Source organism: Euwallacea similis, chromosome 17 (assembly GCF_039881205.1).
Source record: "Euwallacea similis isolate ESF13 chromosome 17, ESF131.1, whole genome shotgun sequence".
In the NCBI taxonomy this organism is placed as follows: Eukaryota; Metazoa; Arthropoda; class Insecta; order Coleoptera; family Curculionidae; genus Euwallacea; species Euwallacea similis.
In genome coordinates, this window is record NC_089625.1 from 999,661 (window position 1) to 1,071,749 (window position 72,089).

The 72,089-nt window shown below is 36.2% G+C and overlaps 2 long non-coding RNA genes and 3 other non-coding genes across 5 annotated transcripts in view; 1 reads left to right on the forward strand and 4 right to left on the reverse strand.

The window, feature by feature from the left end:
• Window positions 1-6,082: 6,082 nt before the first annotated feature.
• Window positions 6,083-6,200, reverse strand: LOC136414552 (5S ribosomal RNA). The gene has a single exon (XR_010752550.1). It is a non-coding gene; the product is annotated as a 5S ribosomal RNA (ribosomal RNA).
• A 1,633-nt stretch (window positions 6,201-7,833) lies between these two features.
• LOC136414558 (5S ribosomal RNA) lies at window positions 7,834-7,951 on the reverse strand. Its single transcript, XR_010752552.1, has one exon. It is a non-coding gene; the product is annotated as a 5S ribosomal RNA (ribosomal RNA).
• A 5,576-nt stretch (window positions 7,952-13,527) lies between these two features.
• Window positions 13,528-13,645, reverse strand: LOC136414559 (5S ribosomal RNA). The gene has a single exon (XR_010752553.1). It is a non-coding gene; the product is annotated as a 5S ribosomal RNA (ribosomal RNA).
• Window positions 13,646-70,529: 56,884 nt separating this feature from the next.
• On the reverse strand, window positions 70,530-71,151 carry LOC136414442 (uncharacterized). Its single transcript, XR_010752543.1, has 3 exons — window positions 70,972-71,151; window positions 70,812-70,923; window positions 70,530-70,759 (listed from the first exon to the last, which is right to left on the reverse strand). It is a non-coding gene; the product is annotated as an uncharacterized lncRNA (long non-coding RNA).
• A 120-nt stretch (window positions 71,152-71,271) lies between these two features.
• LOC136414453 (uncharacterized) overlaps window positions 71,272-72,089 on the forward strand; it is an 851-nt gene continuing 33 nt past the window's right edge. Inside the window, exons 1-3 of the long non-coding RNA XR_010752545.1 lie at window positions 71,272-71,433; window positions 71,616-71,727; window positions 71,791-72,089. The exon at window positions 71,791-72,089 is cut by the window's right edge and continues 33 nt beyond it. This is a non-coding gene — a long non-coding RNA (uncharacterized lncRNA). The remainder of the gene's footprint in view (window positions 71,434-71,615; window positions 71,728-71,790) is intronic.

Below are 72,089 nucleotides of genomic sequence, written 5' to 3' on the forward strand. Positions count from 1 at the left end.
GGAACACATCTGAAATACTGTACTACAATGCTGTTGTTTATCGAGAGCCGTAACCAAGTATAGCCATTGTGAGTTTTCAAATTATCACCCTGTAAAAGTTTTTCTCACCTACAATTGATCTACTTGCCAAATTGGAATTTATTTATCATCGATCTTTATGTTAATTTGCTTCGTTGAGGATAGTAAGTTTGTTTCAACACGCCGCAAAATTATTTCGGATTAGTTCAAAGAATCTTCAGGGTAAGCGTATATATTATTTTGAGTCGAAATTTCGAAAATGAATTGTCCAGAATTATCCCGTTTTAGAAGGATTTCCTGATTTGCTTGGTACAAATCTATTGTCACCAAGGACCGTCTTCCATTTTCATATGCTGTAAATGATATACAAGGTATGTGACTAAGGATGGTTTTTGGTCAATGTTTTCGAAATATATGGACATTAATAAATTAATTTTTATACATCACCGGAATTTGTTGTATTCTCCAAGAAATTCTAAAAAGAAATTCCTACATAGGCGGTAGTGTGCCTCTGCTAAAATATGGTTAATTTTTTTAAGAATTTAACAGTTCAAATAAAAAAAACACAACTGCACGTGGTGTTCCCAGGCGGTCACCCATCCAGGTACTAACCACGCCCGACGTCGCTTGACTTCGGTGATCGGACGGGAACCTCAACTCAACTCAAAATAACTTTATTTACATATTAGGGATTATTACATTACACCTTAAAAGCTAGGTATATACGGGGTATATACGAAAAGTACGAGTGATTGCACCCTACATGTCGGACATATATGGTGGTGCATCATAATCCGTGCCTAAGACACGGTGGACGATGTTATGTCCAATTGCCATCAGAGGGTGCATTAACGGGAGTAAGCCAAACAGTTCACCACCTGGGCTCTTGGCTCTTATGTGAACATTTGCGGAACTATTACGTACGTGTATGTAAAACGACTTTTTGAGATGAGTGGTTTGATTCATGACTTAATGTTGCTGGATTAGATATTATACTGGAAAAATAGGTGAAAAAACCAGTTCAAAGGGCGGCTTCAGGTACTTCGTAGCATTCAAAATTTTGGATCCTAAATCTTTGGAGCAGACTTGCAGAGTTTCCACCAAAACTTGTGAAGTAGGCCATCCGGCGTAGTGTCCGCGTTGTCAGGGGGGGCGGGGGGGTTTTTATCCACTCCGTCCTGCAGCCACTACGCAGCAATCTGGGAATTCATGGGATAGGATGGAATAGTTCATTTGCTGGTCAAGGAGGCCTCCATGGCTCGAAGAAGATTGGAAGACGTTTGTAGGCCGGTCCATGTTTGACGCGATTTTCTGGATCGTATCGCAGACGGGTGAGATCCCTGGTCAGGGCAGAGCCGGAAATTTGATATTTGTAAAATATGTTGGACGTTCGGTCGATGTATTCGGAAACATACTCGATCCCGGCCATCTCATGGAGGTCACGTATGCGGGTGTATCTGCCAGCTGAGAGAACTCCTCTCAATATTCGGTTTTGGAATACCTGCAGTCTCCTCCTTTGCGAGTCAGATATTGTGCACCAAACAGGTGCACCGTAAAGCATTGCTGGTCTGATGAGTGCTTTGTATATTAGAAGCTTATTTGCCGGGCTCATGACCGATTTCGGACTGATGAGCGGGTACAGCTTCTGTTGGCCCGCAAAGGTTTTCTGGATAACATGCGTGATGTGGTCCCCGAACGATAGTCTTTCGTCGAGCACGATTCCGAGGTACCTCGCAGTCCTACGTTGCTGGATCGGCACCGCACCCATCATCAGAGGATTTATGATTCTGTGATTGGTAATTTTCTTCGTGAAAACCACCAATTCGGTCTTGGCTGGATTGACTTTCAGCTTCCATTTCCGGAAGTATGGTAGAAGGAGGCTGAGATGATGTGCCAGTCGTTGTTTCGCCCCTTGGGCGTAGAAACTGTGGTTGTAGATGACGGTGTCGTCCGCATAAAGGGCCAGTTTGGTGTTGGGGAATTTGGGGACGTCCGAAATATACAAGGAGTATAGCAGAGGGGACATTACTGTGCCTTGCGGCACTCCCGATACTAGCGGGTGGGAATGTGAGAGGGATTGTTCGATTTTAACTTTGAACGAACGTTCTGTAAGGTAGGAAAAAATGAGAGAAATGAAATGGAGGGGGAGATTGAGCATTACGGCGAGTTTGTACATGAGGCCTGAGTGCCAGACGGTGTCGAATGCCCTTTCCATGTCTAGAAAGAGCATCGCCGTGTTCATTTGGCGGTTATAGGCGGTAAAGATGTCGTTGACAACCTTTGCTGCAAGTAAGGTGGTGTTGTGGCCTGGCCTAAAGCCGAATTGTTCGGGAGGGAGGATGTCTCTATCGGTCACGATCCCGCTCAGCCCTGCCAAAATCAACTTTTCAGTCAACTTTGCCAAGGTGTTCAGGAGCGATATGGGACGATACGACGAGGGTAGGGATAGGTCCTTGCCGGGTTTAGGAATGAGGATTATTACGGCCTTCTTCCAGTCTCCTGGGAAGTGCTGCAGTCTGAGGATGGAATTTACTATATGGGTGATTTGGACGATGACTTTTTTGGGTAAATTTTTGAGGAGGGGATAGGTTATGCCGTCCGGTCCCGGTGCCTTATTGTTCGGGAACCGGCGCAGACATTTGCGGATTTCGGAGGGGGTGCATAGGATGGATTGGTAGATGTGCGGGGGGATGGGGTAAGTTCTTTCGGTGAACTTGCGGACGACCTCGTCAATCACAACTTGCTCTCTGTCGGTGTTCGGGGTTCCTGCGTGAATCGTGCTTAGGAAACTGGCAAATATCTCGGCCTTCCCCGCATCCGAATCGAATTCCTCTCCGTTGTGCCGGATGATGGGCAGTTTCTCGTAATTCCTGCGGAGGTTTCGGGCCATTTTCCATAAGGAGGTGTCTCGAACATTTAAGCCATGCAGAGTCCTCGACCAGCACTCGTTTCTGTGGATGCTTATTTTTTGTTTGATAGTAACCGTAAGGGCATTGAACCGCACGCGGTCTACTTCCCGCCTAAAAGTTTGCCACCTTTTTCGGACATTGTTTTTTAGTTTGATTAAATCAGTGATCTGGGAGGGTAAGTTATCTGGCGGAGGCCTGTCCGGTACTTTTTTGGCCAACGCTCTTTGTTGGATCTGGATCATCTCCGTTAGGTTCCTTATTTCTCGGTCCAGGGCCTCGGAAGTCTCTATTTGTTTGGAGATCGTACAATTTTTGGACATATTAATCCTATAAAGATTCCAATCGAAATCCCTATAGGAATACTTTGTGCCGCCGGGACGCGTCCTGAGCTCGTTCCAAGAAACGTGAACCGGAAGATGATCTGAGTTGAGGGCGTTGTCAGTGGTGAGGTCTGACAGATCGTTCAGGCCTCTGCTGATTCCCAGATCTATTGTGGTGGGTGACATTCCGTTAGGCGGAAAATGGGTGGGCGTGCTGGGATACGATAGATGCAAGTCCGCGGAGTCGGAAATGAAATCCGCGAGTACAGTGCCCCGACTATTCAGCCGATTGTTATTCCACAGTCGGTGACGTGCATTGAAGTCTCCCAACACCAACACCCTTCGGTTCGGAGGGAAGAAGACATTGAGGTCGGCAGCTGTGAAGTTTCGGGTGGGGGGGGCGTATACCCCGGACAGGATCACGCCGTTTTCCAGCCGAATGCATACGTGCTCAATGCTTGTGAGGGATTGGGGAAGTCGCTTGTAGTTTATGCGGTTGTTTATGGCAATTGCAACACCCCCGCCCCTTGCGTTTTGTCTGTCGCTTCGTTCTATAGAGAAACTTTTTAAACGAATTTTATCGATGTCCCGCAGTCTTGTCTCCAAGATCACGGCAACGTCAACTTTTTTTGCATTTAGGTAATGGATCAGTTCGCCTAATTTAGCTTTCAGTCCGTTGCAATTCCATTCAATGATGTTAAGTACCATTAGACCTAGATTCCAAAATTTTGAATGTCGATGGTGAAAAATTGCCGGCTGGCGATGAATTTTTGTTCGGACGTTTTGCAGTCTTTTAAAATTGAGATATAATGGTCCAAGGCTAACAACATTTCGTCCATGTTTATCAGGGCATTTAGTTCCGCAAATTTATCTTTTAATGTGATAAACTTATCCTGCATACTCACATTTTGCACCTCTGCTGGCTTTGATGTTTGTTTATTGTTTTTGCGGCCGAGCGTGCTGGGGAAGTTTACATCGTAGTCTTTTTCGCTAAGGGGACTGGATGGTGTTGGGATGATTGGCCTCTTTCGTGAGGGTTCTATTCCTTTGGCCTGTGTGCCGATCGGGTATTGTTCGGATGGCAGACGTCTGTTCCAGGCTGGATTTGCAGGTAATGGAGCGTCCTTGTAGGTGGGCTTGGTGGATTTCGTCTTCGACAATGTCTTGATCCTGAATTGGTAAACAGGGCAAGTTTTGTCGAAAGACCTGTGCGAATCCCCACAATTTGCACATTTGATGGTGGCGTCTTCCCTGCATTCCGTGATTTCGTGCTCTTGGGCACACTTGGAGCATCGGAATTTCCTGTGGCAGTTTCTGGCTACGTGTCCCCATGTCTGACATCTCCGACACTGGGTGATGTCGCGTTGGTTTCTTCTGTTTTCCCAGTTAATGCGGACGTTGGAAACTATCCTAACCTGATTCTGGAGCATTTTAAGCGTGTAGGTGCTATCCATCACTACCAAATACAGGGGGCGGAACATGGTTTTCATTAGGTGTACTTCTTTGACTGGGATGCCGTTTTCCTCAGTCAGCTCATTTTTAACTTCTTCAGGGGGGATGTCTCCCTGCAATCCTCTGAGGACAAAGGCGTGCGTTTTTTCTTGGGACGTGGCGTAAGTGTGGAATTCCAAGTTTCCCAACTCGAAATTCCGTTTTAGATTTGTCCAGTCGGTGATGTCTTCCACGTACACTATAACAGAGTTCTTGGCATATTTCAGGGTGAATTTCTTTTTTACTATGAGTTTAATGTTGGTGGTCAGATCTTTGTGGTGAGTGAGTTTACCCGGAACCACTAATGGCGGGGGTTTGTCGATGCCTTTCTTTGTCCGGATAGTGCCAGACGCTTTGTTATGGATTTGCTCTCTGGTCGAGGGGACCGAGGCGTCCTCAAGCTCTTCTGTACGTTCGTCCTCTGCTGCCTCCTTCTCTGCCAGAGGTTTATAGCGATTGGTCGTTTGGATTTTCGTGGGATTGCGGATTACGTTTTCCCATTTGATGGTTTTCATTGGAGTTTTGAATCCATCCAGGTTGGCGCTTGTTTGGGGAACCGTGTCGTTTTGATCCTTTATCTGGAGCGGTGCAGAGCTCGTGCTCTCGGAGATCCGCTCCCTTGAGCTCTCCATGTCGCTGAGAGGGTCTGGATTCCGAGAGGAGCGGCTGGGGATGTTCGCTGCCACTAGAGTTTTTTTGTTCTTGTTTTCGAGGAAGCTGCTTGGTTTCCTCTTTTTTGAGTGTTCCGCACGGATATGGTTCACTACCGTGCGGAGCTTTAGGGACCTGTTGTCGTCAAGGGCCTTTCTTACCTTGTTCAAGAGGTCCCTGCACCTTAGACAAGTATTGTTAAATTCTAGCAGGGAGCAGAGCTTACTATGGCGTTTGATTTTGGCCTCGCTGGTCAGTCCGGAAAATACATCCGTCGTTGGATCGCTCGTCGCTATTGCTAGGATCGATTCGTACGATCCATCCGAGTGGTGTTCCTCAGTGTTCAAAACACTACTTTCATTGTCTGAGGCTTCACTGTCCATGCACTCTATTGGATGGGGGGCTAGGGGTCCCCTTTACGGGGTTCCCTATAGAACGCTGGTGTAAACGCACTCACGAAGTAAGTTTTATACGGAGAGATAAGAAACGAGACCAAAATTGGCACACCGTATTCTCAAACTTTGGTACTGTCTTTGGAATTTGAAAAATTTTGACTATACCCAACGAATGCTGGGCAGAGACTGGACGGGAACCGGTAGACCAACGTGGTATGGCAGTTGCGTATGGGTTTATGTGACATTCATGGATGAAAACCGAAAATATATAGAAGTGTGCAAAAAAAAAATTAAAAAAACGCAACTGCACGTGGTGTTCCCAGGCGGTCACCCATCCAGGTACTAACCACGCCCGACGTCGCTTGACTTCGGTGATCGGACGGGAACCGGTAGACCAACGTGGTATGGCAGTTGCGTATAGATTTACGTGGCATTCATGGATGAAAACCGGAAATATATACAGCCGGTGACATAATTATTAGGCATATTAATATTTTACGAAATTAAAAGTTAAAATACATGAAATCTTTAGCGATATAACCTTAGAATTTGTTTAATGGCAAATTAAGATTGAATACAAAGGTAGTTGTAGAAAAAATTACTAGTTCGATGGTTATTAGAAAAAATACATTTTTGCACATGTCGAAGATTTCGATATAATAAACATTTCATACTAGTTTCAGTACAAATGTGTGTTTGCTTTCTTGATTTCTTTAGTTTTCATTTGTGATCAACTCATATGTATAATATTTGTAAAAAATGCCGAAAACTCGCCAGCTTACTGAGTTTGAGAAGTCACACACCATATGTTTAGAAAAAAAGGGTTTTCACAAGTTGCGATTAGCGAAAAACTTAATTGTTCGCGGTGTGCAGTTCAAACCATATTAAAACGATATAGTGAAAGTGGAGTTGTAAAATCAAGACCTGGACGAAGTCCTAAAAGAAAAACTACACCTCGAGAAGACCGTTGGGTTTAAATTAGTGTATTAAAAAATCAGAGAAAGACTGCTAAAGAGCTGGCAGGGGAATTAAATCGTGACCGTAAGAAAATAATATCGGCGAAGACAGTCAGCCGACGATTGACAGAAATTGGTTTAAAGGGCAGAAAGGCCCGAAAAAAACCTTTCTTGTCCGAAATTAATAGGAATAAGAGACTGGCTTGGGCGAAAAAATATGCAAGTTGGACGGAGAACGACTAGACAATATTGTTTGACATGATGAAACGAACATTGAGGTACATCGTTCTAAAGAACATTTATTTACAGTATTTAAAGGTGCTACACTATATTAGTATTTCCTCGTCAAAGCTTTATTTTCTTTAAGTACTAAATTAAGTTATCTTTACTTCAGATTTTTGATACCCCCGGTTCCGTTTATGTGTGTCGGAGGCCTAGGGAAGAATTTCGCAAGGATCGTGTAGTACCTACTGTGAAATATGGTGGGAGTGGCGTCATGATTTGGGGGTGTATGTCTTCTTATGGGGTTGGTGAAATGTTCGTTTGTAATGGGCGCATAAACTTTGCAACATACGTGGCAATGCTGAACCAAGTTTTTTTACCATCTATTGAAAAATTATACGACTTGAACGCTGATAATGTTATTTTTTAACAAGACAATGCTCCATGCCACACAGTAGCAACAACTAAAGCTTATTTTGAGGAAAAAAATATCCCAATTTTGGAATGGCTCCCGCATAGCCTAGATTTAAATGTTATTGAACATTTATGGAGTAGTGTAAAGAAGAAAATCTAAAAAAAGTCAGTGTAAATCAAAAAAAGAACTAGAAGCAAAAATAAGAAGTGTGTGGCAAAATATTGCCATATCGAGATGTAGCAAGCTAGTAGCCACTTTACCCAAAAGATTCCAAGCAGTCATAAAAGCACACGGAGGTTCTACTAAATTTAAGATTTGCAAATATATTTCGCAGAAATTAATAATCATACTACTCCTGTAATTTATTCCTTGTTAGAATTGAGAAATCGACGATCCTCGAAGGTGCTTAATAATTGTGTCACCGGCTGTAGAAGTGTGTAAAAAAAAATTAAAAAAACACAACTGCACGTGGTGTTCCCAGGCGGTCACCCATCCAGGTACTAACCACGCCCGACGTCGCTTGACTTCGGTGATCGGACGGGAACCGGTAGACCAACGTGGTATGGCAGTTACGTATAGATTTATGTGGCATTCATGGATGAAAACCTGAAATATATTGAAGTGTGCAAAAAAAATTTAAAAAAAACAAAAAAAACGCAACTACACGTAGTGTTCCCAGGCGACCACCCATCCAGGTACTGTAACTACGCCCGATGTTGCTTCACTTCGGTGATCAGACGAGAATGAACTCAAAAGAAATTTATTTACAAATTACTAATTAGTACATTGCACCTTAAAGGCTAAGTATGTATATACAGGATATACGAGAACTACAAGTATTCGCACCCAACATGTCTGGACATGCGTGGTGGTGTGCTGTAAGCCGTGCGTAAGACACGATGGACGATATTATGTCCAGGCGCCATCAGGGGGTGCGTTAACGAGAGTAAGCTGATCGGCCGGCCACCTGGGCTCTTGGCTTTTATGCGAACATTTACGCAACTAATACGTACTGATGCACGTAAAACGAGTTTTGAGATAAATGCGGTTTGATGCGTTTCGCAATGTTGTTAGATTAGATACTATACTGGAAAAATCAGGGAAAAAACCAGTTTAAAGGGCGGCTTCAGGTACCATGTAGCATCCAAAATTTTAGGATCCAAGATCTCTGAGACGGACTTGCAAGTTTCTTCCAGACTTGTGATAGGTCTTCTGACACAGTGGTCATGTTGACAGGGGAGGGGATATCATCCTTTCCGCCCCGTAGCCGCTAACCCAAATGGGGTGGGATTGGATGGGGTAATATTAGTGTCGGTCAGAGGGGGGTAGAGGAGTCTCCATGGCTCGAAAAAGATTGGAAGGCGCTTGTATGCCGGTCTATGTTTGATGCAGTTTCCTAGATCGAACCGCACACGTGTTAGATCCCTGGTCAGGGCAGAGCCAGGGATTTGGTACTTGTAAAACTCATTCGAGGTTCAATCGATGTGCTCGGAGACGTACTCGATCCCAGCCACGTCATGGAGGTCACGTATGTGGGTGTATCTGCCGGCCGCCAAAACTCCCCTCAATATACGGTTTTGGAATACCTGCAGTCTCTTCCTTTGCGAATCGGATATTGAGCACCATACAGGTGCGCCGTAGAACATTGTCGGCCTTATGACTGCCTTGTAAAGTAGCAGTTTATTGGCCGGGTTCATGACCGATTTCGGGCTGATAAGCGGGTACAGCTTCTGTTGGCCTGTGAAAGTCTTCTGGATGGCATACGTGATATGGTCCCCGAACGATAGTCGTTCGTCGAGCATGATTCCGAGGTACCTCGCAGTCCTACGTTGCTGGATCTGCACCGCACCCATCATCAGAGGATTTATGATTCTGTGATTGCTAATTTTCTTCGTGAAAACCACCAATTCGGTCTTGGCTGGATTGACTTTCAGCTTCCATTTCCGGAAGTATGGTAGAAGGAGGCTGAGAAGATGTGCCAGTCGTTGTTTCGCCCCTTGGGCGTAGAAACTGTGGTTGTAGATGACGGTGTCGTCCGCATAAAGGGCCAGTTTGGTGTTGGGGAATTTGGGGACGTCCGAAATATACAAGGAGTATAGCAGAGGGGACATTACTGTGCCTTGCGGCACTCCCGATACTAGCGGGTGGGAATGTGAGAGGGATTGTTCGATTTTAACTTTGAACGAACGTTCTGTAAGGTAAGAAAAAATGAGGGAAATGAAATGGAGGGGAAGATTGAGCATTACGGCGAGTTTGTACATGAGGCCTAAGTGCCAGACGGTGTCGAATGCCCTTTCCATGTCTAGAAAGAGCATCGCCGTGTTCATTTGGCGGTTATAGGCGGTAAAGATGTCGTTGACAACCTTTGCTGCAAGTAAGGTGGTGTTGTGGCCTGGCCTAAAGCCGAATTGTTCGGGAGGGAGGATGTCTCTATCGGTCACGATCCCGCTCAGCCTTGCCAAAATCAACTTTTCAGTCAACTTTGCCAAGGTGTTCAAGAGCGATATGGGACGATACGACGAGGGTAGGGAGAGGTCCTTGCCGGGTTTAGGAATGAGGATTATTACGGTCTTCTTCCAGTCTCCTGGGAAGTGCTGCAGTTTGAGGATGGAATTTACTATATGGGTGATTTGGACGATGACTTTTTTGGGTAAATTTTTGAGGAGGGGATAGGTTATGCCGTCCGGTCCCGGTGCCTTGCTGTTCGGAAACCGGCGCAGACATTTGCGGATTTCGGAGGAGGTGCATAGGATGGATTGGTAGATGTGCGGGGGGATGGGGTAAGTTCTTTCGGTGAACTTGCGGACGACCTCGTCAATCACAACTTGCTCTCTGTCGGTGTTCGGGGTTCCTGCGTGGATTGTGCTCAGGAAACTGGCAAATATCTCGGCCTTTCCCGCATCCGAAACGAATTCCTCTCCGTTGTGCCGGATGATGGGCAGTTTCTCGTAATTCCTGCGGAGGTTTCGAGCCATTTTCCATAAGGAGGTGTCTCGAACATTTAAGCCATGCAGAGTCCTCGACCAGCACTTGTTTCTGTGGATGCTTATTTTTTGTTTGATAGTAACCGTAAGGGCATTGAACCGTACGCGGTCTACTTCCCGCCTAAAAGTCTGCCACCTTTTTCGGACATTGTTTTTTAGTTTGATTAAATCAGTGATCTGGGAGGGTAAGTTATCTGGCGGAGGCCTGTCCGGTACTTTTTTGGCCAACGCTCTTTGTTGGATCTGGATCATCTCCGTTAGGTTCCTTATTTCTCGGTCCAGGGCTTCGGGAGTCTCTATTTGTTTGGAGATCGTACAATTTTTGGACATATTAATCCTATAAAGATTCCAATCGAAATCCCTATAGGAATATTTTGTACCGCCGGGACGCGTCCTGAGCTCGTTCCAAGAAACGTGAACCGGAAGATGATCTGAGTTGAGGGCGTTGTCAGTGGTGAGGTCTGACAGATCGTTCAAGCCTCTGCTGATTCCCAGATCTATTGTGGTGGGTGACATTCCGTTAGGCGGAAAATGGGTGGGCGTGCTGGGATACGATAGATGCAAGTCCGCGGAGTCGGAAATGAAATCCGCGAGTACAGTGCCCCGACTATTCAGCCGATTGTTATTCCACAGTCGGTGACGTGCATTGAAGTCTCCCAACACCAACACCCTTCGGTTCGGAGGGAAGAAGACATTGAGGTCGGCAGCTGTGAAGTTTCGGGTGGGGGGGGCGTATACCCCGGACAGGATCACGCCGTTTTCCAGCCGAATGCATACGTGCTCAATGCTTGTGAGGGATTGGGGAAGTCGCTTGTAGTTTATGCGGTTGTTTATGGCAATTGCAACACCCCCGCCCCTTGCGTTTTGTCTGTCGCTTCGTTCTATAGAGAAACTTTTTAAACGAATTTTATCGATGTCCCGCAGTCTTGTCTCCAAGATCACGGCAACGTCAACTTTTTTTGCATTTAGGTAATGGATCAGTTCGCCTAATTTAGCTTTCAGTCCGTTGCAATTCCATTCAATGATGTTAAGTACCATTAGACCTAGATTCCAAAATTTTGAATGTCGATGGTGAAAAATTGCCGGCTGGCGATGAATTTTTGTTCGGACGTTTTGCAATTTTTTAAAATTGAGATATAATGGTCCAAGGCTAACAACATTTCGTCCATGTTTATCAGGGCATTTAGTTCCGCAAATTTATCTTTTAATGTGATAAACTTATCCTGCATACTCACATTTTGCACCTCTGCTGGCTTTGATGTTTGTTTATTGTTTTTGCGGCCGAGCGTGCTGGGGAAGTTTACTTCGTAGTCCTTTTCGCTAAGGGGACTGGATGGTGTTGGGATGATTGGCCGCTTTCGTGAGGGTTCTATTCCTTTGGCCTGTGTGCCGATCGGGCATTGTTCGGATGGCAGACGTCTGTTCCAGGCTGGATTTGCGGGCAATGAAGCGTCCTTGTAGGTGGGCTTGGTAGATTTCGTCTTCGACAATGCCTTGATCCTGAATTGGTAAACAGGGCAAGTTTTGTCGAAAGACCTGTGCGAATCCCCACAGTTTGCACATTTGATGGTGGCGTCTTCCCTGCATTCCGTGATTTCGTGCTCTTGGGCACACTTGGAGCATCGGAATTTCCTGTGGCAGTTTCTGGCTACGTGTCCCCATGTCTGATATCTCCGACACTGGGTGATGTCGCGTTGGTTTCTTCTGTTTTCCCAGTTAATGCGGACGTTGAAAACTATCCTAAACTGATTCTGGAGCATTTTAAGCGTGTAGGTGCTATCCATTACTACCAAATACAGGGGGCGGAACATGGTTTTCATTAGGTGGACTTCTTTGACTGGGATGCCGTTTTCCTCAATCAACTCATTTTTAACTTCTTCAGGGGGGATGCCACCCTGCAATCCTCTGAGGACAAAGGCGTGTGTTTTTTCTTGGGACGTGGCGTAAGTGTGGAATTCCAAGTTTCCTAACTCGAAATTCCATTTTAGATTTGTTCAGTCGGTGATGTCTTCCACGTAGACTATAACAGAGTTCTTGGCATATTTCAGGGTGAATTTCTTTTTTACTATGAGTTTAATGTTGGTGGTCAAATCTTTGTGGTGGGTGAGTTTACCTGGGACCACTAATGGCGGGGGTTTGTCGGTGCCCTTCTTTGTCCGGATAGTGCCAGACGCTTTGTTGTGGATTTGCTCTCTGGTCGAGGGGACCGAGGCGTCCTCAAGCTCTTCTGTGCGTTCGTCCTCTGCTGCCTCCTTCTCTGCTAGAGATGTATAACGATTGGTCGTTTGGATTTTCGTGGGATTGCGGGTTACGTTTTCCCATTTGATGGTTTTCATTGGAGTTTTGAATCCATCTAGGTTGGCACTTGTTTGGGAAACCGTGTCACTTTGATCCTTTATCTGGAGCGGTGCAGAGCTCGTGCTCTCGGAGATCCGCGCCCTTAGGCTCTCCATGTCGCTGAAGGGGTCTGGATTCCGAGAGGGGTGGCTGGAGATGTTCGCTGCCACTAGAGTTTTTTTGTTCTTGTTCTCGAGGACGCCGCTTGGTTTCCTCTTTTTTGGGTGTTCCGCACGGATATGATTCACTACCGTGCGGAGCTTTAGGGACCTGTTGTCGTCAAGGGCCTTTCTTACCTTGTTCAAGAGGTCCCTGCACCTCAGACAAGTATTGTTGAATTCTAGCAGGGAGCAGAGCTTCCTATGGCGTTTGATTTTGGCCTCGCTCGTCAGTCCGGAAAACACATCCGTCGTTGGATCGCTCGTCGCTATTGCTAGGATCAATTCGTACGATCCATCCGAGTGGTGTTCCTCAGTGTTCAAAACGCTGCTTTCGTTGTCTGAGGCTTCACTGTCCATGCACTCTATTGGATGGGGGCTAGGGGGCCCCTTGACGGGGTTCCCTATAGAGCTCTGGTGTAAACGCACTCACGAAGTAAGTTTTATACGGAGAGATAAGAAACGAGACCAAAATTGGCACACCGTATTCTCAAACTTTGGTACTGTCTTTGGAATTTGAAAAATTTTGACTATACCCAACGAATGCTGGGCAGAGACTGAGGACGGGAACCGGTAGACCAACGTGGTATGACAGTTGCGTATGGATTTATGTGGCATTCATGGATGAAAACCGGAAATATATAGAAGTGTGCAAAAAAAAAAATAAAAAAACGCAACTGCACGTGGTGTTCCCAGGCGGTCACCCATCCAGGTACTAACCACGCCCGACGTCGCTTGACTTCGGTGATCGGACGGGAACCGGTAGACCAACGTAGTATGGCAGTTGCGTACAGATCTAAGTAGCATTCACAGATGAAAACCGGAAATACTTTTAAGTACGTAGAAAAAATAACAAATAAATGAACCATACGGCTATATGTGGTATTCCCAAGCAGACGCCCGTCGAGGTACTTTAATGACATTCAACCTCGCTTGAGGTCTGTGATCGAATGGAAACCTGGAGGCCAACGTGGTACCTATAGCAGCTGCATCCTACAATTTTGGCATATTTGGATGAGAATCGCGAGAAAGATAAGTTTTTTTCTTGTCAGATGCACAAAAAGTTGTGGGAATGTACAAAATATTAATAATTTATCTCAAAAATGTTTCGAAACTATTAATTAAAAATTCTCGAAAATATACCTTTCATACCCTGGATATGGAAAACGAAGTGTTTTGCCATAAACGTTTTTAAGAAGTTTTCGTCCTATTTTCTCTTTGTTGTTAGCTGTTAGTTAAAAAACAAAACGGTTAAAGTTTTATTTTACATGTTTTAGTTTGTGACAGTAATAGCTAATGAAATCTGATGAGTGAAGTTATCTACTCTACTTTATTTCTTTGTTTATCTATGAATGTCTTTTCAATCATGGTATATTTATTTCAGAAATGAAAAATGGGTAATTTTTCATAGTTGAAATCCATCCATCAATAAATTATTTATTAGTATGAGCGCCAATCCTGCAGTTCTCCCTATTAGACACCTTCAAGAATCCTGATAACATGACCCCCAAGGAAAAACATTTTTCTGGCTCCAGTTGCCCCATCCCAAATCATAATCCTCTGGGATCTCAAAGAATGATATAGGGCAAAACAGACAGCTCTCAACACACTCTGAGATACACGATATATTCCATAATATACTCCATTATACAGGGTGTTTTTTTTTGGTATGCCTACCATTGCTATCTCCGAAACGGTGAGAGATACAACTTCAATTAAATTAGACTATAAATTGGCCCCTTATGGAGCTGATTAAGGAAACCGCTGCAAGGTTGCCACATTTTCAGTAGTTTCCTAGATATTTGAAAAAGTATGAAAATGGTCCAAAACTTCAATCCCTCGTATTTCCTATACTATTTATGGCAGAAAAGAAGTTTAAATTACAAAGTTTCACAACTTTTTACTCTCTACAAAACGACATATCGAACATCATTGTACAGCTTTTAGTAACTAAGTAATCGGTATCAACTTCATTATTTTAAATACGGACCTGGAATTTTTATTTCATATTTCGAAAGCGCTTTTTATTCCTGACAGACTCATGTATAATATGTTTACATTTATTAACGTTTCAACCCGCATAATTTATCATCAGACTATTTTTTATTTACCTTTTTAAACTACACTACGTACTAAGTCACTATGGAAACGATTTTCTAACAAGTTTATATCAATATTTATTTGTCAAATAAAGTTATTTTTAGATTTATTTAAACCTAACCGCTGGATAGGAAATAACGGCTCAATATTATGGCCACCTCGTTCTCCCGATATGACTCCAATGAATTTTTCTATTTAGAGAATAATTAAAGACAAAGTTTATAAAACCCCACCAGAAAATATTGATGACTTAAAAAATAAAATTATCTTTGCGTGTCAAAGCATTACACCCAGAACACTTAGAAGCATTCAGAAAAAACTAATAAATAATGTACGATTATGTTTAAGTGAGAATGGGAGACACTTTGAACATTTAGGATAATTATAGGTTAATAAGAAGGTAGAGAGAGAGAGAGAGAGAATGTAGTTTAAAAAGGTAAATAAAAAATAGTCTGATGATAAATTATGCGGGTTGAAACGTTAATAAATGTAAACATATTATACATGGGTCTGTCAGGAATAAAAAGCGCTTTCGAAATATGAAATAAAAATTCCAGGTCCGTATTTAAAATAATGAAGTTGATACCGATTACTTAGTTACTAAAAGCTGTACAATGATGTTCGATATGTCGTTTTGTAGAGAGTAAAAAGTTGTGAAACTTTGTAATTTAAACTTCTTTTCTGCCATAAATAGTATACGAAATACGAGGGACTGAAATTTTTGACCATTTTAATACTTTTTCAAATATCTAGGAAACTACTGAAAATGTGGCAACCTTGCAGCGGTTTCCTTAATCTGCTCCATAAGGAGCTAATTTAGTTTAATTTAATCGAAGTTGCAAATTTCACCGTTTCGGAGATAGCAATGGTAGGCACACCAAAAAAAACACCCTGTAGAGAAAGAAAAAATGTTTAGTCATTTTGGCTCCAAAACTGGGAGAAGACAAACTTAAAAAATATAATTATCAGTATAAAACATCAAAATGAGGCTTCATATAAAGATACAAGTTCTTGTGTTAAGGTTTCTTCGATAAATATATAATAATATATGGGCGTAACTTAAGGAATGAAAGTACGAATAAATTAACTAAGCAAATAACATCAAAAACAATAACCTAAAGTCCTTAACATCTTGTAACGGACCATCCACACGTTGAGCATTACTTCATTAGATATGACACTTCTTCATTTCATCTTAACCGTCGTGACTGAAATTAATTGTACGAAATGAAACTGAAAGGTAAAAAAATCACCTGGAAAGAAGTACCTAGAAATAATGTTAAACAGCCCTAAGTGTTCAATAATAGTATAAATATGTTACGTAAATTCGTTAATAAAATTTTGAGAGAAACCGATTGAAATTAATGTTTCTCGGTTAGCTTTTCTCAATGTTACTGATAGGGGTATTAACGATATTAATAGGAATAATTCACATAATAAAAACTGATCATTAAAAAAAACCTCTCAAGTAGGCATTAAAATATCAGAGGCATGTCTGGGATCAATTCGTCTGTTAATCAGATGTTTGATGGTAGATAGTAAATTGCTTAATATACGCCCTACGTTTACAGTTCACCTGTGACTCCGAGGTTTTTTTAATGATCACCCATTATTACAAATTAACTTTTTAATCAAGCCTGCACCCATTAATTTTAAAATTGTATGATGCTTATATGGTTCTCGTTTCAGAGATTGATATTAAAATTAAAACGTCATTATTTTTCTCAGAAAAAAAATCTGAGAATTCCTATCTGGTTACTACAAAATAATAGATATATTTGATTTTGGTAGCTATGTATGTTCAGTGTTAGAAAATAGAGAAAGTAAATGATATATTATGAAAACAGAAACTATAAACGCTAGAAGTTATTGACACGAAACCTTATTTAGGAAAATGACCAAGAAAAACACTTTAAAAATTTAGAAAAATATTTGTATGAAAGGATGATAAAATTGTTTTTTTTGCAAATTTTAAGTAAAATTGTTATTAATATATGTATATAATATTATATTATATTTGTCTAAAATTGTTATAATTGAATATCATTGATGTGTTACGTAGTGTCAAAAATCGGAACATTCTAAATTCTCTTTTTCACATGTACTTGATCGGTTTTGAAACATATGTCCAACATTGCGCCACACAATTAATAATAGTCAATATATATGCAATATATATAAAAGTAATGAAAAAGTCTTCTAAATCTGAAATTTCATCTCAGAAAAAGATTTATTAGCATCAAACAGTAACAAATTATTCTTTCGAGGGCTCTTCATGTATATATCAGTGTGATAACACAGTTTCTTTAAAGTGAGTGTAGGTCTGTCTCTAATTTTCTATAGGAGACAAGTTCCTTGGTTCATTGACTTGAGTAACTGTTAGTAACTTTAGAATATTTAGTTCTAATACATTAAAAATTTGAAATCTCAGAGTTCACATATGGACCGGCATAATAACCCAAGGATATTTCCAAAAAACCTAATAGGGTGGTTTTAAAGTGCAATTTACCACACATAAGTTATATGTAATCAGCATAATCCTCGGCTCAATTAAACAGTAATATTCAGAAATAGAGCTATGAAGTATGTATATAGAAAAATTTCTTTTTAAAATCAATTTATTTCAGTTCTTGAGCTAAAATTTTAAAAGAAAATCGAAACTTTCCAATAAAGAGGCATATCTACTTAAAGTTATAGTCTCGCTTCGAGGTTTTATTACATATTTAAAATTAGGTGCCTCCCTGTTAGAAAGTATCTAATGTGTTTTTACTTCAATACTGTCCTGTTTTACTAAATTCTGATAGGCATCTTCAATAAATTACATTTTTTATCCACCCTTCCAGACTTCCAGGTAAGAACTATTTCAGTTTGTTCCTGGAGTTTTAACAATTCAGGTTTCTAATAAAATATTCATCAAACCTTTCTAGTCAACCTTTGGATATTTTTATTTAATCAACTTAATAGTTTCAACGTTTATAATTAAAATATTTATCACTTAAATTGTAAAAGTACGTGCCAAAAAGGAGTTCTTAATCCACTGCTTTTGAGTATAATACTTGTCGCCATCTATTTTGGTTTAAATTAAAAAAATCAGCAGTTATGGCATGGCGGGTCTATAAAGGAGGGGATGTTGTTCCGGTTTTGTGATGTATAATTGATTAATGTCATTATTTATCTTAATTAAAGTCCAATGAAACGGTTGGGATTCATTTTGACAGTTTTCCTTCCCACACAACAAACGCGGAAGGAAGACGGATTGATGTTCAATGGGTAAAATCGGGGAGTGTCTGGACGCGGCCTTTCCGAAGAATTGCATCATCAGAAACCAACCCTTGGAGCAAACATGATAGGAGAGGGCATAGAAGCTCAAGACGAAAAAACGAAGGGATCAAACATCCAAAGACGAATCACAGACGGGTATACATTTGAATTCCAGAAGATAAAGACAAGCGTCTAAGGAGAAAACGCAAAAATGCAGGAACAATGTCTATTGCCGAAAAAAAAGCAAAATTTTCTGTCGAATGGATTCACCAAGATTACTAAAAACGCGATAAGGGACCAGAAAGGCATAGACAAAGTGATTGGAAGAATATAAATCGGAAATGGGGAGGCGCGAAGCTGTCACGAAGGCCTCTTGATTACACAAAGCGCGAAGACAAATAGAAAACCGAAATAACCCAACAGGATAGTAGATGTATTAAAAATACAGCAGATTAGAAGAGCGCCGAATCAACTAACAGAAGACGAGTAGAGTAGAACTGTCTATTCCTACCCTGGTGATATATTCCTCAGGGATAGTTCCAGAGTCTGAGAAGGTTCTTTCATCCTGAAGTTTTTAGTAGGCAGACACTTCGGAAATTCCTATACTACCGCGTAGATGCATTTTGACTTAACCTTTAAAAAAAAAAGAAAGGTTAGTTCAGGTTAGTTCACGTCGTTATGCTGTTTTCTTTATGTTTACGTTTAAATTACTTCCCTCTTCATGTTTATGCTTAAGTACGAAGTTAATCGGCTAAATTTGACATGACATTCTTAACACCCTGTATTGTTTAATAACCTTGTAAAATTACAACACTGAAAACTTGCCACTAAAATTGTTCGCGAATAGCTACCTTCAACTAATATCGATGCGGAACCTGAAGGAGAATTAAGAAAATATACACAGAAGGACAAAGTATGAGAGTAATTATGTGTTCGCGCATTAATTAAAGTAGAGCCATAGCGTCATCTTCCTGGGATCTTTCAACGAGGACAGACAAACTTCATTCCTCGTTCTACCATAATTTTCTCAAATTTATTGGATGATGGTGCACAATCACATCATCGCAAATAAAGAAATATGCAGGAAGAAATCAAATTCAAAATTCCATATGATAATGAAGCAAACACCAATTATTATTGTAATCAAGATGAAGTTCTTGGCAGGTAAAACGATCTTCTTTTTGAAAAAGGATAGATGGACAGTGGCTATTAATGATTATTCAAAGTTCTCTTTGCTCCTAATTAGGTTCCTGGATTTAAAATTCACGAGATATTACCACAACATTTAGAAAAAACGGTGTAAAATGGTCGAGATCCCAATGAGCGCGATTAATTCCTTAATCGAAGATGATTTAGTGAAGTTAATTAAAAGATACGGAAGACATGAAAAATGAGACTTGTCCATTTACAGAATCATGAATACTGTAATGAAGGTAGGACACGACTTTAAATCGAATTTTATTGAAATCGTGTATTCTAAAGTTGTCTTAAGTTACTTCTGGACTCTAGTGCCACAATTCTAATTGAAAATAAAATTTGTTCCATATTTCTCTTGTAGTCTGAAATTACATAATTCAACCGACGTAACTCTACCATATGGCAAAAAAAACATCACGGAAGCTAAGCAGCTGCCGGCAATGCCAATTTATTTTTCTGTTATAACAATAGATAAAAAAAAACTATGCAAAAACCATGCGAACTAAGACCCTCTAATGGCAAGAACAAAAGGTCCCATCAGTCGGATGTCATGGGTTGGTATACATAGATTCCTCGGTAATTGATATAGGTATGTTGTGGATATGCAAATTGGGTCTTTCTTTTCAAATCTGGTTCCGGGTAGTACTAATTATTATGTTGCAGAAAGGGTAGCGAAAGCATCCGTTAACCCTCTATGGGAATCGAACTTCGAAGAATTAGGAATGGAAATTTGCATAATTAAAGCTGCGGGATGTCTTAGTGTGCAGGTTGGATTTTGGCAAGTCAGTTAATTGTAATAATTTTTAGAATGATATAAATGTAACGAAGGCTTTCTTTTCGGTTGAATTTATTCAATGGTCAAAAGGAGGAGAAACTTCTGCATACTTAATACTTTCAATTCTAATTGAAGTGTAGTTGAAAGATACTCGTAGCGGTAGTCGTGAAAGTTGCGCGATCCACCACTACGTTTCCTTGGCAAACTGACCTCGTTTGATTTTCCAGATATAAAATAATTCAATTCAAGGAGCAAAGAGGTATTACATAATAAGCAGAAAAAAAGTATATTATGCCTAAAAATTCCCTATTAGGGTGACTGGAAACAGAGTTGCACAATACTTTTTTAATGAATTAACTACTTAGATGGTATCAGCAACAAACGCTGACTTTAGTACGTTTTCATCAGATCAGTAGGTTAACAAAATCAGGCTTAAATGATGCAACATAAACGTTTGAAAATTAGGAAAAAAGGTTGAATCCCCCATCTTGGAACTAATCCTTCCAATTTGGTTCCAAGATACTTTATGAGTTTTACTAATGCCCAGTATGATTCATTCATTGCATTCGATCCCACGCTCGTTTGCATAGGTAGGTAGGCATCGAACAAAAACTCTTCCTACCTACCACTTCGCCAGCATCCGGTTACGTGAGAGAACATCGCAAGCTCAATAATTTGGGCCCCTTTTAATTTCAGAGCGTATGCAAATAAGCCCTTTACCAAGAACAAAACGGTTGACGGGTAGTATAGAAAAAAAGCGACAAAAACAGGGTGGGCCAGGGGGCACAACACCATGCAGTTGGTCCGGTTTGTTCCAAATCTCCGAGTTATCAGTTTTAAACGCGGTGTCAAAGGTGTGACACACAAAGGTGTTCTGTGATCTGGAATTGTGAGATGAATTTTGTTTGAAAAAATCGTAGTCGATAGAGAAAAATTTATGTGTGAAAGTTCGTTAGTTGCTCTGCGGCCAGTGGATGTCCATTCGCGTCCATGATACATGAAAATTTCGTTAGGTAAATTGAGAAAATCTTGGTTTGAAAAAGTGTTCTCGAGAAACAGCAATTTTAAGGCATTTGAAACTTCGAATGCCTCTCTCTAACTCCTTGAAATTTATGGCATTCACCTCGCGTTTTCACTGACACGTCTCCCACTACTTAAACTCCATTTTGTCGGCTTCGCAAACTTCCAAACTTCACGAATTATAATTATTTTAAGCAAATTTTATAATCGGGCTCCATCAGCCCCGGAATTGATTTGCGTTTTATGGAAATAAGTGACCGGATCGCGGGATTACCCTGTCTAATAAAAAGTGAATTTGCGTGCGGAGATCTTTTTGGGATGTCGGTTTGAAAGGTCTGAAGGTAATTAAGGGAAATATAATATATAGGAAAGCTTTTTATTAACATTTGTACGATTTTTCTGGTTTTGATGCTTCATGTAGCAATCCTCTGTGCAAATTAAATATATATTATCGGGTCTCATGCATAGGGTATCCGACATAACGGGCCCTATCGATATTTCGATATTCATATGGAAAATTTTCGAAAAAAAAATTAAATACAAAAATGGTAGCAGTTTAGTAAAATTAGGAATATAATTTTACGAATGCAAAGTCTTCCATGAAGTTTGACAGCTTTTTTATTATAGATGCTCCAAACATGTAATTGTTTTTTTTTAATTTCATTATAATTGTTCGTCCTCAATAGAAAAAATAATATAAGATTCACGTTTCATCATGGCACTGGTGCACTCATTCATTACCAACTCGTTTGCATTTGCTTCTTGTTTTGCATGCTTGGATCGGTGCACTAATGACCTCTTTCATGAAACTTGTATCTTACCTTTAAAAGCTCTGTAGGCCTAACTTAAACTATAAGCGTGGCTTAAGTTGATAAGTCTATATGGAAACTTGTCAATTTAGGTCGCACTTGGACTTTAAATTGTTTTTCGCCAAAAATAAGACTCCTATTCAATTAAGGCCGTTTGTATTTATTTAAAGTATTTTGAAGCTTTATTGTTAGAATTAATAATGTATCTAAATATCTATTCCGGAGTGTTTTCAGCTTGTAAAGTTTTCATTTAATAAATTTTGTATCTATTTTTGTATTAGTTTTTGTCTGAATGCTATAAATGCGACAGGTAGGCAGCAATAAATATATTACTTTACAGCCTAGGCATTAAGTGTGTAGATTTATAACACCTGATTTATCGTTACAGCGCTGTGTCACTGTAATTTCTTTGTTTTACGTCAAAGTTATAGCTATGAGTATATCGTTAACATCGAATGTAATTAGTTACAGAATTGAGGAATAAAAATGGCACTTTACATCCTGTTGTCGGTCATTAAAACGCCACTTTTATGGTCGATCGGAGAAAAAATTATTTACCTAAAAGTGAAAATATTTGATAGTCACAGCTTTTTAATGTTTTTTGACGAATTGATACGCCCCTAGGTTCTGTTTTGATGAGAGGATTCCCCTCAATAATGATCATTTTTTAGTTCTTTTTTTAAATAAATTAATTGATATATCGATAATGATGTTTGAAAATTCTTTAATATTCCCGAAACTAGATCTTTCCATAAAACGTCTGTACATTATTGAATTATCTGATATTACGATTCTTTCGATCACAAAAAACAATTCTTAAAACATTTTAAAATTATGTTCACCACGTTTGAGAGGCTAAAATTTTACAATTTCATACAAACCTTCAGAACATTATGCAGTTTTTTGAGTTTGCTATTTATTAATAATACATTAATTAGATTAATATAAAATTAAATAACAATGTCGAGAGAATTTTAGAGATGCCAAGAAGCTTCCAAGAAAGCTTTTTCAGAAATCACTACTTTCAGTTTCCTTGACTTCCCTGACTTGATATTGAAATGGTTTATTAATATACAAGTTTCATAAGGAAGCTCATTGTCATTCTAGTTCGAACGTGCGAAGCGAGGAGCAGAGCAACCAGTTTTGAAGTTGGTCGTGTGCCATAATGAACCTTATGAATCGTATATTTTATATTATATTTCTTTTGACTATCAACGAATTTAGCTCGAAGGTTTGAGAGGTTGATGTATTTTTTTTAAACGCCATCAAGTGCCATTTAATGTATACGTTCAATGGGAAATCTTGTTTTATTTCGCAGACCCGTATGGGTTTTCCAGATTATTTTTTAATAAAGTGTAAAAGTTAAAAAAATGTAATATTAAAATATTTCGATATTGTTCGTTTCTGCGATTATTAAGGTGGAGATATACAAGGTGTTTCTTAATGATGTACGGATATTTTAAGGTGGAATTCTACATGAAAAAATACTTATTGTTTATTATATAAACTATGTTCCCAAAAATGCTCCGTTACGAAAATACAGGTTTGCGAAGTTTTAGAAAAAAAAATGGAAATTAACGATTATTTCCAAAACCGTTTCAGATATTTTAATGAAATTTGATATATAAAGACAGTTTATAAAGGGACATTAATTGCAATAAAAATATGCGTTTCAATGCAAACTTATTCAAAATTATTTTAATACGACAAATAAAACAATAGAAAATTTAACATGTTATGGATTGTAATGAAATACGAATTATAACTTATTTCAATATTTTTAAAGAAAAAGAAAATGCGCAACTGATTTTTGTCAAAATAAAAATAGTTAAAAAAGAAAATATGTTGTGGTTATTGTTGTTATTGAAATTTGTTCTTTCAGTTTTATCTTTTACTAGTGCAGTCTAGGGCTTTATTAAAATATTTTGATTTTTGCTATTGTGTTAAATTATTAGTGAATTATTTAAATGCAGAAATGCCCCTTTATAAACTGTCTTTACACACCAAATTTCATTGAAATATCTCAGGCGATTTGGGAAATATTCATTTTTTTATTTTTCAATAATTATTTTTCATTATTAATTTCATTATTAACATTCTTCAATAATTCAATAAAGAATACTCAGTTTTCATTTTTTTTTCTAAAACTTTGCAGCCCTATATTTTTGTAACGAACCATTTGTGGAACATAGTTTATATAACAAACTATCATTATTTTTTTATGTAGAATTCCATCTTAAAATACCCGCATATCATTAAGAAACATCCTGTATAATGTGTCCTATACACAGAGCGGTGTGCTTTTTTTGCAGCAGGACTTTAACAGTCGATAGAAAAAATTTATTTTAAGAAGAACATTTCAAACCATTATATATAGCCCCATAAACGCTTTATTTTAAAGATACCGAGCGTTGAAAACTTTTAAAAAAATTCGATTATTTCTTATAATACTCCAACCTCTGAAGATATTTAAATCAAATTTAGTGTCATATTTAGTAATAATACTATGGCCCACGAAATACCAGTGTCGGAGTTGTGGGGTTTTACTACCATAAAATTCAATAAATTATTAATTCGGTCCTATCTAAAATTAAATCTAAATTTTTTCCTAAATCAGTAATTCATTCTCTACAAAAATGTTCTCTTGACATTTTTTCGTATCTGGCTCAGTTGCGTAACAAATTCAATTAAAAAAAATTAAATAAACAAATTCCCCCGACCTAACCCTGTTGGACTTTTTGTTTGGAGATTTTAAAAAAACAAGTGTATGCAACTCCTGTGGAAAGGGGAAGAACTTATTGGCCATATTAGAGATGCGTGTACTCAATTGAGAAATCATAATTGAATTGGTGTTTTCCGAAACATTGGACGTTGGTGCGAATTACGTGTGCAACAAAATGGTTCATATCTTGAATACCTGCTTTAAATTAAGTAAATTTTTGTAGCTGTTTTCACTTTTAATTATACAATACGTATCATTAACAATAATAAATAATAAAATTTGATTTTAGACAAAACTGAATTAGTAATTTATTAAATTTTATGTTGGTAAAACCCCACAACTCCGACACTGGTGGCTCATGGGTCGTGATATTATTACCCGAATATGACAGCAGACAATGTGATGCTGTACACAAAATTTGGTTTAACTATCTCTAGAGGTTGAAGTATTATAAGAAATAATAGAATTTTTTTAAAAGTTTTGAACGCCAGGTTTCTTTAAAACGAAACGTTTAGGGACATGTTGATATAATATTTTCTTCTTAAAATAAGTTTTTCTATTGACTGTTAAAGTTCTGCTACAAAAAAGTAGACCACCCTGTACATTTTAGGCGGAATGTTAATTTTTTTCTATTACTTTGTTTGGGAGTAACACCTTGACCACAAGAAGAAGTTGTTGTAGGAACAAAAACTTCTTGAAAATAAAGGTATAATGTTTGCTCTGGCAAGATGTATTGGCAACATCAAAGTCCAACATGCGAAAAAACAATATTGAAAAAAGCATCACTTTAATACCGTTTTAACGCCCCAACAGTGCGGTAAAGCTATCATTTTAATTGCAAAATCGGCATATTTATTTGTCATACATATTTATATTTATATGAAATATTTCTATGTCTTGACTTGAATCACACTGCCCTGCACACGCATTTCGAACCTGATTCTAGAGTATATCTATTTACGACTTCGTCAATCCCATACCATTTCAACATAGTGAAAATTTCCACTTTCCCACAGTTTTCTTTACTGAACATTCTCGCAGCCTTCTTAATTGATCCCTCTATATTCACAAGGCTGCTCTCTTCTTCTTCGTCAAGCCTTCATTTCCATATCTGCTTAATTTCAGATCGTAACTATATGAATCAAATTCCCTTCAAGAACCCAAATCGATCACTTATGTCAAAACACCTTTCCAAATAGACTCGTAAAAAATCAATTATTAAACCGAATTCTTCTTAAACGCTTTCGTGTCAAACGATAATGGCTTCCAAATAAATCGGATAATCGTCAACTTTATCGGAAATGTGACTTAATTAAAATTCTTAGGAATATAAATCTCTTAGCAATAAAAGATCCACCTCATTAAAGCCCGAATATTTGTTAAGATCTCTCATAATGAATCTCTTTAATAGGTTTATAAAGGCTTAATAAAACGATAATTAGATTTAATCTAGTCGGAGTAAATTTTAAAGACGATTTGGATGTTTGATTGGAATTGGTTGAGTGGTTTTAATTGGTAATTTTAACTTTTTAACGACTGTAATGAATGGGATTTATTTCATGGGTTTGTTATTTAATAATTATATGTTCTAAAATGCTTTGTACAGCTTTTCTAGGCAGGCATGATAATAATCCCCCTCTCGTGTACCTTCGAAAGCCTCTTTCCTATATAAAACGAATCGAAGGCTGTTTTAAATTTAAATGTAGGTATAGTACAAGGACGGGAACTCTCGCTTCCACCTTGGCTGCGCCTCAAATTTTCTTTCCATATAAAGTTTTATCCCCAATCCAATAAAACATCGAAAATTCCTATCTCCGCTCCCTCGAATCTTAAAGAAATTCCGTATTTACCACACGAAAAAGCCATCTAATAATAACGTTAAACCCCCTGGAGCGTCGACTAACGAACGAATACATATAGGACAGATCTCTCTTTCTTTCAAACTGGGTGACACAATCAGAAATATAGTACAAAATGCCATCTTTCAGGTTCAAATAAATACGATGCCATTTTAAAATTTTATTAGGTGTTGTGTGTCTGTTAATTAAACGTAAAAATTTCCTGGGACAAATCAGATGGAGTTTCTTAAATATTTGTAACTTGTGATTGCAACGAGTTCACCCTGTACAGCCTCTTGAACTTTTCCTGTGATTTTGCATATAGAAAGCTCACGAGCAGCAATCGTTAAAAAAGGGGGCCCTAAGCGACGGCAGCAGGAGGGCAGAGGACCCTTTCGTTTTTCCCGTTTTTCGTCCTGCACATGAGATTTGCAGAACTGATAAATCGTTATGTAAGGAGGGAACTTTAATCTTTTGAAGAACGGAATAAGGCGGGAGGAGAGCTTTTTTCGATCTTATTAAATTATATTCGTCAGATTCGACTTCTTTATGAGCTGAAATGAGCTGTAATGCCTACGAAATTTAGATCAACATTTTCAAGATTGAATTATTCGGCCAATCGGGATATTTATAAAAAGAGCAACTACCGGTTCAGGTTATTTTAAGTTAGACAAGCTTGAAACTATCAAGTTTTTATGTTGTAACTAAAGTTCTCTAAACTGTAATGGAAGGTTGTGTAATAGTTATTTATGTAACAAGGGTATTATAAGTACGCTTACATGCTGCAGGGCAGGGCGTTTATAAACACGAGGGCCTCTGACCCGTAGGTTCATAAGGTGCCCGAGAGCATTAATATCTTCATAACGCCGGTAGTGCATACAATATTTTATATCCTAAAGTATAACCTAAAATATTCTATAAACATTCACCTTCATAAATAACTCTCCTCTATATACACTGGTGGCCAAAAGTAAATCGACAAATCCATTTTTCAAAATTTACTAAGAGAAACAATCACTCTATTCTTTTTCTTTTAATGATATAATCATCCACTCTAGATAAATTTTCAACATATATATATATATATATATATATATATATTATAGTATAGGATATACTATACTCTAGTCTATAGTATAGAATTTTAATTTTATTTTTCGCCACTAGTGTATTTAATTTTTTGTACGACCTATCTATTTTCAGTGTTTACTGAACCTGGGTAGAGACAGTTACTAAAACTTATAAAAAAGGCAAAGGACTTTCATTGTGTTTTTTTGTGTGTTTTCATTGTGCTTCATTGTGTGACAACTTTCATTATTATATGCATCAAAATTTTCGTGAATACAAAAGGTATCGTTTCGAAATTTTCTCTCGAATATTATGATCATGCGGCAAAGGTCGCATAGAAAAATTTCACAAGCATCATGAACAGTAAGGGTTTTAATGCTATTGGAGAAAAAAATCTCCTTCATAACATTTCGCAATCAAAATAACAGTTTTACCGTACTGTTATGGCCTCAAACCGGTATCAAAAAGAAGCTGTTTCTAATTTGCTAATTTTATAGGAACAATACTTTAATTCATAATATTATTCCTTTGAACTTTTTAGATTCAGAAAAAAGGCTATATTTAGTAAATTTTCTTTTGTATTATTTATAAATGTGATAATCTTGTTTAATAGCAAAAAATAGTATAAGATTCACGACTCATAAGGTGCATGTTGCACACGTAAAAGCAGGAGCGAAGCGACAGCTTTTGCGATGGTCGTTACCAAAACGCACTGGCCGCTACACGCACTCATGCTTTTTTCATTCTAAATTGCATTCATGCTTACTGTCCTAAAATTAATCAATAATTTTCAATGTATTTGTTACAATAAGTATGCAAATCTCGCTGAATGCATTTCAGACTTTCTGATTTCTGGTTACTTCCAAATTTAACTACAAGGATGAATAACCAACTTGCCAATTTTTATATTATTAATATTATATTTATAGTATATTTATACTTGTTATATTTAATAAAAATCCCTTAACATTCACTGTCGCCAATAATATTCAATACTATCACTAAATAACACTACCGTGATAATTGTGGATTTCTGAATATTCTGCAGTCTCCAGTAGATTGAAAATTTCTATTAATCTAGTGTTCCGATGGGATCTTAGTCTCTGATTGTAATTAACTTGAATTAACCCTAATCAATAGTCGAAGGGATTAAGGAGGATAGGTTGTCATAAATGTGGAGGAGTGGAAGGCAGGGAACAAGTGGCGGAGGTTGGAACATATAGCATTTGATTTATGACATGAAATGTTTGTCCAATACGAGACCAAAGAGGTGGAGGGTTTGCATGTGGGCCACGGGGGAAAATGTAGTGGGAAAGATTGATCGATTAGCGAAAAGAAAAGTCGTCAGTCCAAAGAACTTTTAATTAGAGAGGAGTTAGGAAAAGGAGTTTTGCCTATGCTTGAACAATAGGTCAACTTCGAACACATAAAAAGAAATTTTACATAACTTAAAGAAAAGATTGATTTCATTTTTAAGTTCATTTTTTATAATTTAAAGTGTTTCATTAATTAAAGCATGTGTGAATAAAGTACAAATGTCAAAACTTTCCAATGTGGGAGATTGAGTTTAAATTACACCTTTTTTGAATGACTCGAATTTTTAATATTAGAATCGGTTTTCCTGCTAATGGATTTAGGACATTTAATAAAATTTAGGCAGTGGATGTGTGGGTGAGTTTATACTACTAATAACAGATCGCAAGGGTATGTTATTTTTGTGGAACTTAGGGATACCACAAAATTGAAGTATTTTACTGTTGTGAGAAGTTAATTTGTTTTCTTTCTGTGCATATCCGTAAAACAGTTTTTATGTTTTTTAAGTGTACTATAAATTTGTCTTCCTCAGATTTCTGTATGGTCTTCGTTTAATTTAGTGTAATTCTCATCGTTTAAAATACCCTCAATTTCCTTGCTCATAGATATCATCCATTATGAGTAACGTTACCTTTTTCTATTGGAAGAATTTTATATCACGTTAACATAATTATATGAAACATTATATGTAGGATGCCATTCTTCAGCGACTGGTAAGAGGAATTTCAACATTCAGACATTTTAGATATTCACCGCTCATAAATTTTAGTTTTTCTGCTCACTTTTCCTAAACTTTGGAGACGGCGACAGGTTTGTCACCGAAACCTTAACAAGGGTGTTCATCCGACTCTTTAGTAAAGGGCAAATTTATTGTCGCTTAGTTTCAACTGAGAATGGTGTGCAACACCACAATTCCAACCACCCCTGTTAGTGTTTGAGGCAGTATTCCCAAAAAAATTTTAAAAATGAACTATCCGCCTCAAACCTATGGAATATATCTCGTATTCGTATTCTCATCTATTTCGAATCGCATTTACAACTTTGGCATAGATAATGTTAAATAGGAACACTTGAACGTTCATAATGAAATGAAGCTGTGGCGACAATAACAATTCTCTTGCGGGCCTTTAAAATAAGGAGTATAAACCGAATACATTGAAAATCTCGGACACACAGAAAGTTTTTGCTAATTTCGTGTTTAATTTGGGAAATTTGACGCGGAATCGACAACTCGGCAACAGCAACAGCCCGAAAAAATATTCTAACACACGTATCTAAAAATGTATTCCCATCCTCCTCCTCATACAAAAATTCGTTATTAAAAGGGACTTGACATTCTAATCCTCCCTCCTCCCACCCCACCCGCCATTGCACTTTTGCAATGCCCATATCCGCACGCACACGTCACAATAAAAAACCTTCAGCTGTTTTAAAATCCACCCCTGCCACGCGGGGTCATACGTGAGTGCGTGCGAGGGGCTACTCTCACCCCTCGTATCGCGTCGTTACCTTGGCAACGGTTAGAGGGGGTGCGTCACGAGGCGAGAGGTGGGGACCCCGAATGGCGGATCTGTAGTGTTTGCTCGTATAACGAATTTTATATCAGGAATAGGCATGCGTTTGAATGTATTTGATGTTTGTTAGGGTTGGAATGATATTAATTTGGGATTATTTCAATTGAATTTAATAAAAACCGGAAACCCTTTTGATTAGTTTGGATCAAGTCAGCTAAAAATAGTTCGTTCAATACTAAGCATATAAATGAGGCCTTTTTCTTGCTGCGGTTGGAAAAAGTGTCGCCACGCTTCCTCTCCCCTGTTCCTCAAATATGGGGTGAAAATTGGAAGAACGCCGGAACGCGTCCTTTAATGAAGCAGAGTTTTCTTTTTAATCTTACTCGATTAGAAGCTAATGTTTTGATGTAATTAGTAGCTAATCCGCAGACGACGTCCTGAGGGAATGTCGTGATCCTCCCCTTCATTACGACGTCGTCATCTCAAGTATTTGCGAAGGAGGTGATGAAGATTACCTAAACTTTAATCGCAGATGATACGCGACTTTTATTAATTGTCGGATCTAACACTTAATATAACGGTTAAGAGCTGAATATTTCCGGCCTCGTAACGGGTCTGCTCGTAATAACATAGAAACTTGACTTTATTTTCTTGAATTGCCGGGTTAATGGCGTTTATTGGTTTATAACAATTTACACTTTCACTTATTTTAATTTCTCCCTTTTCATATTCCTGGGGCTGTTTCGAAGCGGATTCAAGCGATCCAGTGCGGAAATTCTGCGTATCTAAAGGAGAATCTCACCATCACCAGTATGAACTTCTTTGCGTCCCAAATAACCGTTTTACCTTTCTGCAATATTCAAACAGAACAAACACCGCTCACTTATTATAATCTTAATTATTCAAGAGTTAATTCTAGGGTTGGCCGTCGTAAAATTTCACCCTTTTAGGCCTTGAAAGTACTCGAAACAAGCACATGCCGCACCGACGACAACGGAGGAACGTACTTATGAATATGTAATGAGGGTGCCAAGTTGGCATTATTGTAGTTTTGAGGTTTCCCTGGGTTTTATAATTACGGTTTTTGACTGCAAAGAGGTCTTGTGTGTTTTAGCATACGTTAAAAGTGGGCACGTAAAGGGGGTACGCCCATTTCGTGATTACGTAAGAGTGCGCCAGGTGACAAGTCGGCAGGTTGTTAAGAGTTGTAATTAGACCGTTGCTAAAGTAGGTTTAAAATTACATGGGATTGTGTGTTTTTCGGAGTAAAAGGTTGCTAAAGGAGTTTTGTTTTGCTTTTCAAGCAGAAAGTACAACATTAGAACCAGTTTACTTCTTAATCTTACTTAGTAGCACGGAAACTATATTTTCGCAACCCTAAAAGTTTACAGTGAAAGAAAATTATTTTTTTATTTTTAATCTCATTTATCCTTTATTAAGTTAGCATTACACCATTTCCTACTGTAATTCTGAAATTGTCACCTATAATTCAGAGAGCGTCAAGTGTAATCCTCTCGTTAAATGAACTGTAATTCTGAAAGCGGCCAGTGTAATTTGAAATAGTGAACAAGAAGTCAGAATGTTTCATTCGTAATAATTCAGAAAAAAATAACTAGTAATTCAGAAAGTGCCACATGTAGTTGCAATTAGGTATAATTAAATTTCCTTGTTCCTAATCCCTTGATTCGTTGGTTTACCAACTAATTTTAAGCACAAATAATACTAACAGATTTCAAACAAGTCCATTTAAATCCAATTTAATGGAATTTAAGACTGCGATTTGGGATATCATATGTGATTTAACGTTAGGAATTAATCAACATTACGATTTAAACCGGAATAATAATTTAGATTGATTTACTTTGGATAACCAACTCCTGTTCCCCCGGGAAGTTTAATTGGAAGGATAGACCATTTCTGACCCTTCGTCAATGGATTACATACAGTTCAACAATTTGGAAACAAGTTGATAATAATTTGAAAAGTAGTAAATTTATTGCGATTGAGATGATTTACCATCTTCTCCAAAGAATACACCTATTCATCCTCCACACTCACAATCTTGCATGGTCATGCAGAAGGATACCACTAAACTAGAAATGAAAACATGCGATTTTTAAATTGTTTAGAGACTTTCATTATCAATTTATTTCCTGCTGGTTCGTTCCCGTTCGTTGAGGCACCGGCCTGATATTCTTGGAAAAAAAAAGATTGGAAGATTTTCGCTCGACCACGCGTGAAGAGCTAGATTTGAACCCAATCTGGAACTGCTTCCATTGATGGGAAAATATCCATTCGTTTTTTCATATTCCAGGCATTTTACACTTCTAAAATAATTTAAGTTTGGAGTTTTTAGCGTTCACGCAGAATATAAAGTAAGTAATAAAATTATAAAATCGAAAGAGTACCCCCCATTAAAATAGTCATAATTCCTTTTAATCTAAATCGAAAACCTAATTGAATGGGTATATAAGTACGTAAGTTATAACCTCTAATGCCAATCAATTGTGCAAAACACCCTTATTCTCACCCCCTACACCAAAAAAACTCTTAAACCGCCATCTTCTCAATTACAATTTTTAACTTGAAAACTGGTTTTTCAGAAAATCTGAAAAAATCACACACATATAGAAGACCTTCGCGCACTTTCCACATTTTTTTCGTTGTTTTCCTACTAATTCTAACCTAAAAACAATTGTTAAAATTTTAAAATAGAATGACTTTTTCTCAGAATGGGCTGGAGGTCCAGTTTTTTTCTAATGATGGGTATTTTTTTGACAAATCTAAGTGTATATAAAATGTATCACTTTTCAGGCTGTGCCATATTGAGAAATGCAAAAAACTCAATTTTTTTGGCATCTTTTTCAATATCGAATTAAGTATTTCGACTTTTTTGGGCATTTGATGCATTTTTCATAATCCAATAGTATCTATTGATCGCATTTTATTTGCTGTTTCTCAATTTTAATGAAACGGTTTTTTACTATTTATAAAGACGGTTTTAATACCACTACAAAATATATAGAATTCAAAAAATCTTCTATTCACAAATAGATATATAAAAATACATTAAATGTCCAAAAAAGCCAGAATGCTTAATTCGATCTTGAAAAAAATACCAAAAAATTGAGTCTTTTGCATTTTTCAATATGGCGCAGCCTGAAAATTGACACATTTTATATACACTTAGATTTGCCATAAAAATGCCCATTAGCAGGAGAAAAAGTTGGACCTGTAACTCATTCTGAAAAAAAATTTAAAAATCGTTTTTAGATTAAAATTAGTAGTAAAAAAAACAAAAAAAATGTGGGGAATGCGCGAAGGTTTTTTATATATGTGTGATTTTTTCAGACTTTTCGAAAAACCAGTTTTTAAGTTAAAAATTATAATTGAGAAGATGACAATTTAAGGGTTTTTTTGGTCTAGGGGGTGGAAATAAGGGTGTTTTGCACAACTGCATTAGAGGTTATAATTTACGTACATATATGCCCATTCAGCTAAGTTTTCAATTTAGATCAAAGAACATTATGACTATTTTAATGGGGGGTACTCTTTCGATTTTATCATTTTATTACTTTCTCCATATTCTGCGTAAGAGCTAAAAACTCCAAACTCAAACAGAAAGTTTTTTCAATTTCTTATTCACCCCCTTTATATAATACTACCATAGGTGTACCTTTCAGTATTTGGTTAAAGATTTCTTTCAGGTTGGTATAAAATTCAACAGCGATCTTTATAGTTATATGAGGTTTTTCGGTCAGTGCTGAGTATTTGCGTCAAGAAAAAAATTAATTAGGCTGGTAATTCGATTTTCAATTTAGTTACGTAACGTAGCGTAGTAACATTAACGTTAGATTTGAATTGGCCATATCTATCCATTGGTGTGATTTAAAAGAGAAATAATTCTCCTTAAAATTAATTTAAACTTAAAACTAATTATAGGGTAGTTACTTCTTCATGTTCAAATAAATTCATCAGTTTTCTCTGATGCAGTTTTATATTGGGCTACTAATTAATAATTAATTTCAATCAATAATAACTAATATTAACCTCTAATCCCTAAATAACTATCACTTCGCTGCAACACACGCACATGCATTAATCTTCCCATTACATATCATTAAGCAATCAACTTAATGAATTAACACCAAATTCTTGCAAAACGTATAATTTTCGGATCCGGTACACCCAGTTCGGATCTCTACCACTTAATCTTAAAATAAAATCTTCGGGAATTATAATCTAATCAAGAACCCCCGATTTTCTAAGCAGATTGGATTTTAATTTGAGGGTTGCTTGCCAGTTTTTGCCGACAGGTGCCGTTTTAGTTCGAAATATTACACGACAGGTGATGTTCTGGTCGGTTCGGGTGATGCATGATGGTGCGAACCATACTTGGTTATTAGGTTGGTAATATATGGTTTGCTGGGTGAATTTTGATGGCTACATTTACATGGTAACAAAAAGAATGACCCATTAGTAGAATAAATTCGAATGAATAAAAGTGAATACTTTTGACCTTCGAGGTGACGTGCGCCTTGAATATGGGGTGCCCCTTCTGAGAGGCCTTACTGCTGATGTAGTATGTAAAATTCAAAGGCTATTGCACTGATTTACTATTACACCAATATTTATACAAATGGGTAAGTTTATCATAATTAAACATTTCCTTCGATATACAGGGTGATTCAAAACTCGACCGACAAATTCTGGTAGATGATTTCTCGTGAAAAAAGAAGACAAAAGTTCCTTTATCGTTTTTTCAAATTTTGCATTCCAACAAAAATACTTCCTTTCAAAGTTTGTTACTTTTGACTAGGTTTTTGTGATTTGCTCGATAAGGGTTCGTCATTTTCTCCTGAAAATTTGTACAGTTCACAACCGTTTAATTCTCTATTAAACCAGTTTTATTAATTTCTAGAAATTTAGTTGGAACCATGTGAAACAGCTGGTGCCCTTAAGATTTTCGATAAAAACTTTTTCCCTACCAGCTTTAAGGTGATTTTATTTCGAAATTACAATCCTTATACCTTTTTAATAACAAAAGGTTCTCTTTGTCAATTAGACAGCTGTGAACACGCCTGATCAAAAATTGCCGAACTCTTTCAAAAATTCCAGGAGTTTCTCTTATTGTTCTAAAGCCTGTCTAAACGCAAACGGGGGCTACTTTGAACATCTTTGGTAATGTAACAACTTTGTCTCAATTAAATTGATTTTTCACGTAAAATAGATTTTTCTCGAAAACTTTGCATTTTTCAGCAATTGACAAAGGAACATTTTTTTTATTAGAAAAGTACAAGGATTCTAGTTTCGAAATAAAATCACCTTAAAGTTGGCAGGAAAAAGTTTTTATTGAAAGTCTTAAGGGCACCAGCTGTTTCGCAAGTTTCCAAATAAATATCTAGAAATTGATAAAATTTATTTAATAGAGAATTAAATGATTATGAACCATAGAAATTTTCAGGAGAAAATGACGAACCTTTTTCGAGGAAATTACAAAAAACTAGTCAAAAGTAACAAACTTTGAAAGGTCGTATTTTTGTTGGAATGCAAAATCTGGAAAAACGTTAAAGGAACTTTTGTCTTTTTTCTTTACGAGAAATTATCTGTCGGAATTTGTCGATCGAGTTTTGAATCACCCTGTATATAATAACTGTGAGTAATAACAAACTGTGAATTGAAACTAAAAATAACTTATATTCCTCCCAATAAAGTGTTAATGTAAATCTTTTGATATGCTCGAAACAGAATTCGAAATCTCGCCAGAGTCACCAAATTAGAATGATAAGGCACAATCTCCTATCTGGTATCTATACAGTTCTTGTCTAAAATACCCCTTTCTCTGCCCTTCTAACTTAAACACCGATTGTCATATCGGTTTGAAATCTGGAGGCGTAAAACGAGACATTAAATGTTATCTTTTGACATAAAGCTAATAACTATAAGTCTATTTAGGGTTTTTTTAAAGGTGTTAAGTCGTTTGGGACGTGGATTTGAAGGACTCGCAGTTCTGCATAATTTCCCAAAGTTTCATAGTTGTGACAAATATCACTTTCTAGATACTAATTTATTAAAATGAAATGATGGTTTAAATTAAGCTAATGCAATTTTACTGTTAGTTACGAAATATGAATGCAGATGCCCATATATCTGTCTAACCTGAACTAAATGGCAGACGCTATACATTTATTCCAGAAATTTTATGAAACTATTGAGAATTATTAGCCCGGTAAATTTATGTCCCAAACGTCCTATTTAAAAATGTTTTAACAAGTTCTAGTTAAAAAATAATACAAATTGGCGTCCAGTCGCCATATTAAAACTTAGAGCATTAAAAGCAATAATTTATGCTTTGTAATATATCTTCAAGACTCAAATCCATGGCGATGCTTCCAAATGCTTCAAAGTCAGAAGTTGTGGGGGGAGGGGTAATTTTATACGCACCCTTATAAATAGAATCCTTAATACTATTCTGAACCGAAATTGCTAATAAATAATAATGTTATAACACTAAAAAGTACGTTTCTATGGTGTTTCACAATGCTATAAATAGTTTTTCTCCAACAATGTTTTTTGATAAATTTAAATATAAACTGATGTAAGTTTTCTAAAGAATCACGTATTCAATATTTTCTATTCACTTTGGGACAATCAATCGACTCTAAACTGAGTAGAGCTCTTTCTGTTGATTAGAACAGTATCCGGAGACTCTCAGGTAAGTAGGACGTAAAGAGGTTTTTCTATTATGTATGGACTTGAAACTATGACACCAGATAGGATTTCAATAACTCTAAGACTTTAAGGTTAAAGAAAATCGATTTTAGAAAAATATGAGAAAATTTGGTATAAAATTAAGAGTATATGAAGTTAGCTTTAGTTAAAATTTTGCCATCATTTGTAATATGAATAAGTACTTGCTGATTCTGAACCTATGTACATCCTCCACTATACTTAAATCTCTTTTAGTATGTATGCAATAAGATTCTTCACAGGGGAAATCCCTTGGATTTTACCAATTTCTGCTTGGTCTATTTTATCCTTAAGTAAGTGATTTCCGTTAAAATGATTATTGCGGAAATGACGAATTTGATGATCATCTTGCTGCTCGGTCCTCGCTTCTAAACTCTTAAAGCGGGAGGACTGCTGAACCGATTTTAGCATAATTTTCGGAAAATGTTGCTCTACATGCAACGTTTTTTTTTCGAAATACAGGTAAGGGAAAGCAAATGGATTTTAGGTCATTTTCCATTATGATGGAGTGATTTCACATAGAAACGACTATTATACCTTACCAGGGCGTTTCTGGCATTCTAAGTTGGGTCTGGAATGGAAGATATCAGTAAATAATTTTTTTTTGTAGAGAAACTGTACGTCTGGCGAAAATTTTACAAAACACAAAAAAGTTTCTAAATAAAGTCAGCCAGTGGAAGGGAGAAAATTAAAGTTATTCATACAGGGGGTAACAAAAATATAATCTTCTACGTATTATAAAAAACGTCAATTTATGTAGAATATCTTAGTTTCAAAATTAGTGAAAATAGATTTAAGCGTTTAGCAGTTATTTCGAAAAAACTATATTAATTTGAGAACTTTTGTGCTCTGTAGTGACAAAACGAAGCAAGATTGGATGAAGGTAATTTTTTTTAAAACGTCTTATTTTCGGTTAAGGAATTTTTGCTCAAGCATCGTACAGTTATTTCAGGGACACTCTGTATATTAAATATAGATACATATATATGTACGTAGAGATATATTGCTGTAGAGAACATGCACCGAAAGAAATAACTATTTTTTTATGCAACGAAGTTTTTATCAAGAAAATTTTGAATAAACCGGTACTAACAAGTCTTTCCACATATAAATACATACATAATCAATCTTTTTATTTCATATTTGCCGTGGAGTGGATCAGCGAGCGCAGGCATGAAAGGTGCATCCATCAAGCTAGTTGCTCGTCTTCATGTTGTTTTTCTGATTTAAATCCCGTGAGGTCTAATACAACATTAAGCACAGGCCTTCCTTAATGCTGTACGAGACTGCTTTGAAACTTCTTGATGACGTTATCCATGCAGAATGCAGATCCACTTTAGAAAATTATCCACTCAAAATATCCTGATTTTCAATAGCTTTAACGTAGACCTGAAATGCCTCGTGCTTTTGTTGTGGCTTAGTCCTTACAAGCCAATAAAAGATCCGGTGTTAATAAGCTGTGGGGCTGAAGCCGGCTTATCACCAATTAAAACACGAATTTCTGACATGACTGTAGGCTCACTAAGTCAAGTCATTCAGTTGCTCTCGTGAGAGCGATCGCAGTAGCTATTACACGCATTAGAATCGTTAATAGTCAGATTCAAATTAATCTTACCCTCAATATGGTCAATCATCTATTATTTATTATAGCAGATAGCGTACTTATTAAAATGGCACACCCATAATTTAACATTCATCTATTCCCATCTAAAACAGTTTACATCAAGCAACATCAGATTTATTAAGTAATAATGTTAAGTTTCGTTTATAAATCACAACGCAATCACTGTCCTTAATAAAACGAACAAGTGTATGGAAAGTCTTTTTAATAACTATCATTAATTACAAATAAATTTTAATATCCTATTCGCATGTGTGGGTTTCATATTAATGATTATCTTTGGGCAAGCTTTCGATTTAGTAATCGTTCCCACTGTATAATGCACATATTTATGGCATTTTTATATCATTTAATGACTTGGATGAATGAGCCATTCATAAGTTGTTGAGGTCAGAGTTGGTCGTTATTTGGAGTCTTGTCTGATGGCAATAATAATTGTCAATTCAATCATGTAACGAGGATTAGCTCGAATATTCAATTCCAGCAATTTTTCCTTAAGAACAACGGTTGTTTCCGAGCCCTATCCTGCGACCCTTATGTGAACTTCGATTAGTCACGTGAAAGCTGTGACTTCTCTCCTTTTCTTTTTTCAAACAATCACAACATGAAATTTACATTTGGGTTGGCCCATTGAAAGCGGGGCCTTGAACTCGTTCTAAGGGCGTGCACTAAATTTGTATTTTATTTTTATCGTCATAATAATGGAGCATTTCGATGGAATCCAATTTCTAATGGAAAATGCAACAATCGTTAAAACGAATGCGAATCGCGAAATAATTGCTTCCAATTTGGAAATAAAATTTATATCGTTAGATAAGGCAGTCAGTTAGAGTAAACGTCAAATGATCAATTATTATTACTGAATACGTTTAATTTTTTTAGCAAATAAAAAGTTCGTCCGAGAAGTCGATTTGAATAATTTTAACTGAAATGAGCTGAATAACGTTAACAAGATGTGTCGAGTTCATGTTGTTTGCAACTTGCTGAAGAAGACGCTAATAATGCTATTTTTGTTAAGTTAGAGCTAAATGATTACTGTCGTTACCAATTTGTATAGTTTATTATACAGGGTGCGATAGAAACATGTTTGCATTTCTTTAAAGTTAAGTGACGTTGAAGAAACGTAACGAGGGAGGGAAATAGGCTTTATTGGTCACTAAGAGGTTACGAAACGAGACGAAGTCGAGTGCGGCAATATTCTCGAATTACAGTTCTTTTTCACGATTAAAACCCTATATGTTTTCTACGATCGTGCATGACACAAACTCTAATTAAAATTGAATTGCTGAAATATACTGGGTCAAAGTATGCGAGTGCATGCAGATTTACACATGCATATTTAACAGTTAGAGACATCCTAATTACCGTGCGATGAAGTCAATTCTGGTGTCCTACTTACGTTACAAAATTCAAAACATTATTATCTATTATTTTATGTATTTTCTTGTGCACGTGCATTAGATGAAGGAATTTAAAATGTCGAAAGTGCGTTAAGAATAAAAAGCGCAAGACAAATAAACTGCATTTAAAATAATAAATTTCAAATGATCACTAATAATAAACTTTCGAACCCCAGGATACTAATGAATTAATTAGCAAACTATTAGATTGTTAGTTTAATTACCTTTATAATTATATAAAATGTTGGTGAACATGAAATGAATATTTTCCTAATTACAGGGAAAATTTATCTAAAGGATATCCACATTGCTTTAAGTAATTTATTGATCCTCATTCAGTGTAGCTACAATAAATCGAATATACCTGAAGATATAGTATATCCATTGCTAATTGATTGTCTGATGTGGTGATGGTCAGAATCGGGAAGTTATTTATTTGTTGCGATAATATGATAGAATGAGTTCTTCCGGATTATAAATACATCGTTCAGCCACGCATCATTAAACATTTGCAATTTATTATCGAAGTTAGTTAATTCCTCGATCTGTTTATTGTTTTATAAGGAAGAAGCTCTGGGAGTTAATTAAAAATTTCAAGATAGCAGCTTTAGTAATCAATCTGAGCATTACGTATGCAATGTGTTAAATTGTCTTCTTTTAAGCGTACAAAACCTTATTTTCTGATACAAAAAATATTTATATCCGTGTTAGCAACAAAATTTTTCAATCGACTGCATTGCGAAAAATCGAAAAGCTTTACTCATGATAATAAACATTTGAAGTTTCGGAGTTAAGAAGTGATAGAGATGAGAACTCTACTTATTCCATATTTACGCTTTCGTTCGGGACTAAAACCAAAATGATGCAAGCAATGAACGTGGCCTAGTTATCAACTAAGCAAGATTATGCATGAATGAAAAATTATGCATTAATGGGGATTTTCAATGAATTACTTTATATGCGACTAAAGAAACTTGTTAAAATCCAGTCGACGGAATAAGATAACCACATGGCATTCCTTGCCTAGTTCATCAGCTGATAAAAACAAATCATTTCTTAATCGCCCAAAAAAGGTGCCCACTTGTCTTAGGTAGATTTGTTCTTGAACATTTGTTAATCAATTTGGCAAGCACAAATCAAATCAAAATGACAGCTTCACCATACTGTTATGACTATGACGTCAAAACAGTGTCGAAATGAAGAACATTATCACATCGTACGATGGGTATTTTGCAAAATTTTTCTACACCGAGATTCATACAATCATGTTTGTTATCAATAAGAATGTCTATTATTTAATTATTTAATGACTATAATCGCGGCGTATGATATTATTTCACTGTTTAAAACGTGGTAAGTCTTGGAGAACAGATGGATTAATAACGTATTCATTCATAATCTGTTGATATTATGTGCAAACACCTAGTAAAAGTTTTTAAATCAAAAATAGACCCCCAGAAAACTGCGTAGCGGAAGGACAGAAATAGGAATGTAGTCTCTCGCCACTGCTCTGCAAGATCTACTTACATCTACAGGGTGTCCCATTTTCGTTGTAATTGAAATAACCACATCGAGTTTTGTATTTTTGGAATGGGAAAAATTAGGAGAATCAGAATAGATAAAAGTATACAGGGTGTCCCATTAAAATATAAGTTTGGTTCATATCTTGAAAAGTTTGAATTATAATTAAAAGTTGAGTACGCCACTGGTTTCTACGTAAAAATCTCTATCCGTCATCGTTTTTATATTTTTACATTTTTAATAACTTGACGCTTATTCAAACTATAGGGAAGTCCCACAATACAATTTTCAAAAACGCCCTGTAGTGCGAAAACTAAGATAACTGGATCAATTCTGTCAACGTTATTATTAGTTTCACTAGAAAGTGACAAAAGTTCGCGAAAATCGCATCTCTTCATCTTTGCTAACAACCGAAATATTCCACGATTACCACGAAAATAGGACACTCTGTACGGCTTTTTAAAGATATTAAACGCTGTGTGTTTGAATAGCATCAGAACTCGATGAGAATGGAAGTCATGGGGGAGAACACATAATAGGAGAGAAATTCATTCAAAGACTCGACAAACATTTCGTCATTTGAAAGAAAAATATTTCATTAAGGTGGTAGAAGCAGGTGTATAAGACTGATTTCCTAAGTCGCTTTCTACAGCAATGAATGGTGGTAAGTGGATCGGCAAACTGAGGATTTATTGTTGATATTTTCGGTTCTATATCTCTGAGGAGAATTGGTGCACAACTTGAGCCGTTAGGTTACTTACTATCAGCATCGAGGTCTTAAAAGACAGCTTTACTGTTATAGTCCATAACGAAATGAAAATTGGTATTTCTGAAAACTTATAAAGGGATTATGTTCAGTTCCCAAGAAAGCCCTCTTTATGGCGTTCCATAAACCCAACGTGGTGGACCATAAAGAATCAAGTTTTGGAGATTTGAAGCACTAGTATGATTGTAGACTGATTTCGAACCGGAAATCCCAAGGCACTCTGAATCAGAATATGCAGGGTGCCCTCCGAACTGTAAATCTTGAATTCAGAAGATTTATTCTATAATATCCGGAACACGACTAAAACATTATAGATACTGTAAAAATGCTTAATCCAAACTTCGCTTAGTCACAGGTATTCCCTTTTTACGTTTTGCCTCGTGTACCCTTGCAAGATCTTAAAGGGTAAAAAGAGTCCTTCTTTATTTTAATAGTTATTTTTACATTCCTGTACTGACGTTCGCTCTTTGAAAATCAGACCATTATTTTTTGAAATATTTGAAACGAGTTGTTTGGTATTAATTCAACATAATCCTTCTATTCCAGCAAGGATTATGGCAGAATAAATTAACGTATCTCATCAGGTAGTGTGGAGTGTCTCGAAAAAATATAGATATGGAGCGCTTAAAATTCATATCACTCAATTCTTGTATCCAAGAGGTGCTGAACGAAAGGTAGCGGTTTGTACGACTATCATGGCACTCTTAAAGTAAAACATGTTGAAGCAAAATCCCCATTTTCTTTCCAACGTGATATTCACGCATGAGTGCAAGTTTTTCAACTCAGGCATGTTCATTCGTCACAATGAACATCTGGCCCACTGAAAATCCATTAGAACATTAAGGACGTTGACCACAAGCACGTTTTGGATTCAATGTATGAATTGATTATTTGCCGACACGATCATTGGTCCCATACATTTACGTAGACTATTTGACTATAGATGAGCATTTGTCCTCTTTCAGGCCCTACCTTATGGATTATATCGCCGATATTAATGAGCTGCGAACGAGAGGAGAAGGGACGCTTCAGATTCAATGCATAATTTAAGAAGACATATAGAGGTGTGTTGGGAAGTGGAGGGTGAATCTTTCTAGCGGTTCTTATAAATGTTTTCAAATTTTAAAATGGCATATTCTTGAACTCCAAATTGTGCAAGTTTGTTCCGATTTAACCGACGTCGTATCTTTTATGGCTACCGAGATACCCACGGTTGAGCCCCAGAAATGGATATACTACACATAGCTATGCAAATGAAAATATGTAGGTGCATATACCAGGTAATTCAAAAAGGTGGCTCGCTCTTATAACTTTTTTTTTTAAACATAGAAAGTTGAAATTTGGAGGGAAGCTATATGCGAATAGAGCCTATTGATTGACACTAATGACGTTTATTTTGCGGTTCCGGTTTAACCGAAAATTACCACAATTTTCGATTTTTAAATATAATGCCCTATAATTTTTTCTTTTTTGGAATCCAAAGGTTATTTTTAGTCCAAAAATATCTCATTAAAAAAATACATTTTTTTGCGATTTTTTATGTCGAGTTACGCCACTGAGGTGTACGTATTAGGCATAATTTTAGGTCAGAATTATGGCGAAAAATACTAATTTGTCATTTTATTGAGTACTTTTTCTTTTATAAGCAATTTAAATACCTAAAAACAATGTTTCCCATTTGTCTTCCGTTTTTCAAATGGTAACATGGTGGCTTATTGCGATTTTCTAAAAGATTATTTTATAAAAGAAAAAGTATTCAATAAAATGACAAATTAGTATTTTTCGCCATAATTCTGACCTAAAATTATGCCTAATACGTATACCGCGGTGGCGTAGCTCGACATAAAAAATCGCAAAAAAATATGTTTTTTTAAATGACACATTTTTAGACTAAAAATGACCTCTAGATTCCAAAAAAGAAAAAAAATATAGGTCATTACTTTTAAGAATCGAAAGTTGACGTCATTACCGATTAAACCGGAACCGCTAGATAAACGTCATTAATGTCAATCAATAGGATCTATTCTCATATAGTTCCCCTCCAAATTTCAATTTTCTAAGTTTAAAAACAAAAAAGTTATAAGGACGAGTCACCTTCTTGAATCGCCCGACATAGGTGTGAAAATTAGGAAAATTGCTTAACAAGACCTAAGCAAAGAAAGAACTGGAAAGCAAATTATAATAGAGAACTCGGAATATGCCTAAAATATTGTACAATAAATAAATGTTTGTTTTTTTAAGTCTACATCATCATCGCTACTACTCCTGCTCAAACTTTGACCACGCTCTTTGACTACGATTGGTCAAAGCCAGAGCAATCTTCTGATAAAAGAGTCTTAGAGCTCCATTACCTGGCTGCTACCTTATTACTTTCTAAATGCAAAATTCAAAGTCATGAAAGATAATTTTTCATTTCATGGCCTCCTTGTTCTGTTGTTATCTATTTTTAATCAATGACTGTTAGGTCGCATTGCCTTGAATGATACTGGAATGAGTGGAATTTGTGATGGAAAGGAAGGTTAAAGACCCTCGTTGTCCTTTTGAAAGAAGGCCTTAGCAACCAAATTTTTGGTTTCAGATGAAAAACAAAATCTGTGAAGTATGAAGTTAAGTTTTCCTAAAAGAATAAGACTTGTTTCCTTATAGCCATATAAGGTTCTCTATCATTTGGTATTCTTTCCAAGTGGCCTTGGTCCTGATCTAGCGCTTTGCAGCCAAGACTGAAACTGGCAGGCAATGATTTTTGCTTATCGCTATTTGATTCAATTTTTCTTTAACTTCCTTAATAAATCACAATGTGACGATAGTTGGTTTATTACAAAAGAGGAAAGTGCAACTTCTCCTTCTGTGGATTGTTTGGAGCCAGACGTAAAGCGGAGTAATATAAAGTATTATTGCTTGCAGTAATGAGACCAAAAGGCTAAATTCAAAAAAGTGAAAGTTGAGGATGGCCTTCAGGAAGCAAACAGAGTTAATAATGGTTGTCGAAAATTGAAACGTCGGATTTCAAGTGATGAAATAGAAAAAATGTTGCAATACTGAAGTGTTAATAATTTTGAATTGTCTTACTAAGTAAGCTGAGGAAAAAATAAAAAGGTTTTTCCAAAATTTTAGTTTCTTTCAAATACCTCCAAAAGAAATCTGAATTTTTGAAATTTTAAAAAGGCGTATTCTGGAACTCCAAATTGTGCAAGTTCGCCTCAATTGAACTCACTTCGTATGCTTACCGAGATGCTCATGGTTTATTTGTGCATGTGTGGTGTGTAAACGTGTTTTGTGTAATATATAATTTTTTTATTTAAAATGTTCATGGATTTTCGATTGAATACTATACTGGTGCCTTATGCAGAACATATTTGGAACAGTAACGAAAGAAACTATTTATTTAATCTATCTGCCTGTAAATGCCAGGTTTCACCAGCAAATCAATATTCAATAACTATTGTTATTTCTCTATCTACGCTTGTTTTAAGCCACTTTCAAATTTTCATTTTTCATTCTCATCCAATTATATTTAAGCCTAAGCCTTCTGGAACTCGGTGGATGACGGAAATTCTCGATGATTGACTCCTTCAATCCCCATCTTGGAGCATTTGCAAGGGTTGGCGTTTTTTCTTTTTCATCCGAAAATCGCTTAGCGAACTGATGTTCGGGGATGGGATTAACAAGCTACAGACAAAAAAGGATTTAAAAGAGCGGCCGTTTTGAAGCAGCATTTGCAGGAAATACGCAAAATCATTTGGCGCCTTCCGATTGACGGACGATTTAATCAGATCAAATCGAGTACGGAGCTCGGAGCGGCGTTTTTATTAAAAATTCGACATCGTCGTGATTGCCGATGATTGTGTTCCTCGGTTGGGTCGTTTATATTCAGGAAAAATGTCGAACCAGTGTCGGAACATTTGATTTTCTGCGGACCATTCCTCAGGCTTCCGCAGGAATATCTTCGCTCACACCAGACTTGAATGAGTCTTACATGCATTGACCTAACTTGGGCCCAGCTACACGAACTTCGTCAAACAATCTTATCACACTCACAGTGTCGGGCCATATTTGTAATTTATTTGCATTTCCCTACGCATTACCTTATTTCACAAAAAAAATTCTACTCACAATTCTACTAAAAAAAATTCTATTAATACAAGAATTTAACATAATTATTATTCCACGTCAATATTTACATGCAAAATCCAATGATTTATTGAAAATGAATACTGAAACTCCTCGTAACCGCCTCTCACCCCATTTTCGAACCCGGAACGCAACCTCAAGTATCACCTATCTTTACCCGGTTGATTAATCAATTGCCGTGTGTTACTTGAAAGCTGTCTTGAATAATTGTTCCCGAACGTTTAGGCGTAATTGCCGGCATGTAAAAGAATGGCAGGCCGAATAAGATAATTAAAAAATAATTACAACTGAGAACATGCTGTATACGTTTTTGCTTATACGCCCGAAAGCAATGGTAACGATAATGATCACTTGACGTCTCAAGTACTCTACCTATAAAATTAAGCCTATGAATACGATCATCTGCAGAGCGATACGTTGGGGGCAGGTGTCCACCAGTTGACCGCTACTTACGGCACAGTGGGCCAAAATAATCACCCAATTAAGTTATTCCTTCACCCTGACATTGGACGAAAAGAACTATGCAGGAGTGACTGAAATTGATACACAGCGTGTCCAAGATAAGGATGTCCAGCATGGGCACCTCGTAAACGATAATAGACGCAAGACTTGGAAAAATGGAAGAAAAATTGCCCCTTCAACGCAGTAGTTTTACGAAGGAAACAGATCTTCAAAATTATTTTTGGGTTTTCGGTTACTTCGTAAATTTTTGGAGTTTTGAGTCAAAAAAATTCGAGTTATGGTAAGAAATAAATGAAAACTAAAAGTTCTTTTTCATCCTGGTAAGAAATACGATTCTGGAATGTATTTCTTACCAGGTACTTGTAAGTTTCTGCTACAAAAAAAATTAAAATTAAAAAAGTAATTAAAAACCAAAACATTGCAACATTATTAGGCGTGATACATCAATGAATTGAAGGTAAAAAATTGTCTTAAACTCAATAAAAATCTTGTCAAAGCCGTGAAAAAAAGTTGACGGTCATCCTTGACAAACTTAATGTCGTATAACCATAATGGAACCAAGACCGTCATGTTGAAGCTTACAAAAAAAAACACCAATGAAAATGTGGTTCTAGTTTTTATCCATCTCTTACTGTGACCAAAAAAATAAAAATAAATTCCAGAGCTGTATTCCTTATCAGAGTGGAAAGGTAGTTTTAGTTTTTATCTATTTATTAGCATAACAAGGATTTTTGGTTTTTTTTATTCAAAAATTTAATTTTTTTTCGCAATAACTGAAAAACCAAAAACAATTTTGTAGATTTCTTTGTATAGTGAAACTACTCCCTTAAATGCACAACAGTTCTCCCAATTAACTTAGTCTATATCTACTTACTACCACCTACGAAATCTCGAAGTTAGAAATCTTTATCTTGGATATCTGTATGAGCGATGATAATAAGCTACCATTTCATAGTTATGGAAAAAAGATAAGAGATTAGCTTGCTAATCTAACAGGTTTAAGAAAGAAAAAAAAAGAGCTGACATTCTATATCTTTATCCACAAACAGATACAAAAGAAAAAGGATTGAAAAAAGGTAAGTAAGGTGGGCGAGTAGCAATGAGTTATTGCAAAGACCATGCTGGGTATTGCGTATCTTACAATAACGGTAAATGAAGAAATGAGTTTAAAATGACTTACAATTGAGTGATGAGAACCACTTTAAGTAAATGCTGGTTCAGGTTAAGAGTGAGGTCTCAGAAATGATGGAATGGCTTATGCTTGGCCGATGCTTATTTGACTCTAGATGGGACATGTGGCTGATTGCTCAGAACATAATCTGCAGGAAAGAACAAGGAATTGTTAGGTAAATAAATAATATTATGTAAGTTTACATAAGACGTTCCTGCAATATGATAATCGTTTAGCATTGCACCACCATGACGCCAGCGGTGAATTCATGAAACTGCTTTTACTGTCTAGACCTTAAAGTAGCTTTTTATGAACGTGTTCATAGAATAAAAATGTTGCACTTTTTAAAAACAATTAAATATCAATATAGAAATAAACTACTAGCTAAATCAACCATGCAATGCAAATTTTTTACTCTCATTTTATAAACGCTTAACTTGAAAACGCAAAAATCTATTCAAACACGATTTATGTTGAGTTCCAGCAGTAAGTTTGAAAAATTTTATTAAACCTCTAAACATTCTCTAATTCGAACAAAAAAGTTTCCTACAGGGTGAATTAAAATGTCTGCATATTTTTCCAAAGTTTCATTAGAGAATACAAAAAAGTGCTTTCAACCATGTTTTATATCTGCATTCAATATACAGGATAAATTAAGTAAACAAATGTTTTATTTATTTTTTACTTAATTTTTCTAATTTATCTCACCATTTGTTGCGCTTGATGTTATGCGTTTAATGTCTTGGTATCATATTGATAAACCCTTACTTTATAGATTCAAGACCAGAGAAATCGACACAATTTGAAAATTGATGTTTAAAATCTAATTTTTAACGAAATAACATTGATTGCTAGATTTAACCTGCTGCAAATCTCTTTAAATTCATTATTAGAAACTTGCGACATATTTTTCTGATAAAATAGACCTCGTCGAAACCGTTTTCCTTTCCACATTATTTGTTATACAGGGTTAGTACAAAAGGTTGGAGACTGGCTTAGTCAATACCTTAAAAATTTCAGTCGCAGATTCGCGAAATTTTTAAAATAAGAAATCTAATGACGCACTATCTAATTATATGACAGGCGATGTTGCCAAGTTCACACTTCTCAAAGCATCAAAACAGTTCCATTTAAAAATATACACCCGGTATATCATTATAATTCCATTCACGTGCACATTTTCCTATACCATTTTAACCCACTGGTCATCTCTATTGTCATTATGTAAATGCATCCCATCGAAAGTTCGAAGCCGGAGGGTGGATCCCGCCCGCCTCACAGGAAATTGACATTTACCCTAATTAGCCGTCTAAGAAGCGAAGTGCGCGCCATCTACTACGTGCTGGTATTTACGGGTGTTCGATCTTGATTGCTCATCAAGCAGGTCTATGAGTCGATAATTAGGTGCCTTCGATAAATTAAATTACCAGTACGATCGATCTACATATTTTTCAACTCTTATAAACCCATTTCGCTATAATAATATGGCTCCCGTATAGGCTTTTCCGACCATCGTTCGTGAAACGTACGGTAGGAATTTATCACTATCTCAGGCAATTTATCGGGTAAACGTAAATGAATGTTACATCTTAATTTAAAATTATATGGATACGTGCGGTGGAGATATTGTGGTGAAAGAATAAGTTAGTGTGATGGTGATGTTTCCGTTCCCTCACGTGTGGTATAACGATGGTACATATAGAAAATGGAGGGCTTTTGCCGCTTGGTATTTCGTTCATGAGCTACTTTATTTTATATGTATGTTTATTGAAGGTGATTTTTATTATGAGTCTGCAGTAAAGTAGCATCACCGCACACATTCGCGAGCTGAATGTAACACTTTCACTGTTAGTTTTAGTTTTCTCTACTTAGCCCTATTCCGCAATAAAAATGACACGTTTACCGCACAGTTGTGACCTCAAAACCGTATCAAAATGAAGCTCTCTTCGATATCATTTTTTCAAGTTTGTCCTTTGATGTTGGCTCTCACGTTTACATCAAACGACGCCTGCCGGAGTTTGTCAAGTGCAAACAAGGCAACATACGGAAAAATGCTTTTACATGCTACATTCAGTAAATCTTTGTTTTATCACAGAGGATATTTTGCGAGGAACAGAACTGTGGCACAAACAGTAATTAAATTATTAAACAATTTAACTATTATTGACATCGTTAACCGCCGACGTACACACTATGCTTGAGCAGAGCAAGATTTCATTATAGGCAGCTAAATACATATACCCAAAATCAACAAACCCGGGTAATATTAAATTTCATTGCTAAATAATTACGGCATCACCGAATTGTTCTCTTACTCGAGGCTTTTTCAACAGGCACAGATAGGATATAAAACACTAAGTTTTTGCCATTTTTCATTCTAGTTGGTGTCATGGTGCAGTCACTGTTATCTGGTAAAAACTTGAAATAGGCCACTTGCACACTTCCAACAATACTCTTGTGAATGGCGGGCTGGGAGAGATTAGAATAATATTTTCGGTTGGGGTGAAGTACGGTGAATTTTTTTGCACGGTTTTAGAAAAAGAACTCATTTTTTTTATGTACATGTGAGAGGTTACCCACCAACATCCTCATACACGGTGCTTCAAAAAGGTGGTGCTAACGTTGCGGAGATTATAGCGGGTGATTCAAGAAGGTGGCTAGCCCTTAAAATGTTTTTATTTTTAAACTTATATAGAAAGTTGAAATTTGGAGGGAAGCTATATGAGAATAGAGCCGATTGATTGACATTAATGACGTTTATCTAGCACTTTCGGTGTAACCGGAAATGACCTCAACTTTCGATTTTTAAATGTAATGCCCTATAATTTTTTCCTTTTTTGGAATTTAGAGGTTATTTTTAGTCTAAAAACATGTCATTGAAAAATTTTTTTTTTTTTTGTGGTTTTTTCATGTCGAGCTACGCCACTGAGGTATACGTATTAGGCATAATTTTAGGTCAGAATTATGGCGAAAAATAATAATTTGTCATTTTATTAAGTACTTTTTCTTTTATAAGCAATTTAAATACCTAAAAATAGTTTTTCCCATTTATCTTCCGTTTTTCAAATGGTGACATGGTAGCTCAATACGATATTCTAAAAGATTATTTTTTCCTAAATTTTTTTATACCAAACACAACGCATGCTCATTTAGAAATGAACCGTTAATGCATTAAAAACGTTACATTTCATTACATGCCATGACGTACATATTCCACGACTAACGACTAATGTTTTTTTTTCTAAATTTGAATGTTTTTAATGAATTAACACGTTTATCACATTGTCAATAGTTTTTGCAACATATTGCAGAACAACCAGATGTTCGTTCAATAGTTTTATTTACCGATGAGGCTTGTTTTACCAAGGACAGGTGATTCAGTAGTCGCAACAGCCACATATGGACAATGACAATCGTTACGCCAAATGGATCAGACCACATGAGAATCAATTTGTTATTGACGTGTGAGCCGGTATTTGTCGATGTCTATTTAGTTGGTCCGTTCTTGCATCCCTCTCAGTTAAATCCATTTAAATTTTTGTGCAAGGCGTACTTGCTGACCAATCAACAGAAAATGTAAATGTTTCTATGGAGATTCAGGATAGAATGTGATTCCAACGTAACGGTGCATCTGCACATTTTGTCTGCCATGTGCCGGATCGCCTAAACCTACAATTTCCTGGGTAATAGATTCAAAGAGGAGGATCTATTAGTTGGCCAGCGTAAAGTCCCGATTTAACCTCGTTGGATTTTTTATTCTGGGGTTACACCAAGTCTTTGGTCTATAAAACCCTTGTAGTCACCTATGAGGAACCGTTAGGGAGAGTGATATTAGCCTATCTTTTCGAACGGCAAGATCCACATTCGCTACAAAGAGTACGCGATTCCATAATTCGACGGACAAATTGATGTGACGAGGTTAGGGGTTACGAATTTGAACCATTATTATAAAGTTATTATTTTTGCGTTGTTTTTAATAAAAATTACTTACATATCAATGTCGTTTAGTGTTACCGAGAAAATATTATATTTTTAAATAAAAATTGTTTCAGAGCCAAAGCGGCTTATTTTCGACTAGAGGTTTATGTGCAAAATTTTTTTACCGCATTTTCCTTTATAACCTCCTCAAGTTTGGCACCAACTTTTTGAAACGCTCTGTATATACTAAATACATATATTATGTGCATTGGAACTGCAACACACCCTCTTTTACCATCTGTTGAGAAATTACGTTTTTGGCACTCGTTTAACAAACAAACTCTCTTTGAATAAGATCGAACTGCAGGTAAATTCTTTTTTAATATATATATTCTCAGATATTATTAACATTACATTAATTAATTTTCCCCTCTTTGGTTCGAATTTATTATAATTTTTTTAAAACACATTTTTGTTAGACATGCTGTGTCCAGATGGAATGTACTCTTAGTGGTTATTTATTGCAAATATGACCTTATATCTTACACTATAGGCGTGTTCACTGACATTTTGTCTGACCTTAGGCTAAGAAAGAAAATATGATTTGAAAACTTCGGGTTTCGGTTAAAATGCGATTGAAATGTGCTGCCGTATGATTTTTCCACCCAATTCCTTATCGAGTTAGTGCCTATTTTATTATAAAATAGAAGAAGAAACAGTTTACCTGGTCAAAAATTCGTAAATTTACGTACATACTTTGCCGCTACTTCTTCAGTAATTCGTTACCTGCTCTTAATGTGATTTGCAAGAAATGTTTAATTAACGATTCCCAAATAGCATTGCGGTAATAAGAGCGATACAACTAAGGCACTCATCATTTATGCACGTCATACCAACCACAAACCTTGAAGAAAACACCACACTAATTACAAACGATATCTTTATTACCTTCTTCTGGGTCTTGTAATTTTTACCCTAAATTACCAACATATCAATCTATGTAATATCGCGCTCATAAATTTATTCGTGCTTGTACTTTTCAGAAAGATTAATATCAGCATTGTTAATGTGAATTAATTATTCACGTCTTGGAGTAATTTTATTATTAAGGTACGATTCGCTAAACAAGCCTTTCTCGCCTTGTCTTGATTACCTGCGATCTCAGCCTTTTTTTGTGATATCCAGGGCAAACGCCTTGATATCTGCAATTTCCTATAAATATTATGTTATTAATAACGAAAGTAATTTTAAAAACTTCTTTAACTTCAACCAAAGCTCAAACATGAAGCTCGAGAGCCAATCTGCGAAGCTCATAGAAGTAGGCACGTAATATCAACGCCCTCCATTCTTGATATATTTAATAATTCAAACAACACATGTTGTTCTGGGGGGACGTCTCCATTTCAGAACGCTGAATATTTTATGCGGATATTTCTCAAGGGAACTTATTAGGGGCGCAAGATGGGGAGACGATCCCCCTAATGATTCCTCCTTATCTTGTGTACAAACAAATATCTTGTTACGCGACACGAACGATGCTTTTGATGGCTTTCGAGGGTCTTTTTAATCGATTTCTTGTTGAGTAATATGTTTGAGTTTTTATTGGTTAGACCTAGGTTTAGCACACAGCGTGGGACCATTTCAAGTCCATGAACTGCAATTTTGCATGCCTCATAGTTCAAAATTCATTCGAATCTAATTTGGGTTTAAGGACTTCGGCAGTATAGTATGTAATAGAATCACTTCTTTAGTACCATGGCACGTAGCATCTATCTTAGCATCGCTCTCTGTTGATTTCCATTTGACCCTTGACCTGAGTACACAGAAGCGTTAGATTTGAATAACTACATTAAAACGTCACGAAGGAAAAGAATTTAAAAAAAAGGAACTGAAAAATTTCTCTAAATTAATCATGAGAGTTTTTTGCAGTAAGTTTCCTTCCTTTTCCTTCCCTTCATAACAACTCTTTTTTTTACTTTAATGTGCTTAATGTTACCGATGTGTCAATAAATACAGGGTGTTTCCTAACTACGTGTAAAAAATTTAAAGGCGTAATCCTCGACTGATTTTGAGTCAAAAAAGTTTAATAAACATATGTCCGCAAATGCCTTGTTTCCAAGATACAGGGTGTTGACTGAAAGCCGTTGAAAAAGGTTTTAAAGGTTTCTAAAGGTTTGGTGGTATTTACTAATTTGTTTATTGTTATTTTTTTTTGCTACTTCCACTACTATAAACAAGATAGTCAGTGTTATTTTGGTGTTTTACTCTCTAAAGTGAAAGAATTTAGTTCTGTGTCCCAAAAATCAGATTATACCTCAGTTTTGAAAATTTTTCAAATGCTTAATTACACTAATCAAGAAATGGCCAATATGGTTTTTGTTTACGGCCTTGCTGATGGTAAGTGTTTGGCAGCGAGGCGCATTTACATGGAAAGGTTTCCAAACCACCAAGCTCCCAACCACCAAACCTTTAGAAACCTTTAAAATCTTTTTCAACGGCTTTCAGTCAACACCCTGTATCTTGGATACAAGGCATTTGCGGACATATGTTTATTAAACTTTTTTGACTCAAAATCAGTCGAGGATTACGCCTTTAAATTTTTTACACGTAGTTAGGAAACACCCTGTATATGTGTATTGGAGTACCAACACTGGTGAACACGCCAATCAATATCGAACAATTAAACAATTTTGAAGAATTTTGTTTCTTATTTCTCATCGTCCAAAAGACTATATTTCAAGAACCAATCCCTAAAAAATTATATAACAGAATGCGGCTAATCAAAGCTTCAGGGAGGGTTTAACCAATTTATAGCTACCACGATAATCGCTTTCAGGTAGCTGAGAAAGCTAATTGATAATGAATATCACTGCATGTGGAACGACACAATTCCAATATGAATAGATGCCTTGGCGAAGTGGGGAAAAGACATGGAGAACCAAACAAAAGTAAACCTAGTTTTCGAAGGCTTGTTTTGATCTTATGCACATAGAAGGAGGCTGAATTGAAAATTAACATGCACATTCTCAATTAAAGGTAACATCGCCTAAATAGGTTCTAAAGAGAGAAGTAAGGAACCCAACGCCGTATAAGGCTTTTTCTTCTTAGAAAGGACCTTGAGGGTCGCTGGTAATGATCCGAGTTTAAAGGTCGAATTTGTTTTGAACTGAAGTCGCGTAAGCTGCGCTTAATGTTCTGATATGAACTTCTATCTGGATGCAGAGTCTGTATAAAATAGGAAACTGAACTGACTTATCGCATAGCATGGAATAAGACATTGAGATAAAAGAGACAGGCTCCCGTTATCGAGTAGTACTCAATTAATCGTTTTGTATCAAAATTACGCAAAAGGAGCAATTGAAGTCATGGCCTTAAAGCTAGGAAAAATTCTCTAGCTGGAGAGCATTCCATCCACATCCATAAGTGAACTAGAAGTCGGAAAAGGTCCCATCCGGGGCCCGAATTCTCGAAATCGGAGAGTGGAACATTCCTCGGGAGTGAAGTCAAAATGTCTGGACTGTGTTAATTGAATCAATTAAACGTTTTTGCAATGGAATTCTCTATTCCTATGATTCAATAATCTAACACCCCTATATCTAATCTAAACTATTGTGAATCGATTGCTTTCCATTTGACGTGAAATAACCATTCCATTAACGGGGACCAGCAATACCTATAGCTAAGAAGAAGAACACTGATACAGTGTCTTCTCTCTAGCCTTTTTCAAGTTCAGTTCATTGAAATTCCATGATGGGCCCGTGACTGGAAACAAGAGCGAAGGTCTTTAAAAAAAGAAATACTAGTTAGACTACCAGTTAATTCTTACGAGATTCTAAGCTTAATACGTATAATTCGCAAAAGTGAGGGCAAGAGGAAAAGCCAAAGTTAAGATTACCTCGAGATTAGACGGTTTGTAAGCTCCTTATGTTCTCCTAAGTATGGTTCTGAAGTATTAAATCGAATTGTAATGGTTCATGCACAGAAACCTCATTAAATGACGTTAGAACTTTTTTATTACTACGACTTTAGCCCCGAAGTATCAACAGGCAGAAATTTATTTCAATCCAAGACGATTAGGAGTGTTGTTTGTACGGTCTGCAAACGAGTAAACTGCTGTATGGCAAAAGATAAACTCATAACTTACGGCAACTCGCGCTGGTTTTAGCTGTAATGATGCAGTGACGGTCATTGCAGGAACCCCTACAACCGCATAAGTAAACTTCCTTTAAATTGGCTGACAACTCAGCAAGGTGTTCGTCGCAATAATCTGTAGTTGCAGGAGCGAGATATATCATTCGTTGTCGCGTCGTTTATTACATTCATAAAGGTAGCGAAAAAATGTGGATTTATAGCTTACCGGGCAGCTACTGCAGTAATCTCTCATTTTTCGCAGGACCGGTTGAAACGAACGGCCTTCCGATCGCAAAAGCGAAATTATGCAATGCAGTCCGCGTCGCAGAAATTTATTCAGCCTTGGAAGATTTATTGTGAACCCGTTTGTCGTATTTCGCTGCAGGTGGCTTAGATTAGCAATGAAAAAATACCAGTGAAAATTTTGTTGTAAAACTGTAAAAACGGGGGATGGCTCGCAGGACCGTAAGGACAAAACGGTTCTTATTGACTTTTAAATTTATTTTTATCCCCTGCGAAACTCGACACCTTTTCCCCTAATAATCGCTTACATTCCGCAGGAACGTCATCAATTGTGATTATCCAGTGCTCCTCCATTGTGGCTGGGAAACCATTTTTCATCCTGTCATTCGCAGCCGAGCTACTTTTTCTCGGTTCATCATTTAATCAGCCAAATTGCACTCTCTTTCGAATTATGTCATTAGGATGACTGATATACAGGGTGATCCTGAAGTGACTGTAGAGCGCTTAACTAGAATTTCTGAACCGAAAATAAGGCGTTCTAGGCAAACTTAGCTAGATCCAATGTTGCTTCGTTTTGCTGCTACCGAGCGCGAAAATTCTCAAATTAAAATTGCTTTTTCGAAATAATTGTTAAACGCTTTTATCTATTTTCATTAATTTTGGAACTAAGAGTTACCACAGAAATTAGCGTGTTTTGACGTAAGCAATATGTTTTTTTTAATGGGAAGAAATATTAAAAATGGCGCGTGGTTCGTAAATAAAGGTTTATATTTTTTTACTCCCTGTAAGAATGACTTGAATTTTTTTTCTTCCACTAGTTGACTTTATTTTGAAACTTTTTTGTCTCTTGTAAAATTTTCGCCAGACGTACTGTTTCTCTACAAAAAAAATTATTTACGATACCTGGCAATTCATCATTGTTGTGAAAACAATGTTAATAAAAAGTGCGACACGATGCCCAAAGTACAGATGAATTTTTTGAAACGAATTTATTTATGTATTCAGGAATACGGTCAACATTCTGAACATTTGTTATAAGAATTAAACTAAGTTGGTAGTTATTTAGAATTAAAACTTTTTTCATGTTTTTGTTCCGACGAAACAACAATGATAAATTGCAAGGTTTTTTGTAGAGAAATTGTATGTCTGGCGAAAATTTTACAAGAGACAAAAAGTTTCAAAATAAAGTCAACTAGTGAAGGAGAAAAAAATCAAGTCATTCGTACAGGAGGTAACAAAAATATTAACTTTTATTTACGTACCATGCGCCATTTTTAATATTTCTATGCATTAAAAAATAATCTTGCTTACGTCAAAATACGCTAATTTATCTAGTAACTCTTAGTTCCAAAATTAACAAAAATAGATAAAAACGTTTAGCAATTATTTCGAAAAAGCGATATTAATTTGAGAACTTTTGTGTTCCGTAACAGTAAAACGAAGTAACATTGGATAATAGGTAAGTTTACCTAGAACGCCTTATTTTTAATTAAGGAATTTTTTCATCCTGTATATATATGTAATTGTTTTGCGGGATTCGCTGACGTAATTTGTTCTGGATCGTCCGAATACTGCAAATCTGATTTACCATTTTCAGAAATAGAAGTAACAATTTTCTAGCCTGGTTTCATATTTTTCATATTTTCATTGCTGCAAGCAAGTCAAGGTTTTCAAGGAACACAAATAACAGATACCAAGTCTACCGGTATGAAATGAGCGCTATTTTGTGAAAATAAAACACCAATTTTAACAAGGAAAGAAAAATAAAATTTATTCAAAATATTGACCATTGTTTTCTACACATTTTGACCACCTTTCTGGCAATTTATGGATACCACGCCAATAGAAATGTGCCTCTTTGGCATCAAACCAATTAGACACCCAATTTTCTACTTCTTCGTAGGAATCGAAGTGCTGCTCAGCCAATGCGTGTCCCATCGATGAAAACAAATGGTAGTAGGAAGGAGCCAAGTCTGGTGATTACGGCGGATGGGGTAGCAACTCCCAGCCAAGTGTTTTGATGGTATCCTGAACCGGTGTTGCTTTGTGTGGAGGTGCGTTGTCATGGAGCAAAATTACCTTCCCGTGTCTTCTGGCCAATTCTGATCGTTTTTCGATCAACGCATTGTTTAAATTAATCAATTGTTGTCGGTAGCGAACAGTATTAACGGTTTCACCAGGTTTTAAAAGCTCGTGGTGCACCACACCTTTCTGATCCCACCAAACACACAGCATTGCCTTCTTGCCGAATCGATCAGGTTTTGCAGTCGATGTTGATGGTTGTCCCGGATCAACCCATGATTTTTTCCGTTTAGGATTTTGAAAATAAATCCATTTTTCATCTCCAGTAACAATTCGATGCAAAACTGATTTTCTTTTGTGCCTTTGAAGCAAAATTTCACTGGTGTTTTTTCGGTTCTCCATCTGTCTTTCATTCAATTCATGCGGCACCCATTTTCCACATTTTTGGATCTTTCCCATAGCTTTTAAACGATCAGAAATTGTTTGTTGTGCAACATTTAACATTTCTGCCATTTGCTTTTGACTTAAAGTGTCATCTTCATCCAATATTGATTGCAGTTCGGCGTCTTCAAACTTTTTTGGTGGTCTGCCACGTTCTACATTTTGCATATCAAAATTGTTATTTCTGAATCGTTGAAACCATCTTTTGCATGTTGCTTCTGATAAAGCATAATCACCATATGCCTCGACAAGCATTCGATGCGACTCTGCAGCACTTTTCTTCAAATGAAAGCAAAAAATTAATGCTTTCCGCAAATCATCATTTTGTGGTACAAAATTCGACATTTTTGGCACAATGAAATAATATAGTGATATTTGTTCAAGGACTTGATTTGTACTAAATATGTTTGTCAGTTTGTATACCAACCAAGCAAACAAAAAAAAAAGGTTTGTTTACAACAAATGCCCTATATCGAGACATTTATATCCTGACGCTCATTTCATATCGGTATACCTGGTATATTAAGTCAATCTTGCGATGCAAAAAAATATTATATGCTCTGGTAAGAAACTAGACCTTTGGTGCTTGCTATCCTCGGCTCTCATGGTCTAGCACTTTATCTCGTCAAAATGGAGAATATGTTGCTTTTCTGATCAGATTCACCAAATTAGTCCATTTTCTCGGACAACTACAAAACCGAATCTTATATGAATAAAATTATGTTTAGAACTACTACTGCCGTTGATGCAAAAAATTTCGAAAGTTTGAAGGTATCAATAGTTATTTGTTCTATTTTTCTTAATGTTTGTAGTCCAACTATAGTTCATGTAAGTACTGAATAAATTAGTCATAGTCATATGTCACACAAAGAAAGCAGCAAAAAATATGTAGACACCTGATAAACCGTTCAATGCTTCAATATATAAAAAAATTTAAAAAATCTTATTAACCGTAAATTTCAATGTGCGTTTCATATACAGTTTTTTAATAGAATAACTGCTTGCTTTTTTATTAGTGCTTAGTCTAGAACGTATTCAGGTGTCTATAAATCTCTCAAGTAATATTTATCTTTACATGCACCTAATAGTTTCTGATTATTTCTGAACGTAAGTTATGTAACCATCCGTACCATTACAGGGCCATCTGCATCTTAATGTGGTAATTTGTATTTCTTCGCATTTTGTCTTGTGCATACATATATTATTCCACATATGAACACCTGACGCTATGGACAACCGAAACCCATTAGAACCCAGAGATGAAAGAGTTGATGCGGTTTTGATTTTGACCATTCATCAACATTTTGAACCACTGTAATCGCAATAGATAATGTATCTCTGACCCATTTTTTGTGACCTCCGTGATGACTAACTTCTTCAATATTTTGACAGTGTATAGTCTAATTTGCTTAAATGGATAAAATGCACGGATGTTACTCGTATCCCAAAGATTATCCCAATGAGGACACGATGCGTCTGAAAAGTTAAGTCTGATGTGTTTTGTCCAATTTGTTCGAAGTAGTATCTCACACAAAAACTCGTTGTAGGTAATATACCAATCATGATTACTTTCACCATGTGCTCATTGATCTTGTTGGATCATTTCGGTCATTATGTCCGCATGGTAACTGATGAGACGTCTTCAGCGAAGCTCAAATGACTCCATCAGAAACCAAATTTATACAAAACCACATTTATCTTCTACACTCTTTGATGGCTGGTGTCTGAAATCATCATTATTTTATTTGCCTCATTAATGCAGAAATTTCCGAATACCACAGGCATTGGCCGCCTGGCTAGAATAAGTTCTTGGAATGTTCGAAAAAATAACTGAAAGCTACATTACCCAGTTATTAAGAGATATAACGAAGAGGTCCCTAGGAGATTTCCTTTCCTTTAAGAGTTTAGCAGGTCAGCGAAAACTCGGAGAATTGGATCAATTCAAAGTCAAAAAATTTTCGCTGATCTGTTAAACATCTTTGAACGATCAATATTAGACCATCTACAATAATAATCCCTAGTAATATAGTAATATATAGTATATAGTATATATAGTAATATAGTAAATAGTTGTTGACTGTATCATGGTTTTCTGAGACCTCTAAACAACGATGGAAATGTGGATTTGATAGTCAAGATAATTCTACGAGGATGGCTGCAGATCTGTTTCCAAGGCAATGAAAGTGTTGAGATCTAGTTCATTCACAAATATTGTGTCTATACCAATATAGAACTGCATACATAAAATAATTGTTTTATTTCAGGTTTCAAATGAATTATGTTGCTCTGATAGTAAAAGTTGTTTTGTTCAACATTTGGGCTCAGGTACACCAGTATATGCTCTTGTACAGTATTGGCCACAAATATAGCAACTTTTAAAAACTGAAATAAAACTGGAAATGTCATTTTAAGAACTCAATATGTATTTTTTTAATGATGCTTTACCTTGTTGTTTAAAATACTGAAAGAAAACATAATCATAAATAATAAAAAAAGGCATTAAAAAATTAATTTAATTTTTAGCTTTTCAAAAAGATAGCAACTTTTACATTTCGTAGATTTTCTGTAACACAAATTGTATGAAATATAACCAAATTCCATATTTAGTTAATATTTAGTATAGTAACCCTTTTGTGTAATTACAACCTCACATCTCTTGGGCATTGACAGAATTAATTTATTAATATAATCTTTACTAATTTGTCCTCAACCATTATTTAATACAAAGAGTAAATAATCTACTTTTGTATAATTTTTGCCACGAATCTTCGAGTCAACAAACCCCCACATGTTCTCTATCAGATTTAGATCTCGGCTTTGAGATGGCCAAGGCAGAACGGCAATTTTTTCATCTTCTAACCAATTTTTTGACGAGTTTCGATTAATGCTTGGGATCATTGTCTTACTGAAAATACAATTCCAGGGGTATTTTTTTATTCATATATGGTATTAGACGTTCTCTTAAAATGTCTCTATATATAAATCTATCAATCTTTCCCACAGTTCTGTCAAGGGGACCCATTTCATGACCAGAGAAACATCCCCACATCATTACCGATCCGCCGCCATGTTTAATTGTTGGTGAAATGTACTTTTTGTTTAGTCTTTTTCCCACAAGACGCATAACATGATTTGTACCGTCACTTCTGAACAAGTTGAACTTCGATTCATCAGTAAAAACCACGTTTCTCCATTGCTCAAGAGTTCACTCAATGTACTGTTTAGCAAAATGCAATCGGGCCTTTACGTTCTTCTTGGATAAAAGTGTTTTTAGCTGGCCTCCTACTAAACAGTCGTGCATCCACTAATCTTCTTCGTACAGTTCTTGCACCAACACCTTTTGCCCCTACTTCTATTATTTGGCCAAGTATTTTAGTTGATGGCAGAAATGGATCCTGTTTTGCAATCTTAACAATCAAGCGATCGGTTTTTCTTGAGGGAACTTTAGGTCTCCCAGAGATCGATCTCGAGCCAACAATACCTGTACTCTTATATTGTGCAATAATTCGAGAAATGATCGACTTATTTTTGCTTTATTTTGAATCGCTCAATTGCAATCTTCCTTAAATCTTTTGATTTTTTTTTACCTCGAGCCATTGTTTTAACAACTATTGTGCGGTGCAACTAAATCGTTTGCACACTAGTTATACCAAATTTTACGACTGAAGTAAAATACAGGGTGAGTCAGAAAGAATGGGCCAACACTAAACTGGATATACTAATCACCAAAATATTGTGATTGAGCCCAACGTGGCTTATATCAATTTCACTGGTTTAACATATACAGTGTGTTCAAACCTTAAATTTTGTTCTGAAATATCTCAATAATTAAGAAAGTTTTGACAGCATAAATCTGAAAATTAGTTGCTTTATGTTTGATGGTGTGAGAATTACGAATTTTAAAGTTATTTTGACGTTGCTTCTAAAGGACGTTAGTTTCCACCTTGTTATTTAAGTAATTTAAGACATTTTTCTTATCTGTTGAGCCATGCTTAAAACAAGTCGAGAATTTAAAAGAACGCTCAATTCTACAGGGAAAATGTACTCTTGTTTAGGTTGTCTAAGTCTATCGGCTTTTAAGTTATTTTTATTTAAAAGGGTCAATGTATTTTGCTATGATTTTTTAATTTTTAAAAGAAGGAAAGGTGCGGAGAAGTAATCAAAGCAACAATGAATAACAATAACAATTATTGATTATAGTGATAATGACAAATTTCAAGTCAAATGTTGGAAGTGGCTACCATCTACCTCAGTACATTTTAAAATACACATTTTTAAATATCTCTGAATGTTAAACAAAATTTCCCTATTTTTAAAAAATATATTTATGGTTTCTTGTATTCTCTGCCACAGCTCTTGAAGAGTATGGAAACGAATTTTAAAAAATGAAAAAAAAGTTGCCATCTTTTTGACCAGTCAACAATTGAAAAAAATGATTTAAATTTCATGAAATGGAATTTAACCAATGAAAGAGTAAACTTCAGCTTTGTTACTACCATTTATTCTAACAAATATAAAGAAATGATCTGGAAATAGTAAAGGGATGTAAAAAGATGAATTTATGAAACGTTGCTGTATTTATGGTCAATATCGTGCATATAACAGCTGTGTAGGGATTCTAAAATTCCAATTATCACAGAAATTTCTTGTAAAAACTCCTTTCAGTCGAAACGCAGCGTAGAACTACCTCAAGCAGTTTTCCTCATCATGGAATTTTACCGCCTTCTCATCTTAAATCACGAAATTACCTGTTCTCGAGTGGAACACGGAGACTGGCACACTCAGCCGACCAAAAAAGATACAAATCATAATATCATCTCAGGGTTTTCTTATTTCGTCCCCAATTGCGTTTCACCCCCCCTCCCACTCGAGGAATAATAAAACCTCTCGCATCTGTGCTTCGGTCGCGATTTGATATCCCCGACCTTTTTTTAATTATTTATGTATTTTCGGTGCCCGAGATGGCGAAAAGGTATTTTCGCAATATTACATTCGTGCTCCAACCGCTGACGGCTGAGCCCTTATCTCTCCCCCGTTTTCGGATTTTAAATTTGTGTGTGTTCGTTTTCTCTCTTTCAATTTCCAAGGAAACTATGTATAAGGTGCCGGCTCGCTCCCTCGTTCCCTTATCTCATTCCTTCACCCCTCCCACTTGGAGTCATAAATTTCACTTTGAAGGTTAATATTAAGAAAAAATATCCATTTTGTCTTTTCGTTCAGAGCTCTAGCACTAGTCGCCGTTAAACAAAGAGAACTAAACACTATCGGACCCCCTTAACAGATTTAAAATTAAAGACAAAATCCCCCGAAGAAAAATACATATTTAACAACGTTTATTATCCTTGTTTTACGGGTCGATAGCGTCAAATAACAGCCCGATAATAATCTGTTTACTCCAATAATAAGCCGACGTTTTCCCAAGTCGGTTATATAAAAATTAAAATGAAATAGTATCAATTACGGCATCTAATTTTGTTGTGATTAAAATTTAATGATTTAGAAACACGCGACTCGTTTGTCTTATAATGGGACCAATTATTTTGTGTATCAACCCTTATTCTCAATTTTGATTGCTGATTGGATCGCCCAAATGATAAGGGACAACATAGTTGTTTGTCTTATAATATTGCCGCCCCGCTTTGTAATTAGGTCTATTAATTTTCGTAACAGTTGCATAAATCTTCCTTTTCTTTAACAGCGAATTTTTAATGGGCTCGTCGCCATTTCATATATAATTTTTCATAAGTTTCAATATTTTTAGAGCATTTTATGAGAGTAACCAGTTTTAAAATTCACTTAAAGGGTGCATTTTATAACTTTAGAGCATTTAAAATGCACTTGAAAAGCGCAGTTTTTTTTCACGTGCACTCTCCTTTCCGGGGTTTGTTGATTTTATTGAGGTGAGTCAATTGTGGTGGAAATGAAAAGGACTTGGCATCGCTTCACGATGAGCTTGTAGATCCAGCAGTTCAACGCCGATCTTCCAGTTATATTATCGATGAAAGTCCTCAAAACCTTTTCTCCTTCCATAGCGAGAGAGTACCCATAATTACCCTCTTGTCTTCCTCTTGGCCGTTTTTCTCGCAAAATTCCCTAATTAAAAATAACGCTTAAGTTTAGATCTGGACGTCGAAGAGGTCGCGCCGGCGGCGCTTAATTATAATTAAGCGTAAATTTGCAAGTTAATAATAATTATTAATAACTCGCACATTACTCTCCTTTCTTTCTGCCATACTTACTCAGATTTAGCGATTTTCTTTATCCAGTTTTTCTTAAGCTGAAGAATCATTTAACATTGTGTTCCTGACCGGCTTTACCGTTTCGTTTAATATACTATGTATAAGACTCTCGTCCGTGTGGTAATTGGTATGTAAGTCCGCTTTAGCTTCAGGTTGCTCGTGACTTCAGTTTTAGATTGTCCGTTTCGTTTTTAGCATTAGACTGTCCCTGATATTTGCTTTAGGTTGCCCATGTTGATTTTAGTGGGTTCTTCCGTATGTTCTCCCCGTGCATATGGTGTGAGTAAATAAATACATTAAAATACTTCCCGAGTTTAATTTCGGATTGCTGAAATTCCTCAGAATTTTCCACTGTTTAAAGGCAGTCCATCGTATAAGAGGTCCCTTTGCGTCGTAATATTTCAAAGGGTGGCACCCAAGCAAAAGACGAAAACCGACAAAAGAGTATTACAAGTTTAGCGTTCGAGAAATAACCAACGAAAGACTAGTTCGGAGTAAATCTAAAACAATATATTCATGCCAAAATTTGATGTAAATATCTCAAAAACTATCATAGCTAAAATGAAAAAAATGAATATAGGCAAAATGGGAAAAATCGTGGAACTCTGATTAACAAGAATAAATAATCAATATATTTATTTTTCTGACACCTTAAAATTACATCTCGCCGTTTAGATTAAGAAAATTATAAATTCAGATTTAATTAAATTATAATTTTTTATATAAAAACTATATAGATAAAATTTGGCCCATCAAATGGAGACCACCCTGTATATTAAGTGACCTTAGAAATATATCGAAACAATCCCCCCAGGAAGTTTTGTAACACTTCAAAGAATTACAGAAAACTTCAGAGTATTAAAAAATGCATAATACTGCGTCAATTTGTACAGATTAAATTTCAAAAGTAATTTGCAAATATATGAAAACGAATCCCACATAAGCAAACGAGCCCTTCTACAAGTTTGAAGACCCTTTAAATCACAACAAAACTCTCACGAGAGTTAAAAAATTTCAAATCCTTTGGAATCCTGTAGAAGTGGAATTTAAGTAAGAAATCTCTTGAAAAGTATATGGAACAAAACGCTTCAAAAAGTTTTAAACATGTTTAGATAACTATAAACATTTTCGGGAATTCGAAAGTTGCCAATCAATTTAAAATTTATGGAGATGCAATTTCAAAAATTCCCCTAAAATGTACTAGTGCAAATTACTCAGAAAGGTTGAAAAACTCTTAAAAATCTAGAAAAAATTACTACAAATTTAAGAGTTGCGATTCATTTGAAAATTTGTAGAGAACGAACAAGACAACCCTGCTTACTTTTCGCTTCATCCATTTTATTAGAGCATTTCCAAACGTGTTCTGTCACAAGGGCAGAAAGATTAAATATTCGTAATATAATATCATGTCTATATTCTTTTCTACGCACACACACATATACATAAATTGTTAGATTCACCAGCAATTTGGTCATTCCAGAGAGTTTCTTATCCTGTCTCTAAGACTAAGATTCTTTTGTTCCTATCCATATATTATATAAAATCGTTTTTGATGTTGGAGCCTCGCACGCACCTGTAGTCTAGTTAGGTTAGTTCAGGTCAGTTCGGTGGCTTGGTACCTATTAGACTAAACACTTATGCTTGTTCAAATCAAATTGCACTTACAAATAATTAATGTTTATAAAGTCAATTATAATAAAATAAAGGTCTGAATAATTAATTTCAAAAGCATCTTTCGCTGAAATGTAACTGCAAACACCCGGGGGTAACTCACTCTAAACTTCTAATTGTAATGACCAAACCGCCATGTAACCTCGGGTCGTGATCATTAGTAGATCTCAACACGTAGAGAAGGAAATGTTGTTTCTTCGCTAATTAGACTGAAGCGCCCATTTGGTTTATTACAAAGACATTTTCTGTTATAAGAATTCCAATTAATGGAGAAGAATGAAATAAAATATATGCAGTTAATATTACAGGGTTTACCTGAAACATACGTACCTTCATTATTCCCCCCGGCCATGCCATATACGGAAAATTGTAATGGATGGCTTACAGTGAAAAAGAAATCGAATACATTGTGTTAAACGCGAATCGAATGGAAGACATCCAAGATGTATGGATACCGGATCTTTATTATAAATTTTAAATTGGAAATTACGCAGAGCCGGAATTGACGGTTGAAGATAACACAGGTGCCGTTAGTTAAAGAAAGGGAAGAATCGTCGATCAATTTTATCTCAAGTTGCTTGTCTCGCTCCGAAATGGGTAGGTACATGTGTATTCATTTAAGTAGGAGGTATGAGAACTTTTCTGAGAAGTCCTGTCCTGTATCCTCCATCGAAAAAACTAATTCGGTAAAATGCAAAATGTAGGAGCTGACGTCGACTTCAATCGGATTATCGAAATAATATTTTTACTGCGCTTTGACAGGAAGCAAGGGGAAAAGTAATGCTTCCATGGATTAGGGATATTTCTGACGTGGAGGGAGGCTTAAAACGCACGTTTAGGAACGTCTACAGCTCAACCGAAACAATCAAAATCCCACCCACTTGGCAATGACCTCCACTTCCTAGTCATTAAAAATAAATCACCCTGAAACCCAATATGGGCCGCAATAAGCAAAATCGATAGTGACCCTCATGTTTGCTCGGCCCTCCTCTCCTTTTTTGCACACATCCAAACTTTATATTATCGGGGGTGGGATGATCGATAAGCCATAGACATCGCGAAAGGGCGAATCGTGGAAACTCGAATGTCGCGACTCCGGCGGCCATGATGGATTTCGATGTGGAACTTATCACAAAGGGATGTTTTGCTTATGGGGGGTGGACAAAGCCGATAAGGCTTGCATTATGTTAAAAAGGGGGTAGAGAGTGGTATTTACCTAACGAGTGCGGAAATTTATTAATGATACTGGATTTGACCGAACAACGAGAACGCGAGTAATAATGACATAATCACAACTTGACACATGTCAAAAAAATGGCAGATGCAAGAAGTCAAAAGTCGATGTTGTATTAATCAATTAAGCAAAACATGCCCGTTCCAGTAAATTTGCTAAGTTATTGTGACTTATATTCTACATGTTTCCAAAACAGTAAAAAATTTAGAAAATTATTTAAGGAGAATTAAGAAAATAAGTACATATGCGTTATATTTAAACTACTCCCTTTCGTGTGATTATGAGGGAGAATAATTCTACTGATATCAGTCAGTAAGTCCGTTTTATGCCATGGGTCAAGCGACGCCGATGTTCATACTCAAATGAGCGCGGCGCCCATTTATATATACATATATTGTAATGTATTCCATTACAATGTATAGTAGCATGACTTCAGCATAACACTCACTTAGTGTGAACATCTTGATGCTCACTTAGTGTGAACACGTTTCAACGTATTAATATTTGAACATGGCTTGGGCGAAATGATTGGGGAATGTGAAACGGACTTCACTGTGTTTGATTTGTGTGTCATGCATGGGAGGAATTCTCTCTTTGCCTTGATTATTCTTCGAGGAACTTCTCACTTCTCGAAAATTGAGAATTAACCAACTTCGCAAAAATGATCGATTTCAACTTCCTGGACATGGTGCCTGGCGGACTTTAGTGACGTATACTTGATTATTTTTTCACATGACTTCATTGTTTATAAGGGTATTGCATATTGTAAAATATTCCAAACTTTAGCTACTATTCAGCTTTGCGAGTTGGACTGTGACTCATTCCATATATCCTTTATTTGTAGATATGCCAAAATTGACTCATTTGCACGTGCGCTGAAGACGCGGCCTCGGAAAGTTTTCTGTTAGTTAAATCGATTACACTTCTCTAGTGAATCCGTCAGGGAGAGTATTTAACTGTCATATTTGATATGATTTGGAGGCTGTTTTGGTCAACCGGTCCTCAGCCAGGTTTTCGAAGTCATATGTCTTATGGTTCACTGTAGTGACTGAATTTTTGGACTCACCCCAAGGTGGTCTCTCAAGATTTATTCCTTTTGCGCTAGAACACTAAAGATATCGTAGATATGAAGTAGTTGTCACGGATGCGCAAGACTTTCTAGTCAAAATATTCTCGGCGCTATCAGCTATCTAGAGAAGCTCAGAATCTATAAATTCTCCATCTGCATCCATTTCCGTTCAAGAGTTATTTGCTCATACACTTTAGGATCGGCAATCATTTTTTCTTAGATTTGAAAACCCTCACATGACACCAACCTCTTTAGCTTCTGAAATGAAATCTCCGTAGCTAGTCCTTCCGTTATTATCCGTGGGGAACAATGTTTAAGTTAGCAAAATTTCTTGTTTGCCCTCAAATTCTCATAATCTGTTATCAAATTTGAATATGGGTGTCACAAAAATCGAATGGGGGTCACGAATGGAATCTTACAAAATTCCATCACCTTTGTTTTATAAGGACCACCTCCTATATTACTAAAAAGCTGTAATTACTTCACCTCCCACAGATTCATTCATTTTCCCTGAGATGTTGTGGTCGAAGACTTGATACTCCTACCTACTCATCCACTCTTGTTTAGTGTTATGTAATTCATCAGATGTTATAGAAAAGTAATAGGTAAGAATCTGGGTGCAAGCGTTCCTAGTAGGTTAGCTGAATAGGGATGGAGGAAAAAAAGTTCTTTCTTCCGCTCTGAGTGGTCTCCCTCAGACATGCACCGTTTCTCAATATTCATCATTAAACCAAAAACCCAAAAATCAAAGAAGGAGCTATGTAGTGGACTTGCTCCTTTTCTGTTATTTCATTTTTCATTTTCCCATCAGGTATTTCGTTTTACTTAATTAATTAGCTCAACTTGAGAACAAGATCTCTCGCTAAAGTAATGTAAAATACAGGAAAATTTTGTATTTGCCGGATAGTCGAGTGCTAATCCTCTGGGTACTCGGTTTGGCCGAAAAATCCGTTATATCTCTCAACATCCGTACATTTTGCATTATTCTGAACCACTATTTCTTAGTCCTCCATTTGTAAGTTAATGGAAGCAATATTTCAAATATTTGCCTAATTAAGTCGTCTTGTACAACTGGCTTATGCAGAAGCGATAAGAGAATTCTACAAATTAATTTTTCCCTGCGGCGTTTTGTTCTTCACATTAAGCACAAGTTGACATCAAATCCAGATATTCCTTATAAAGAAGAACAACTTTTGCATTTTCCATTTCAGGCAATCCTCTTTCGTACAGGTTGCTATTAAGAATAAAAACCACACGTCACTAATTAATTATTCATTAAAGTTGAAGTTTGGTAAAACAAATTGGCCTTAAGCTAGAATGTCGTCATATTTCAGAAATAGTCATCAACATCACTTTCCATTGTGGTATCTTCATCACCATAAATATCAACAAGAATGTTCACACCTTTCTCTGCATCGGGAACAATAACGAACTCGACTTGAGATAAGTTAGGGCTTTGAGATATCAATTGGATCTCTCCAAATATAGTTGAGATCTAACAAAAAACTATTGTTTTTTCACAAAATGATGAAAGGTGTTTCACTTACGTTCAAGCAAGTCACGTTAGTTTCATTTCCTACTGAGAAGCTCAAGTCAAAGGTGAAATTCTTGTCTCCCACTGGAGGTTCCAGAATGTTGGCTTTGCTAAGAAGAACCTTCCTAAAACTTTATCATCAGGGCATTTAGAAGCATTTTTAGGGAGCTTACGGTGTTGATGGGTCCAAACATAGATAGATGATGTTCTGCAGTGGAGCACTGTTGCTTAAATATACAGAAAAGGCACAACAAACAGCTGCAGTTAGGAAGAATTTGTTAGAGAAAAACATTTTTATCGCTATAGATAGCCAATTTTTGATCTAGTTGCAAACAATCTTGTCTCGGTTGAAATGTTTTGGTACAATAAATCTTGAGTAGGCAATATATCATATCAATTGCCTACTTGTAGATTACATCAAGCATTTAAATAAGTACCAAATAAGATATTTGCCAGTGAAGTGCATATAATTCTTGACTGATGAATAAAACTCTTAAGAATTTATTACTAGTTAGCATGAATAAATCGTTTCTCATAACATTCACTTTCTGTATACTTTCTATATATTTTGATAACAGTGTTCCTCTTGAGACCATCAACAAATCCTTATATTTATGCTCAAATCCGGAAACTGCGTAAGTATTTTCAGCATCTTCACTACTTTTAGTATCTTTATTATTTTCACCATTTTCACTATTTTCACCATTTTCATTATTTTCAGCATCATCATTATTTCCAGCATCTTCATTATTTTTAGCATTTTCATTATTTCTAGTATCTTTATGCATATATGAATAACTGAAATAATCTCTTTCAGTAATAACCTACTGTGTTACTTAAATGTTAAATTACCTTCATCGCTTAGACCTTTTCAAAGAACCCGATGCCCTTCTGAAGGAACATATAACAAGCCGATCACTTGCATTATAGTATGTTATCATAAGATGATGAAAGTTTAGGTTTGACATTCATGTCTCGTTTTAACATTTTAGGCTTCAAATAATATCGGAAATATCACAATACGATCTGGGGGAATTGGCGATTTTTCGGTATATTTTAACGTGACCTTTGAACCTGGTAAAGGTGTCGATTTGCATATTGCAGTATATGCTGACGATTGATCGATATTTACCCTACAGTAACTAAATATACACACAGTGTGATCAGAAAGTCCCGAATTCAATAATGTACGAGTTATTCAATAACATTTTTCTTCAGTTTGACATAATAGAATAGATGCACGCTTTTTTGAGGCATTTTGAACACTTGAATTATTATCATGTCAGAACTT